Raw genomic sequence first — 68,111 nt, 5'->3', positions numbered from 1 at the left:
CGGTGGTACATCGTAGGGTAACGATCAGGAAGAAGGCTGCGTCGAGCGCCGACGAGGCACAGGCACTCACTGGTGATCCGGTGACGAAGGGAGGCGAGAGCGGGAGCGATGGTGATGGCACCGACTCCGCAACCGGCACCGTGTCGTCACCGAAGGTCAGGCCGGTGGTACATCATAGGTCATGGATGAAGAAAGAATAAAACAATTAAAACAGGGACAACACAACCACATCTTTCATGTGGTTGTGTTGTCCCTGTTTTAATTGTTTTATTCTTTCTTCATCCATGACCAAAACCAACACGCTCTTCTCCCAAGCATACATCGTAGGGAAAGAATAAAACAATTAAAACAGGGACAACACAACCACATCTGAAAGATGTGGTTGTGTTGTCCCTGTTTTAATTGTTTTATTCTTTCTTCATCCATGACCAAAACCAACACGCTCTTCTCCCAAGCATACATCGTAGGGTAACGATCAGGAAGAAGGCTGCGTCGAGCGCCGACGTGGCAGAGGCACTCACTTTTGATCCGGTGACGAAGGGAGGCGAGAGCAGGAGCGATGGTGATGGCACCGACTCCGCTACCGGCAATGTGTCGTCACCGAAGGTCAGGCCGGTGGTACATCGTAGGGTAACGATCAGGAAGAAGGCTGCGTCGAGCGCCGACGTGGCAGAGGCACTCTCTTTTGATCCGGTGATGAAGGGAGGCGAGAGCGGGAGCGATGGTGGTAGCATCGACTCCGCTACCGGCACCGTGTCGTCACCGAAGGTCAGCCCGGCGGTACATCGTAGTGTGACTATCAGGAAGAAGGCTGCGTCGAGGGACTCCGGAAGGAGGAGTCTGGACTCAAGCAGCTGCGGGGGCGGCGGGCGCCAAATGGACACGGAAAAGAAGGGGAAGCCACTCCGGCCAGTGGCCAGAGCTCGCACGCGAGGACAGCAGACTTTCAGTTTGAGCTCGGGTTCAGCGAGTGTCGTGGAAGCGACTACTGTCCGCCGCTTCAGGCAGTTCTTAGAACGTCTTCGATGGCAATGAGCTGGACGGCAAGACGGCCAAGGTTAGGAGGGTAGATAGCAAGGCTACTGGGGTTTTGTTTCACTTTTAGGCTACGTTTATTTCACTGCCCTCCTGATTAACTTTCCTTTTGCTTTTCGGTCGGCCCTTCAGTATTTTTTATTCTACGTAATATTTTTGGTGCATCGTCTTTATTCTCCGTGGGAGACGTTTGTCAGTCCTCACGTATATTTTGAAACGTGCATGTCGAGGCACGAAAGAGTTTTGGGAAAGCGCTGGTGGAGACGCTGAGAGCTATCTGTAGTTTCATTTCTTGGGGCATTTTGCATTTCTTTTTTTCAAGTCGTATAGTCTTTGTTTTATTTTGAATGTTTATTTTGACTAGTGCGACCTTTATTAGGAATAGAGTGCCTAGTCGTGTCTGCACCCATACTGTAGAGCTTTGGGATTAGCGGGTTGAAATATATCACTAAGATATTGAGGTGGGCTAGTTGGATATGCATGATGTAAAAATTAAATAGCGCAAAGGTTACACAAAGGACAAAAGACAGAACATGTAGACAGGACAAGCGCTAACTCACAACTGGCGTTTTAATAGAAAAGAAGAGAAGGAAGCAGCATAGAAATACGCCGAAAAAGGAAGAAAAAAGATTTATAATAAAAGGAAAAAGTGAAAGGTATATACAAGAATGAATAAAAGAAAAGAGAAGAAAATGAGAGAAAGGGGAGCTGCGTAACTAAATTAATTCCTGGGAATATATTGAAATTAAGAAAAGGCTGTAGCTTAAAGAAAGAAGAAGTTGAGAAGACTAGAAGTTCCCGCTGAATCAACCTCAAGTTGGCCACCGAAGGTAAGTTAATTCTTTTTCAGTTAAAGCCACCGAAGGTGCACTCACACAGGCGTCTTCTTTGTCTTTGATGGTTAAGGCCTCGTAGATTTCTCTTGAAGTTTTATCGCGGAACCGTCGTAGGATTTTCGTTTTTGTCAGGATCGGTAGGCATTTACAGTCTCTAACATGTACTGCGAGATGTCCCGCTGGAGTTGAAGTGAGTGAGGAGGCGTGTTCCCGCAACCTGGTGTTGACGCAGCGGCCTGTCTGCCCGACGTATATCTTGCCACAAGTGAACGGTATTTCATAAATTACCTGGCTTTGGCAAGGTACATATAATTGCTTGTGTTTGACGGTGCACGGTACTTCTCGATCTTGCGGATTATTTATCTTTGGACATAGCTTCTTGAGCTTGTTAGGTGCAGAAAATATGACAGGGATGCTATATCTAGACGCCACCTTTTTCAGGTTATGCGACACCTGGTGGATATAGGGTATCACTGCTGGACGCTGTCTTGGGGGTTTTGTATTTTCCTTTCCCATTCGAGGGCGGATCATTCTTTCAACTGCCTCACACAAGATGGTATTTGAATAGCCAGAAGTCGCAAGCCGTTGTAATTGCTCTTCAAAGCTCTGTCCCGCCTTGTGTTCGCACGATTTCTTGAGGGCCGCGTTGAGACAGTTGTTGATGATCCCCGTCTTTATGAGCTTTGAATGCGAAGACTCATATTGAAGTAATCTTTTCTTCGACCTTGGTTTATACATCCAACACGAGTGGTATTCTTGGAATTTTAGTTGTAGATCGAGAAATTGTAGGGAGAAGTCTGTAGGTAGCTCGTAGGTAAACTTTAGCCCTTGAGAATTTTGCGTAAAGATTGCTCGGATGTTGTTGATTTGCGTTTCCTCTTTTTCACCTGGTTTTTGCTTAGAAGCACGAGATAGTCGTCAACGTACCTGTATACTTTTGGTACCTGGTCGTTGGTTATTTGCTGAGCGATGGCTCGATCGCACAGAGACAAGAAGATGTCTCTGTGCGAATTAAAGAAAAAGCTACAGCCTTTTCTTAATTTCAATATATTCCCAGGAATTAATTTAGTTACGCAGCTCCCCTTTCTCTCATTTTCTTCTCTTTTCTTTTATTCATTCTTGTATATACCTTTCACTTTTTCCTTTTATTATAAATCTTCTTTCTTCCTTTTTCGGCGTATTTCTATGCTGCTTCCTTCTCTTCTTTTCTATTAAAACGCCAGTTGTGAGTTAGCGCTTGTCCTGTCTACATGTTCTGTCCTTTGTCCTTTGTGTAACCTTTGCGCTATTTAATTTTTACATCTTGAAATATATCTATACGGACATTGCGGAATCTTGAATGTACGACTCTAGGTCTTGCTCGGTGCTGCGTTTCTCCGAAGTGACGAACAGTGGGACTGATGTTGTGCGAACAACAAGTGTACTTGCAACATTTTTTGGTGGGGAGGTATTAAGTTTGTAGAAATCCTGCTTATTAGTTAAGGTGATTTTTGTTAGGTTATCTTTCTAGAGTTCCGTCGGCGTTGTTTTTTTTTTGTTTTTTGTTTTTTTGTTTAACCTTCTATGTTTGTGTCGGCGGGGCCAGAGCGGCCGCAATGCGGGAGCGGTTCCCCCGCGGTCGTTAAGAAGCGTCTTGAGTTTCGGGAGTCCGCTCGGACCGGGACCGGGAGAGCCCGCGCCTGGAGAAGCGTGCAGCTTTCAGCCGAGTGTGCCTGTATATAGAGGGTTTTGCCGCTTATTGTAAAATTGTCGCTTTTTGCCCGATGCAATAACTTAGCGGTTGGCGCCAGTCAGACTGGGAAAATTGCAGAGAACAACTCTACAAGGAATTTAGGTTTGGGGGTTGGGTTGCCAGGCTGACAGCTCGCCGACCATTGGAGAACACTGTACCACGTGGGAGTGGTGAAATTTGAAGGGATTGGTTGGACCCTGAAGGGAAAGGAGGCCCCTGCGAGTCTACAAAAGGATCCCCGAGAGGATTCTGGAGGATTGGCTTCGATTCGATTTTGGGAGACTGGGAACAAAAGTACGGGGTTTAATTTTGGGATTTAACTCACTGTTGAGTTGTTTTGTTTCATAATAAACGTGGCCATAGTGGCCACCGTAAAGTCAACCAACGTCGCAATGTGTTCAGCGGGATCGAACAACTTTTAGTTTAGTATTATTTTTATTATCAACTTCCCGGGAAGCTGTCATCTGGCCAGCACCATGATCGGTCGTCACCATCCGGACCATGCAGGACGCGCCCACCCCCACACCACAACGACGAGGCCCCGGCGAGGAAGTTGACGCCATGAATGTAGGGTACTACAATTTTTTGCTTAGTTGTCTTCTCTCATATCTGTGTCAGCTGATTTGTGTTACAGTTTGGTGCAGATGTTTTCAGTTGCGCTTCCCAGGAAACCAATCGGATACCCAGAATCACGTAGGCAGGGAAATTGCTTTTCAAAACTTTGCCCGTTATTCTGTTGACAAAATTTCTTTAAGGCCGATACAAGAGCAACATATGAAACACTGCGTTTTATAGTTTTAGAATATCCAGAAGCAAGCAAAAGAAATCCTTTGCACAACCTTGGTTCATACTTCCAACCAGGGATGGGCAAAATACATGCAAATATGTATCGAAATACAAATACAAAATACTTCGTCAAAATAGTATTTAATTACAAATCTAATTACATTTCCAAAAAAGCATTTAAATACAAGATACAAATACAACCAAAAGTATGTGGTCTCCTCCAAATACTTTTCCAAATACATTTCTCAAAATTTGCGTCAGCGACTTCAGGGCACCTGCAACGAGTTTCTGGGTATCTCATTTTAATTTTTGCATTACACACTCGGGAGTTAGTGTGCGAGGCTCTAGTAACGTAATATAAATATAATCACTAAAAAAAGTAATCAGCTTGGACGTAATAGGTGAAAAAAGTACAGAGCTTTAAAGGGGCACCAAAGTGGTTTTTGAGTTCGTGTTTTGCTGATGAGAGCTGAATTAAGACGCCCTAAGTATCCCTAAAAACCAAAAAGTATGGTCATACTGTGATTCTTTCTTTAATAAAAATGTAATTGAAGGCCGCCAAACCTCGGATCCATCCGAAAACGAAACCACTCTCATTGGTCGTCGCACGCTTATCAAAAGGATCTCGGGCTAATGGCGTTGGACGACGTTTCGTCGCGCAGTGATCCCGAGGTAGCCGCATCGGCCGAACCTCTTTTGTCATTCGAGCTTCGATCATGGCGGAGTCAGCGGAGTTCTCTACGCTCAAGGACCTGACGCCGTTAGAGGTTGAAATTCTTCGGCGGACAGCCGACCTGGGGATGATTTCCTATGACGCCACTCCGACGTGCGATGTGGACGATAGCAGCGCTTCGGAGTCATGTTCGGGTTCCGAGGACGACGAAACGCAGACCTTTACGGGCGTTCTTCGATTTGCGGTTGGGGCTAGTCGTAACCAAACCAACGTTTGACACCGCAGCGTTACCTCTGGTACGTGATGTCAAACGATGTCGCCACGTTGACTTTCGCCTCGGGAGGGCTGTGGGAAGGCTGGTTCAGACATGAGCAACGAGCGCGTACCTACGACTGCGTCCGTTGCAACCGGAGCGACCGGAACGACCGCTCTGCGCCGCGCGTACACACATCTGCAACCACTACAACAAGCGCAGCGGGTCGTCAGCACGGCGACCGCCTCTATACGCCGCCGTCAGCTGTTTCAGCGGCCCCTCTAAAAAGGGGACGCACTGCTACTCAATGCCGCGGATAGACAGACAGTTTTCTATAGCCTAAAGCTTTATTATTATTTTTTCTTGATAGGCTTGCAGGGTACAATGAATGAAAAAAAGAAAATAAAAGATGCAAAAGTACAAATATCGCCCCACGCCTTTTCTACGATTATAAAAGACAATGTAATCTTAGCAGCGATATAGCAACGTAGAAATATGATTTCGTGATCAGATAGACGTTGCGAGCGTTCAGGATTGCTAACACTAATCACTTTTCTCCGGTGATGAAAACGCGTGAAAATTCGCATCCTTCATACGGTACGCGCCAGTAATACCTTGAACTTGAGCACACGCATGAAATGCGCCAAATAAGAAATCCGGGCGATGTTCGAGGACACAAATGCCAAGAAAGCACCACTGTAGTCGAAGTAAACAAACACGACGGCACGGGCGTTTCTGCTGTCTTGAGAGCGCCGCCACGACATCGCCGCACGCGTAGGTGGATCTTCCCTTCTAGTACGTGCTGGGTTATCATAGCGACACACGACGAAAATTCACAGTCAAGGATAGCGCTTTTACGCGGAACGATGAGCTTTCACCACGCAGACCACGCCGACGATCACCACCGACGCCATGTTTGCGGATAGAAGGAGCCGGCCGGCCCGCGACCGGCACGACCGGACTGCAACGCGCGGAGATACGTGCGCTTCCGCGCATCCTCGGGGAACGGGAAATTCACCCCTCGCGGAGGAAGGCAAGGAGAAAACGTAGTCCCTTGCTTGTGAAACGATAATTGCAGTATCGCGTATTATAAACAAGAAATATTTTACGTCTTATGAAATTATCATGCACAACATATTTAAACGAACTCAAAATTGTTTCTTTAGCGAAACTTTACAAAGACCGCCACAATTTTCAAACATACGATAATTTCATTGGTCCTCGCAAGTACAGAAAAGAGTCCGCACGTATTTTATTCCTGCGCTATTAATAGGCGGCTCTGCCTTCTAAAACTGAAGATACTCATTCACTGACACTTCCTTAACGCCATTGCACCAAAAAGTAGCTTCTCCAAAAACCGCTTGAGTGCCCCTTGCAGCCTTTGGCGTCTTCTTAGGTTTGAATGCGCTGCAGCGGAGCTGGTCCTAAGAGATCGCAAGAGGCTTAAAAACCGGTCTGGTCTCTCTCGGTCTTACTGGGTCGAGAAAGGGTAAACGGGCCTTTATTTGAAATTAAAACTGTGGCGGAACATGAAAACCGGACTTCGAACTTTGCTCACTTGGACTTAAAAAAAATTCAAACCTAAGTTGTTTTTGTTTGTTTTTAATTTAGCGTAAAAAGCGAATCGAAACCTTCGAACTTTTCTACCTTTATGTAGAAAAAAATTTGAAATCTTCGAATTTATCAAACTTTATGTCTATAAAAATCGAAACGTTCGAATTTTGCGAATTTCAGATGCAAAGAAATTTGAAACAGTCGAATCTCTCGAATTACAAGTTAGGAAAGTTCGAAATCTTCAAATTTCTTGAACCTTAAGTAAAAAAATATTAGAAATAATCAAACCCGAACTTTTAGAAACCGTGAAAGCTTCGAACTTTTCGAACTCGGAACTACGCGTTTTTTGAAAGTTGTGTTTTTCGAATTCGAATCTCCGTACGGTCGAAAATATGGAAACCTTTCGAAATCGAACATCAGTTCGGTTAGAAAATATAGAACTTTTCGAAATCGAACCTCGAGTGGTTCGCGGCATCCCTAGTTAAAACCGCGTTCCGCGCCGTAAATATTGCTCGAAAATAACTTACATTTTCGTGAAAAATATATTTTGTCCAGCGCTTTGTACTGAGGCTGTTTGTAAAAAAGTTTGCGCTGGAGTGCCTCTTGGGCGAAGTGATCACAAGAATGCATTCAATGAATCCTTGGCTGCAGTTCCAAAGCGGACACTGAGTGGATGGAAACTTGCAAGTTTAACTTTCAAGCAAATGTGATGTGAAGTCTTGTAAGGACCTGTGGTGCTGTCAATTGCATGATACCATTTAGAAGCGTGTAAAGTAATAATATATAGGAAGAAAAGGAACTAATGTTGCAACTGACGACGATTTTTAATTAAGCTTATTACTAACTATTTGCTTTCAATTTACGAAACACTGACACTTATCATGAAACTGCAGCCTTGAAAGACAGATTCCACACAGAGTTCTAAGAGACATGAACTTCTTAGGTATAAGCATTGATAATCAACTTCGTGCAAAATTTAAGCCCGAAATGCTCACGCTCAAAACGCATTTGACGGTATAGCTTTATTAAAAATAAATACCCGAAAATACAGGGTGTCCCCCCAAAAGAAAATATTACATGGTAATATAGCCCAGAAAAGTCAGAAACTTGACGAATCAAGTTGGAACTGCTCTCATAAATGTCAAGCACTGGTCACATTTCTGTGCTAAAATCTGAAAAAAAGGAAAAGAAGAAAAGCAAAACTTATTTTACTTGTTTTTTCGACGGCGGAAAAGGGAGACGCCAGCTCCGGAAAAGGTAAGCAAAGCTGAAGCTTTAAAGTTTAAAACAAAAAGATGACTAATATAATATATTTTTGTAAGCAGTTATAACTTGATCGGTCAAGTTTTTGATTTTTGCAGGCTATTTTAGCATCTCAACTTTGTTTAAAGACACCCTGTATCATAAAAGATGCAAAAAAAAAAAGAATGGCACCAACAACACTCGTGGGTAAGAGGCATTATCTTGTCAGCCCAAATTTTAGATTCTAGATGAAATGCTCTTGTCCACGCCAGTCAGTTTCTTAGTCATCCACGCACGCTCAAAGCCTGCCACCCCTTTTAACATACATTGCACGAGCCCAAGGGTTTGGGCGAAGGAGCTGGGGTAAGTCAGGTCTTTCAAGCAGTATATAAGGACCCATAAAACAAGAGCCCTTTCCAAGGTACACGATGAAGGTTGGATGACCTCCATTGGGTCTCCACTGCACAAGATGGTTTTTGCTGTCGGTCCAAAATATATGCGAGGACCTGGCGATCCTCTCGGTAGGATGGGCATGTCTCCCTGGAAGGCATAGTGACAATGGAACTGATCACTATCGGCCTTACATTTGTTCGGATATATAAAATGCCAAAATCTACGATCCGCCGCGATCCTCTGGTAAAATACCATCCGGAGGAACAGAATAGCAGCTCTTTCCCGGACTGAATAAAGCTTCCAAAAGGACCCTAATAAAAAAAAATTAAAAAATCTTCTGAAGCAAGCATACATTTGCCAAGGTGATTAGAGAGTACTTGGGAAACCTGCCTCTCAGATAATTGTCAATGTCGTCAAACCTTATTTAGTACCTCTACTTTTATTATTGATATTGACTTCTGCCTTTTTCGTGGTTCAGCTTCTTGAACTGTACACCATGGTTTCGCTTGAATATTACGGAGGCATCCGTCAACCGTTCTTGCACAGATTTCTATAAATGTATACAGGTTTGTATTTTTGTATTGAACCGAACAAAAAAAAACAGGTAATAGGTACATTAAGGCTGTCATCTTGTATATACGTGGGGCTCGGCGTACGTTAGTTGAGAGCATGAGCATCACATTTGCTAATTAATCAAAAAATTATAATTAACTTCTTAATTAACGATTTAATTGGCCATGTCGCAACTGCAGTTTCGAAGGCCACAATTAATAAACCCTAACCCAATCGAGGCGATTTGCAAAGAGACAATAAGCTTTGTGATATTCATTGTTACAATTTTCACGTTTTTCTCTTGATTCAAAACCGCGCGCTGAAGAACGCACCTGATTATGAGCGGTCTGTGTGTCCGTCACGATTTTGGAAGTGAGACACCGGCGTGTACACCAAAGACGTGCTGCCGAGATTGTGACGCAGGGCTCGAAACAGATGCGTCACTCTTCTACGCATCATAATCAGGCGCGCCCTTCAGCGAGAAATTTTAAATGAAGCGACGAAAGGCAAAATTTTAACGATGAATATTTTAAAGCTCGTTGCTTTTCCGGAAACTGTGTGAATTGAGTTAGCCTTTAATGATGGCCCACTTTAAACCAATATTTGGCGCTAGGTCCATCAAACCGTTAATTAAAAGAAATTAAGAAAATTTGGTTAATTAGTCAATATACCGTGACGTTTATACCCTTATCTGATATGCGCCGAGCCCCACAAATATTCACTGAAAACGGCATTCACGTATGTATTATCTCCTTTTTGAACAATTATGCTGTTAAGATAAACAAAAACTGTATATACTGTAAGGTATCGGTTTGGCCGACGAGACTCGTCGACCGTTGCCACGCTCAGCCGAGCCGCCGGGTTGAGGAGAAAGAAGTAGTAGCTCGAGGTGGTTGGTTCTGGCGATTGGAATGAGCGGCCATGATTTACGGGTGTCTTAGATCAAGTGTTTAAGAGACGTTGAAACCTGAAACGTGGGCGCTCGTCCGGGATACTAAGATGTCTCATCGACCGCCTTTCGTGCCACCGGACTTTCTCCGTACGATGATGCAGCAAACGGATGGTTCAGCGCTCCATCGGGAACAGATCGCCGCCCACATAAGCGAGCTCTTGATTGCCGCGCCCATCGAGCTCGCAGAAGGTGAGCTCGACCCTGAACAGCCTCAGCCCTTGCAACTTTTGTTGCCTCAGCCCTTGTTGCCTCAGCCCTTGTTGCCTCAGCCCTTGTCACCTCAGCCCTTGCAGCCCTTGTTACCCTCTCCTTTGGTAACGCCAGCCGTCACTGCGACGAACGGAACGCCCGATCAGGATCCCATGCATGCCCTGTGGATCTCCGCCCAGCCTTCCAGGTTTTCTGGCTTTGAAGATCTACAGTCACCAGAAGGGTTCATAGAGAAGCTCGAGAGTTACTGCCTAATCCACGGTGTCAAGCGAGAAGATCGCATCAGCTGTGTCGTACCCGCAGTTCTCGACGGAAGTGCCAAGCTGTGGTTTCACTTCGCGGGGGAGTTTACGAGCTGGGGCAGCTTCGTCACCGCGTTCCATAGTCAGTTTGCGCCGGTGGATAAGAAGAAGCACTGAAAGGAGGAACTGCGGAAACGAACTCAACACCCCGAGGAAAACCTGAAGCAGTTCATATATGTCATCAGCAGTTACTACGACAGGATCGGCGAGCCTGTGAAAGATGCGCAGAAGGCGGAGAGGGTACTCCGACAGATGCACCCGCAGTTTCGGGATCTCGTTGAAGGAAGGATTTCGCCACGCTCAAGGCACTCGCCGACGCTGCCGATGGATTAATGGAGCGCGTGAGACGACGTCTCCAATACGTACCCCCTCCCCAACTTTCAAACCAGGTGGCCCGGGACTTGGTGTTCCAAACTCGAACAGCGACGCCAGTGACTCGTCTAGTTCCGGTGACTCGAACGGCGACGCCAGTGACTCGTCCAGTTCCGGTGACGGATCAGAATGTAGCAGCCTGGACCACGCCCACCCTCGCTGCTCCAAACGTGTACCCCTGGTGCCTGCATCCGGCGGCCCTGCAACCTTCGTACTACAGGGACCAACTCGGTGCTGTCGCGGCTCACAGCGTAGCACCGTTCCACATGGGTTTCGGCAGTTTCGGCAGCCCAGTCCGACAGCAGGCCGTGCCCCAAGAAAGCAGCTATGATCGCCAGCTACCGTGTCACCGGTGCGGGGGTGTGGGACACATGTCACGCCACTGTCCCACGAGCACACGCCGGAGCCGGGGCCGACCTCGCTGTTTTCGCTGCAACGAGCCCGGGCATATGCAAGCGAGTTGTCCCGGAAACGGCAGGCAGTAGACGCCGCACCGGCAGGCGTCTACATGTCAGTGCAGGTAGCTGCAGCAGCCGGTGGAAAACGGCCGCTTCTGGAGCTTCGCATAGGGGACAGAATCTTTTGCGCACTCCTGGATACCGGGTCAAGCGTCAGTCTAGCAGGAAATGCAGCTATTGCGACAGCAGTGGCTGGAGGAGCGGCTGTTCGAGAAGAGCAGCACTGCCTTCGTCTTGTAGCCGGTTGGTCTCAGACAACAAGCTCCGTACGATGCCGAGTGCATTGGGCAGGGGGATCACGTAAAGGGGTATCCACACGAAGGAGAAATCCGCTCCTTTCCTCCGCGGATCGTGCATCACGTGAGACATACGTCATCCCTTTTTGACGCCTCACGGCGCCGTTCTCCCGTTCTCCTCCGTGGCGGAGGCGCGGAGGCTTCGTGCTGTCAGCTCGAAAGCTCCGCAGGTGCACGCGGCGGAGCCGGGGACGGAGTTTCCCGGGTTGTTGACGTCACGACATCCGTCCGCGGAGTTCCCCTTCGTGTGGATACCCCTTAAGCAGCGATTCCTCTACATGCCAGGCCTTTGCAGGGACATAGTGCTAGGCAGAGCCTTTCTCAACGATACCGGCATCTCCATACATATTTATTTCGAGCGCTTGGACGATCGGGTCTGAACAACAGAAGCGTATTCCGTTTTCCAAGAGTGAAATCCAAAGAGAAGAGTACGGTCAGGCGAATAACGAAAAAGTGTATAGCATAGAGCGATTGTTCGCCCAGTCAAGTGAAGGCCCTTGTGTGCAGAGAGTACAGCCTGCGGATGATCAGTTCCTACGAGAAATGGGCCGGCGTCAGACCTGCCATAACAAGAAGATGCCTAGAGATGATCGACATCTGCTGCACGAGGACAGTCCTGACGTTGACTATGCAAAGCATCCGGATGTTTTAACCATGCTGGCAAAGTTTGGCACACTATTTGACAAACGTCCTGGCTGCACGGGACAGATGGAGCACACCGTTAACATTGGAGATTCTGCGCCGATTCGCTGCAGGCTTCGCCCGGTCAATGCTCACAAAAGACAGATTATGGATTCCTGCATCGAAGATCTGCTGCAGCAGGCCTTGATACAACCCAACTCAAGCCAGTGGTCCTGTGCCCCAGTCCTGGTTGCGAAGAAGTCGGGAGGGTACCGACTAGCTGTGGATTACCGGCCGCTCAATGCTAAAACCCAAGTTCCGGTATACGGTATACCCAATGCCACGAACAGACTGGGTACTGGCAGAGTTAGACAGAGCTCAGTGATTCACAAGCTTCGACCTGTCCCAAGGTTTCCTCCAGATTCCTTTCCGCCACGAGGATATTCCCAAGACTGCATTCATATGCCACAAGGGTACATTTGAATTCAAAAGGATGCCCTTTCGCGTGGCTGGCGGACCAGCCACATTCCAAGCTCTCATGGGCAAAGTACTTGTGGGAATCAAGCACCAATTTTGTATGGCCTTCTTGGATGGTGTCTTGATATCGTCACGGGTGGTGACCAATAAACAAGTAATAAACAGCAATAAATAAACGTTTAATGTGGCGAACTTGTGCCAAAAATAAAAGGGTACAAAAGATAATAAGAGAGCGTCGCGGGCGTCGAAGTCGGCGTAAGAGCAGAGTCGAACGCTGGGACGAGACTGACTGTGGCTCGCCACGCGGCGCCACGCGGAGCCGGAGCGCGTGGCAGCGGGCACTATTAGAGCGCTCTACCGGACTGGCGCGCAACTGCTGCGCAAGCGCATCGCGCGTGCGGCGAGATTATATTCTCGTCGCGCGCATCACGTCATCTTGGCGCTCGTCTGTCGTCTGCTACGCGCGTCGTCTGCTACGTGTATCGTCTGCTACGCCTGTCGTCTGCTACGTGTGTCGTCTGCTTTGCCTGTCGTCTGCTGCGCGCCTCGCCTGCTACGTGTGTTGTCTACTACGGCTGTTGTCTACCATGCGCATGCTACTGGTGATAGCAAGAACTTTGGCATACCCGAATGGTGGTGAACCCTGAAATGAAAGCTCCTCCAATGTGCTCATCTGCTTTCCTGGTTTAGTTTCACTATTTGTTAAAGCAAATAAACATTGTGACTTTTTTTCTTCTCGCGTCAGTCTGCGCCAGCTTTGCCGACCCCGCTTCCTGTGAAGTCTAGAGCTATCTCGGGCGCGGTGATCATAAACTAATTGTCGGCCAGCGCGTCTGCATCATTAATTAACGTGGTCCTGACTTTGATAACTGCATTTATAGCTTGTTGTTCTTGTCTTCCTTATTGTTATTGCATTTTGGTCTGTGATAGATGTGTGTTGGTGACTGTGGGGTGCAGACGTCTAAGATTTGTGCCCATAAGGTTTGCTGCAGCCAATTTCTGTAACGACGACGTTGTGTCAGTAGTGTCGGGTAAGAAAAGTGCTAACTTTATTGCTGAAGTAAGATTGAATGGCTGCTACCTGCAGTCAAAGAAAAATCAAGTCAACTAAAACAGGCTCAGTAACGGGTCATATCCCCGTTTAGCTCGACTATAGCCGCCATCCTTGGCGGCAGCGAGTCGTTAAGACTTGACACGAAAGACGCGTCTCCTTTCAAACGTTCCCATTCTGCTTGGACTGCGTCCCACAGCTGGTCTTCTGTGGCGAAATAAATAGGAGTCCGCACCATGGCCGCCTTCATTCGGCCCCACACGTTCTCAATGATGTCGAGGTCCGCGCCCTTCGGAACCCATGGCAACTCCTCTATGCCGCACTGCCGCAAGTGGTCCTTCACGGTGCGCGCAGTGTGGATGGGCGCGAGATCTTGATGAAAAAGGAAGTTCCCGTCGGGGAAGAGACCACTCCGAACGAAGGGATTAAGGACGGTGTCCACCACGTCGCAGTAACTTGTCGATGTCAGCCTCCCGACTATGCGGTGCAGAGGACCGAGGCCATGTTTTATGATGGCTCCCCAAACGTTCACGGACGTCCTGCCGCTGGAAGCAACGCGCTGCACGTAGGCAGGATTGTTCCTGCAGGAGCGCATCGACCCTAGTTGAGCGGTGTGATTTTTCAGTCAAGCTATCGGACTGTATACACAGAAATTACGCAGGTAAAGAGGAGAAAGGAACAAAGACTGTCACGACTACCCGTATGAGCCAACGATAATAAAAAAACAAATAAACAACGTAATTAGCTTTAACTAATAATGGATACATTGCGAATAACATAGCAGAAAATTCAACTGTTAAGGGACCCCAGCCTTTTATCAAACGGAATTGCAGTAAATCACGAGTGTGTAGCGAGAACGGAAACGAACGACGAAATATTTCCGCAACGAAAACAATTATCAAGATCTACGTAGAACAGCTAGCATACTAAGCAGGCCTTACCGTGCGCCGCGGGGTCGCCACACACGCACGCATTCGTCTTGTCTGGTAGAGAACATCGATTCGTCTGAAAAGACGGCCCGGCCCCAGTCATCCGCCGTCCACTACGCATGTCCCATCGCAAAGCAGAGCCTCGCTTCCTTGTTTGAAGGAGATAGCAGGGGCTTCTGCGCTGCCATGGCGCTATGCAGGCCGGCGCTTGCCAACCTCCGACGAATTGTCACGTCCGAAACGTCCAATTCCAGCTCCTCTCGGATTTCCCTGGCCGAAAGAAAGGGGTCCTCGACGACAGCGGCAATAATGTAACGGTCCTCATCCTCGGTCGTCGCTCTTGGGGGAGTCCCTCGAGGTGCGTCGTGGAGCCGGCCTACATTACGGAAAGCTTGAACGATCCAATTAACCGTCTTTAGAGGCCTTTTTACAAGGGCCCCGATAGCCCGCTGCGAGTGCCCTTTCTGGGAGAGCTCAATGATCAATCGCCTGTCCGCCTCTGGAACACTGGCCATGACGAGGTGCAGCCATCGTTCTGACAGCAATGCAAAGGCGCCTAAATTTATCAAGCACACCGCATGCGGGGGAGGGGGCCTCGAATATTTTTTTAATAAAATATAAGAAACAAAAACGGTATGATACTGTATCATGCATCAAAATATTCGCATGCTTGTCGCATGCCCGTGGGCTGATAAGTTCATCTACACGCATTTTAACCCCTGCGCTTCCATGCGACATGCTTCGCGTAGAAGACGACGCCCGTAGCAGACGACGCGCGAGCGCTCCGATGACGCGATGCGCGCGATGAGAGCATATTCCCTCAGCAGGCGCGATGCGCATGCGCTGGAACTTGCGCGCCGGGCCGTTAGGCTGCTCTGATAGTACCCGCTGCCACGCGCTCCGGCGTTCCCGCTAACTGTGATCAAGGTAGTACATGAGTGGTCTTCTGGAATAATCGGCGTAGAAACTTCGACGCGTAGAACATTCGGGCCTGGAACAAGCAACATGATTCTCGAATTCTCCAGAACACTAAATTGCAGGAATAAACAAAAGACACGTCACTCCCAGGATTCGAACCCTAGCTTTTCGCGTAGGAGGCAAGCGCGATAATCGTTAGGCCACGCGCGCGCTGCCTACTTGGCCAGCTGCGCGCGCGGCATTACTCCCCCCTTTAAAAAGTGCATCGACCCGATGCAACCCAAGAACAAAAATAACGGTAAACTAAAGAGTCCTTTGGAACATATAAGGTCCACAGTCCTATCTAGCGTAGTACGGCTTCAGTCGCACGACGTGGACGACTTCCGGTCGTGGTGGGCGGCGTGATGATGTTCTTGTTCCGTCGGGCATCACCTCGTAGTTCAGGTCCCCGAGTCGACGAAGCACTTTGTAAGGTCCAAAGTAACGTTTCAGGAGTTTCTCGCTGAGACCGCGGCGGCGAATCGGTGTCCACAGCCACACCCTGTCTCCGGGCTGGAAGTGGACGTCCCGACGACGAAGGTTGTAGCGGCCAGTGTCGATACGTTGTTGGGCTTGAATCCGGAGTCTGGCGAGCTGACGGACTTCTTCTGCCCTTTGGGCAACCACCTGGGCGTCGTCGCTTGCGTCGACAGCCGGTTCGTGGGGTAACATAGCGTCCAGCATTGTCGTTACCTTGCGCCCATGCACCAGTTGAAAGGGTGTCACTCCGGTGGTTTCTTGTACGGCCGTGTTGTAGGCAAAGGTGACATACGGCAACACCTCGTCCCATGTCTTGTGCTCCACGTCGACGCACATGGAGATCATGTCGGCGATGGTCTTGTTGAGTCTTTCCGTCAGCCCGTTGGTCTGAGGGTGGTACGCCGTGGTGCGACGATGGCTGGTGTGGCTGAGACGAAGGACTTCTTGTGTCAGCTGGGCCATAAACGAGGATCCACGGTCTGAGATCAGGACTTCGGGAGCGCCGTGCCGGAGGACAATGGATTCAGTGAAAAATTTGGCAACTTCCACAGCAGTTCCGAAAGGAAGGGCTTTCGTTTCGGCGTACCGCGTGAGATAATCTGTGGCGACGATGATCCAGCGATTTCCTAACGTCGACGGCGGAAAAGGGCCAAGTAGATCCATTCCGATCTGCTGGAAAGGTGCCGTTGGCGGAGGAATTGACTGCAAGAGTCCGGCCGGCCTCGTTGGAGGTTTCTTTCGTCGCTGGCATTCATGGCATGATCGTGTGTATAGGTGGACGGTTTTGGGGAGCTTGGGCCAGTAATACTTTTCACGAATACGGGCCAGTGTCCGGCTGTAACCAAGGTGTCCGGACGTCGGGTCGTCGTGGCAGGCTTGGAAGATCTCCTCTCGAAGGTCGGTCGGGATTACCAGCAGCCACGTGGAGTTGTTGTTGCCGAAGTTCTCTTTGTAGAGAACTCCTTGTCTAATGGCGAAGGTCGGCAGGGCTCGTGAAAAAACACGTGGCATGGCACTCCCACGCCCTTCCAGGTGCTCTATTAGTGCACGCAGCTCAGGATCGTCTCGTTGACGTCGGGCCATGTCGTCGCTGTTCACTGCGCCCAGGAAACACTCGTCGTCATCGTCGTCGCTGCTGTCGGAGGGTGTTTCGACGGGAGCTCTGGACAGGCAATCGGCGTCGCTGTGCTTGCGGCCCGACTTGTAGACTGCGGTCATGTTGAACTCTTGTAGTCGGAGACTCCATCGCGCAAGGCGTCCTGACGGGTCCTTGATGCTCGCAAGCCAGCAGAGCGAATGGTGGTCCGTGACTACGCGGAACGGGCTTCCGTATAAGTACGGACGAAACTTCGTGATCGCCCAGACGACCGCAAGGCATTCTTTTTCAGTCGTGGAGTAATTTCGCTCCGCCTTGGACAATGTCCGACTTGCGTAGGCGATGACTCGCTCGGTGCCCTCTTGTACTTGAACCAGTACCGCGCCAAGTCCTGCGTTACTTGCGTTCGTGTGAATCTCGGTTTCCGCATCCTGGTCGAAATGTCCAAGAACAGGAGGCGCCTGCAGTCGTCGCTTCAGCTCGTCAAATGCCTGCTGCTGCTCCTCGGCCCATTCGAACTTCTCGGCGTCCTTCGTGAGGCTTGTGAGCGGTGCGAAAATCCTTGCGAAGTCTCGAACGAAGCGCCGATAGTAGGCACATAGCCCAAGGAACCTTCGCACGGCCTTCTTGTCCGTTGGCGCCGGAAATGCTGCGACGGCGCGAGTCTTCTCTGGGTCGGGGTGAACGCCTTCGTTACTGACCACGTGACCTAGGAACTTCAGCTCGTCATAGGCGAACCGACACTTTGACGGCTTCAGGGTGAGTCCGGCGGTTCGTATGGCTTGGAGAACAGCTTGTAGTCGTCGCAGGTGCTCGTCGAAGTCGCTGGAAAACACTACGACGTCGTCGAGGTAGACGAGACAGCTCTGCCACTTCAGTCCTGCCAGTACGGTGTCCATGACACGCTGGAAAGTTGCTGGCGCCGTGCACAGTCCGAAGGGCATCACCTTGAACTCGTACAGCCCATCCGGCGTGACGAAAGCTATCTTCTCTCGGTCCCGTTCGTCGACTTCGATCTGCCAGTAGCCGCTCTTCAGGTCCATCGATGAAAAGTATCGGGAGTGGCGCAGCCGGTCTAACGTGTCGTCGATGCGGGGGAGTGGATAGACGTCTTTCTTCGTCACCGCGTTCAGTTGCCGGTAGTCCACGCAGAACCTAAGTGTTCCGTCCTTCTTCTTAACCAGTACGATTGGAGAGGCCCAGGGACTGCTTGAAGGTTGGATTATGTCGTCGTTCAGCATCTCTTGAACTTGCTCCTGGATCACTTCCCTTTCTTTAGCGGAGACTCTGTACGGTGACCGATGCACAGGCCGCGCGTCGTCCTCGGTAACGATGCGGTGCTTCGCAACGGTGGTTTGGCGCACCTTTGACGACGTGGCAAAGCAGTCGCGGTATTCGGTGAGGAGGTCACTGAGCTGTCGTCAGTGGCGTACCAACTTGTTTTTGAGTGGGGGGGCAAACCCGACCCTCTTCCCCCTCCCCCCCCCCCTTAATCGAAAATTCGGCGCAACTTTTGTCGAACTTTTCTAAAGATGTGGCAATGATTCGGCAAAATTACAACGTTACCAGACTTAACATTGATATTTTGTTTTTTCTTACGAAAAAAATTTTGCTTCTTCTTCTTAAAATAAATACAACTTGTAGTGCCTATTGAAACAGTTATGATTAAATAAGGTGATATTCTACAAGATAATTGTATCGATGTCGCTTTTGTGTGTTTACTGGCAATTTTAGTGTTTGCTTGCAGAAAGTGGCGTGACAACGAGGTTGGGTAGTAGCCGGAGCAGTCACGAATCACACTACGAGAGTTTTGATTTTGAGGCTTCATCAGCGCACGCCTGCAAGTGTGTTTACATTGTTAAAATAAAGACAATCACTGCGTTCTTACTTTCTCCGGGAGTCACCGTTTCGTGCGCGAAAACGGATGCAACGGTTGTTTAGCCTTCACCAGAAGAGATAACAATACTGTAAATATGCATGTTTTTCGATTTGAGTCACTTGACGTCAGCTTTGCATGAAAGTGCGCGTTCCATATTCGCAACGTGCCGTTTTTAACCTTTAAAATTTCGGTTTCTGGTGTTAGAACACACACGGACGTTTAGGAAGATGGGGAGAGTTAGGAATGTCGGATGTGCAACGTCGAGCATGATAGTTCTGTGTTTAACGAATACTTTTCATCAGCGTTTACTAACGAATGCTTGGACTTCGTCCCCACTCTCCCTGAAGAGCTTTACGAGCGCATGCATCCTATTAACGTTAACTCCGCTGGTATTAAAACATTGATTGATAAACTAAAACTTACTTCGTCCGCTGGAACCGATAACATCAACCCTAAAATTTAAAAGAAACACCCGTGTTATTTCTAGTGAGTATTTGAAACTCATCTTCATTCAGTCCTCATCTCAAAGCTGCCTTCCATCTGACCAAAAGGTGGGAAGGGTAATTCCCAGTCTTTAAACAGGGCAGCCGCTCTTCCGCATCTAATTATCGCCCTAATTCATTGACTTCAATTTCTTGCAAACTACTTGAGCATATCCTCTACTCCAATATCGTGAGGCACCTATCATCCCATTTCTTTTCTTTAAACAGCAGCACGGTTTTCAAAAGGTACTTTCCTGCGAAACGCAACTCTGCGACTTCATCCATGACTTGCACACTAACCTTGAATGTCACGTCCAAACTGACGCAGTTTTTTTTTTTTTTTTTTTTTTTTTTTCCAAAGCGTTTGGCCGTGTCCTCCATCAACGCCTTCTTTCTAAGCTATCATCTTTTTGCCTCGACCAATAACCGTTTGCATGGATTCGTGACTTTCTTTTTTCCCGTGTACAGGTCACGTCCATGATGATCATGAATCTTCGTTAATAAATGTATCTCCTGGTGTTCCCCTGGGGTTCGTACTTGGGCCCTTACTCTTTTTAATATTTATTAATGACATTCCCATTGGGATTTCTTCAAAAAAAAAACGCTTTTTCGCCGACGACTGCGTCATCCATAACAAAGTAACTTGTGTGCAAAATAATAACCAGCTTCAGGAAGATCTAGATAAAATTAACAGTTGGTGCAAAGAGTGGATTATGTCACCAAACAAGTATAAACGCAAACTAATCCACTTCACCAAGAAAAAAACCACTCTGTCATTTAATTACTTCTTGGACTCCGATCTGATTGAGACCGCTACTGTGTATAAATACCTTGGTGTAAGACTAACATCTGACCTTCCCTGGAATAACCACATTGAAGCCATTACCGCCAATTCATCTGGAACTCTTGGACTAAGCAGACGTAACTTAAAAAATCGCTCCACCCTTTGTCCCTAAGCTAACCTTTAACACGTACGTCAGACCAAAAATAGAATATGCTTCAACCATCTGAAATACCCATCGACTGTACCTCATCAATACGCTGTAGAGGCAGTTCAGAACAGAGCTGCTCGCTTCATTTCATCCACTTATGACTTTTCTTTCAGTGTCTCGGCGCTAAAAACTGAACTAACCATGTCCTCTTTGCAGCTTCGCAGGAAAGTCTCTCAGCTGTGCCTTATTCACAAAATCTACTACCACATTCCCGACCTCAAAACCACTTTGTTATTACCCCTCGACCGAACATCTTCTCGCCTCAACAACGTCTGCACCATCAAACACACTTCTGGCTCTACGAACGCTTTCAATTGGTCATTCCTTTCTCAAGCCATCATCCACTGGAACAGTCCCCCATCCTCCATTGTCACCATCTTGGACCCTGCTGATTTCTCCTCTGCAGTAAAACTACACCTTTCTTGGCCCATGTGATGGTGTGCGGGGCTAGGCAGATCAGTGAAAACACTTACGCAGAGCGCTTGCCAGGCCAGACTTGTACGTAGTTCAACTACTTTACTCAAGTTACTGTAGTTTAACTACTTTTCTGGGTAGTTTAGTAACTTTTAATTACATTTCTATTCTAGTAATCAGTAGTTTACTTTAACTACTTTTCCGAGTGACTTCCACTCAAATTACAAATTACTTTCTAATTTTAGTGGTTGTTTTGCCTATTAACAGAGAACAGAGGTCGGAAGGTCAGCTGATATTTGCAGAGGGGGAAGCATGCGGAGTAGAAAAGGGGGAAATGGGAAGGAAGAAAGTGATTTAGATAGTCCAAAAAACCCCAAAATTTTAACGAGCCCCCCCACTGCAACAACAATGCTACGAGGCGCGGGGAGCGAACAGACACGACGCAAGAGAGGTCGAGTAACTGTGGGATTAGCTCCGAATAGTGGCGTTTCTTTGTATTCCGAAGCTCAAGGAGACTTGACGCATTTGAAGAAAGGGCTTGTCCCCGCTTCTCTCCAAAGTAGGAATTCTTGCCCACTACAGGAGGTGCACACACTGCTCCTTTTACGGTGCAGGCGATAGAACCCCTAACAACGACGCTTACGCCGGATGGGCTGCTCGTGTATCACTCGAAGCGCGTTAACCCACACCCGCGCCTGCGTTCACGCCGCTTCGCGGTGACGGTGTGCGGCTGCTAATTACAAATCTATTAACCCACCTAGCCCCCCCACCCCCCGTACACGCCGCTTTGCGGCGCCCGGTCGGCAACCCGAGCCCCGCTGCCCCCCATGCACTTCCGTAAATAGAGTCGATACGATTTAGTTTAGCGATGTTTCGTCAACAACATTCGTTTTTTTAGTGTTAATGGTAAAAAAGAAATGTAAATATCGCCAAATGCCTCGACAAAACAAAATGTTCGAGAAAAAAAATAAAAAGTAAGCCGGCCCACACCATAAATAGAACCCGGGTCTGACACGTATGAGGCAGACATCTCACCACTAAGTTACGCTACCTCTTCGGAAACTCGCATTGCATCCGCTGCCTATGTTGACGGCGGCAGCGCCTATCTCCAAGCAAGCAATCAAAACTTTATTTTGTGTAAGGGCCTACGTCCTGGTCTGGACGGCCCGTCTGGCTCATGTCTCGCGGATGGATTCCGTAAGGTTACCGTGTAGCCTTGTTCGTGGAGCAAGGCTTTACGAACCAGCCAATCCGGCGAGCGTGAGCACCGTTGCTAGGGTTTGTATCGCCTGCGCGTTAAAAATATGCCCGCGCGGGTCGGGGGGCAGTGCCCTTGGTATTCCTTGGGCGCCGCCGGCCTGTGTCTGCTCTGCCCAGTGGCGGCCGTTTCAGGGGGGGCAAAACGCATGCCTTGCCCCCCCACTCTGAGAACTGGGGGGGGGGGGGGCAAGTGCCCCCCTTGCCCCCCCGGTTGGTACGCCCATGGCTGTCGTCGTTTCAGGCCCAGAAGCTTAGGGTCAATGTCGAGCTGCGCTGGCGACGTACTGTCTTGCTGAGGTGGCGAGGATTCGTCAGTAATGGCGGCGATAGCGGCGGAGTTTCGGAGTTCCTCGACCTGGCCCACGGCTGTACCTTTTGTGAGGTGTTGCGCTTCATTTCGGAAGTTCGTCACGAGGACCACAGTGCGGCCATCCTGAAGTTCAGCTACTCCTCTTGCGACGCCTATTCCTCTTCCAAGAAGCAACTGGAGGCTTCCTTCGAGCAGAACTTCGCCGCAGAAAGCTTCGGTGATCCCGACGGGTACGAAAACACTCGACCTCGGCGGTAAGTTCACGTGGCTTGCGAGGACTCGGACCGCAGACGACGTCGCTATGGGTTCCTCCGGTGGTGAAACAGGTTTTCGTAGCGTTAACCGGTTTGCTCCGAGGTCGATGACGGCGCCATACTCGCAGAGGAAGTCCATTCCGAGGATAACGTCCCTGGAACAGTCTTGCAGAACGACGAAATTCACAGGGCACGTCTCACCGTGGATCTCGACGCGAGCAGTGCATCGCCCGACTGGTGTGATGAGGTGCCCACCGGCGGTTCGTATTTGAGGGCCTTCCCACGGCGTTGTCACTTTTCGCAGGCGGCGAGGGAGCCTCCCACTCAAGACTGAGTAGTCTGCTCCGGTGTCCACGAGTGCCGATGCGTTGTGGCCGTCGATAATGATGTGTAGGTTGTTGGACACCGATGCAGGGACGTCGTTGTGATCCGTAGCGTCGAGAGACTGGGAGCGCTCCGGCGTTCTTGGAGGCTCTTTACGTCGGTCGTCTTCGGCAACTCCACCTCCAGGGGTTGCCGCGCCTAGTTTCCCCGTCGTGGAGCGAGGGGCGACAGGCTTTCACGTCGGGGTCGGTGCATCGGCGAGGCTGGACGTCGTGGCGACGGTGACCGGAACTCTCGGCGGGACGCTGGCTCAGGGGACTGAAGTCGTCGCAGGTACTCGTCGATTTCCCGAGGGCGTTCACCATAACGTGGCCGCGGGTCGTTCGGGTGGAACCCACGCAACCCGAGTCGTCGGTGCGGGCATCGGCGGTAAGTGTGGTCTGCTTCCCCGCAGTGGAAGCACAGGGGGCGTCGATCGGGCGTCCTCCACACGTCTGTTTTTCTGGGTGCGGGCTGTTCCGGACGGACGTACGGGACCCGCTCTTCTTGTCGTCGGAGGTAGTGTGGCGTTGGGGCGTCTCGTCGAGGTGGCCGCGTGTATTGGTGAGCAGCCGGTGGTGGTCGTCGCGCTACTGAAGCGTAGGTTACCACCGGTTCTTCTGGTTCAGCGATGTCGACAGGAGACTCCGGTTGAATGGCACGCTGCACTTCTTCTTTAACGAGCTCGGTGAGTGAGAGCGCAGCTGGTCGTTCTGCTGCCGGCACCAACTTCCTAAGCTCTTCGCGGACAATGTCTCTGACCATCTCACGGATCGCAGTGGGGTCAGAGTTGCCGGAACTGATGCTGCAGGTAGATGGTGAAATCACGGTGACGCCATTATACCGCTGGTAATGGCTCGCCCTTGCGAGGAGCGCCCTTTCAAGGTTGGTTGCCTCCGAGATGAAGCTTTCCACCGTCGACGGAGGGTTACGGACAAGGCCGCCGAAAATGTCATCCCGGACACCTCGCATGAGTACCCGCAACTTCTTTTCATCTGTGGCCTGCGGGTCGGCGCGGGCGAACAGGCGGAGGACGTCTTCAGTGAAAGATGTCACGCTTTCCTTGGGTCCCTGGTTTCTCCCTCGAAGCAGGTCTTCGGCGCGCTCACGTCGGTGTTGACTGACAAATGTTTTCTTCAATTCGTTCTTACAAACTTCCCACGTGGTCAAGGCGACTTCGTGATTTTCATACCACTGCCTTGCCGTTCCTTCCAGTGAGAAGTAGATGTTCTGGAGGCGCTGCTCATCGGTCCATCCGTTGTGGCGGGCCACTCGGTCGTACTGCAGGAGCCAGTCTTCTACGTCTTCGTAGAGTTCACCGTGGAAGGGGGCAGCCGTCCGCGGTGCGACGGGCATGTAGATGACGGTAGAAGCGGCGGGGGCTTGCGACTGGTTGGCCACCGTCGGCCTCGTTGGCTGCCTGGTCCGGGGTGGCAGAAGTCCGTGTTCCGGGGGTAGACCTTGGGTGCGGCGACTGGATCGGGTCTCGATCTGGTCTTCGCTCGGTCCTCGGGAGGCTGGGTCCGGACTTGCACTGCGGGAACTCGGAGGGGAGCGCTGCACGGGCATGCGGGTACCCCGCACCTCCACCAAAATGTCACGGGTGGTGACCAATAAACAAGAAATAAACAGGAATAAATAAACGTTTAATGTGGCGAACTTGTGCCAAAAATAAAAGGGTACAAAAGATAATAAGAGAGCGTCGCGGGCGTCGAAGTCGGCGTAAGAGCAGAGTCGAACGCTGGGACGAGACTGACTGTGGCTCGTTACGCGGAGCCCCTTATGTACATGAGTGGTCTTCTGGAATAATCGGCGTAGAAACTTCGACGCGTAGAACATTCGGGCCTGGAACAAGCAACATGATTCTCGAATTCTCCAGAACACTAAATTACAGGAATAAACAAAAGACACGTCACTCCCAGGATTCGAACCCTAGCTTTTCGCGTGGGAGGCAAGCGCGATAATCGTTAGGCCACGCGCGCGCTGCCTACTTGGCCAGCTGCGCGCGCGGCAATATACTCCAGTTTATTTGAAGATCACTTGCGGCATATAGACGCTTTGCAGCAGCTGTGAATGGGCGCTGCCATAACTGACCTTCAGTTTTTGTTTCCCCTTATTACGTTTACTTCACTTCATTATTACCATAGCAGGCTAGGTCATTGCCATCCTAGATTTTATTCTGCACTCTCAGAAAAAAAGGAGCCAAATGAGCAAAAAAGGGTTCTTTTCGCTAAACAAGAACCGATTTCGGGGAAGATCCTTTAGAAGCGTGCTTTCTCAACCAAAAGCACCCCTCGCAAAGTAAAAAAAGAAATGCAGAGCTAGTTTCCGGCCTGGAGAGAGCGAAAAGGGTTCTTGTTGCAGCCAGGAAAGAGATAAAGCGATCTTTGGAAAAAGGAGGTCACTTAAGTCTTCTACCGGATAGAGGGACACAATGACCAGGCTCGAAAGGCTTTGCACGCGAGAAATTGGGTGCGCCATTCTGTGGAAACAAAGCTGCCCGTGCGAGCTGTCAAGTCCTTGAAAGCTTAGAGAGGTGGAATGTCGTAGTTATTTACCAAGTCGCGTTGTGTTATTTACCAAACCGAGATAATCTTCGCCTCGGACCACAGATAAAACAGGCTTTGATGCCTTTGACTCCCGGGCCACCTGCTTCAGCGGTTTGAACACTGGCGTTCGTTTGCAAGCGTAACTGCTCGCCGTGTTTTATTTAGTAAGAAATGTTAGTATAAAGCTACTCTTAGGTACTCATTTGTATAAACCAAACGGGTCATTGAATTAAAGTTTATTTGAAGAAATCTGTACCTCCGGAAATCGATTGTGTAGTTTATTTCCCCCCAACCCCCAAAAAATGCATACAAATTTTCAACGGTGCAAAATTTCGATGAATGAGCAACACACATAAAAAAGTGCATGTTGCGATGAATGAGTGTAACAAAAGCTATTTTTTAACTTGCTTTCGTGTTTAAACGATATGCGTATAACTGCGCGTATGAATGAAAAAAAACAATAGAACAGAGGAACGTTTTTTTGTTTTTTTTTTGTTTTAGTATAGAATGCAGTTGTCCTAGCTTGTGGTCATGAGTCATGACACCACCCGTCTCCCAATACGGCGCCTCTGATTGTTTCGCGGCACGCGTCGAGCCGCAAAAATAGAGTTGGGACCCAACCGCGAGGGGCATCAAAAGTCCTGCTGCGCGGAAGGTTCAAGTGATGTGTTGCAGTCATCTTTATCTTCAAAAATAAATCAGTCTGTAAATGGTGGTTTTTCGATTTCAAGGAGCAGTTATGTCTAGAAGGATACCCCGAAATAATCCCATAGGCATAATCTATAAGTGCGTTTTGAGTGAAGCAAAACTAAACTTCGATATGTTGTGCGTTAAAATTTATGTGCAGTGTAAGAAATGAGTGCTCCGTCCGCCGTTGAAGCCCGCTCGCTACTTTGAGGTCGCCCACCAAGAGTTAGGAGAATGGGATGGCTTGAGGAAAAAAAACAACACAGAAACGTGGTCGTTGCTGTTCTCGTAGTTTTCGCGAGCAATATGGCATGATAGGATGCAGAACAAATGGCCTCGGACGAAATGGCCCTGGACGAAACGGCCCCGGACAAAATGGTCCCAAGTGCAATCCCGGAGAGAATGGTCCCAAATGATTTTTAGACACTCATCTTTTAATAAGGTGCTACTCTGAAGTTCTGTTAAGTACATTCAATGCTCTTATAATGCAACTTTTGTAGAGACTATAAAAAAAAAAAAAGAAGCTCAATATAGACGCGACAATGTTGGAGAAACACACACACAGGGCAGGCACCTGTCTCGTGTGTTTTTCTTCGACTTTGTACCGTTTATTTTGCACTCTTTTTCATTATGCCGATCAACCAACTAGCCCAACAATCTATTTTACTGCTTGATACAACTCTTTCCGATCTCCCGCTCGAAGCTTTAAATTGATGCGGTACAGTTACATTTTGTGAACTTAATGTTTTAATTTAAAGGAGTTCCCTCTTGTAGCTCTGTTGAACAGAGCTACAAGAAGACGTTTTGAGTGAAGCCAAACGTAGCACACATTTACAACTAGTTTCTTTATGTAATGAAATGTTTATTTCACAAAAAAAAAATGTATTGCATTATACGAATATTTATCTTTTTATATGTTGGGATTGTACCAATTAAATCTAATAAAAATAAGGAGCAAGAAAAAATACGAAAAAAATTTATTTGAACCATTTTGTCCGAGTTTACTATTCGAACAATTTTGTCCGGGGCCATTTTCCCGGTTTTTGGGCTGGTTCTATGTTTTCGATTCCCATTTATTTACTTATTTATTTATTTCAATACCCTCAGGGCCCAGAGGGCATTACAGAGGGGGTGGACAAGAACAACAACAATGCAAAAACATAAAAAAGCAAAGCAAAGGCCAACAATGCACTTCTGCTAGAGAGAAGAAAAGATCAGCCTAATATGTATTAGCAAAAATTATTAACTAATGCAGCTCTAAATAAATCAACTGATGATATGTTTACAAAAGATGCGGGAAGATGGTTCCAATCGGAGGACGTTCGAGGAATGAAGGAGTCAATGTATGCCGAGGTTTTGCAAAGAGGTATGCCGACTTTGAAGCGATGATCGATGCGGGGAGAAATGAAAGATGGGCTCAGAAGTAGTTTGTCCTTCAGCGAGGCGTTAGAATGATACATTTTGAAAAACAGACATAGGCGTGATATTTTTCGTCGTAGTGAAAGAAGAGGCAGAGATAGAGTTGATTTCATAGATGATACACTAGCAGTGCGGTGATAATTGCAGAAAATGAAACGCACCGCACGATTTTGCATGGCTTCAATGTTATTCATGAGCGTCGTTTGGCCGGGATCCCAGATTGCTGCAGCATACTCGAGCTTTGAGCGAACTAGAGTTTTGTATAAAATTAGTTTGAGGGACATAGGGACTGAAGAGAAGTTTCTTTTGAGATACCCAAGCATAGAGTTAGCATTAGCGATAATGTGATCAGTATGAGCTTTCCATGATAGTGTAAAAGGGATAAGCGCCGCCTGCACGCCCAGCATTTGCGTGACGTGGCGCTTAACTGAGCTAATATTTGTTCAGAAATGGCAATCGACGGTTCGGAGGTGGCTCCGATTGGAAGAAAAATTCTTTGTCAGCGACATCAATTCGCTCTCTCTGATTGATTTATTATCACTTCTCCTTCGAGTTCCAAAATAGGCTCGATTATCATTCAATCTTGTTTCCAGGCCCTCTATTTTGATAAATTCCTATAAAAAACACGTCACTGACCGGACACTGAATCATCGAATCTAGGTGCGTTGTCGTACTGCCGGCACAAAAGTCGCTCAGCCACCAAATAGGCCAACACGCGTTGCTCAACACAGTGTGTTGATTGTTTCCGTTGCCGGAAGGTGTCACGCCGAATCGAGAATTTCGCTCTTGTTTATTTTGTGTTTATTTTTGGCAAGAGAGTGAACTGCCAACAATTTTACCGGCGGCTGACGGACATGCTTAGTGACGTGATCGCCGTGTTTCCTGGCAGACAAGGACGAAAAAGCGATGACATGTGCATATTATCTTCGCCAGCGAACCGTGGTTCAGGCAGCTCAACGGCACCCCAGAGGATAAGCCGTAATGTGTTCAAAAGCGACGTTTCGGGGGCTAATCTGCTCACCACTAGGCTGACAGTTCGTTGGGAACGTCATGCTTGTTTGACCAGTGAACCTTCTGCCTTGCACCATGTGATCACAACCGCAGAGAAAGGTGTCAGGTGATAAAAACCAGGCGACTAATTGGTCCGGCAAGCACGTAGCTTCCACCGCGCTGTCAGCTTAGCGGTGAACAGGAATGGGTCGCTGAAGGTCACTAGAGCCAACAGGATCTAGTTTCGTTGCTCGAGGGAGTGCCACACTCGCTCGTACGAGTGGCGGATCGGAACAATGTTTGACCTCCTCTCCCTTTGGGTTTGAAGCTCTAGAAGGAAGTACCTCCCTCCCTTTCCTCTTAGCCATCACTTGCAACGTGTCAGCGGACGTGAGCACATGGAGACGTCTGCTGGTGGCTTTTTGAAAACGAACTGCAATCGGCCTGTTCATCATTTCTAGGTAAAACTTCTTCTAATCAGGCAATATTTATAATTTATCTTGAAAATTGCTATAAGTACAGTAGTGCTCAATATGGCCGGAAATTGTTTGATGCATAGGCAGAATAAGTAGGACAGGGGGCGGCTTCTTATTAATTAAGCTACTTGTCGTTTGAAATTTGTTTTTATGCTATTTTAACTTGGAGTTGTCCAACCAAGCACGTTGCAAAAAAAAAAAAAAAAAACATTATTTTACGGTCTTGTATGTTGAACTGCACAAGAAAAAAACGTTTTTGAAGCGAACACTGATTTCATTACTACAATACTGACTATATATAATATGACAAAATACTGAGTTCAAGCTTTCCGCCAGAAAGATCTCAAGAACAGAACTTCGAATTTACAGCGCGAATGAAATGAGCAATGATATCTCTTCGTAAATGTAAAAACGTATGTTACCGGGCTTTAATTAGCTAATGTATCCATATTTATGGCCCCAATAAACGTGAGCGAATAGGTGCTGTAAACGCTTTTGTTTTTTGACCGGCCAGGGACATGGCACTCTGAGAGCCAATCACTGCAATTTACGGCACCGCTCAACTAATGAGGATGCCGAACATTTGGTTAGACCCAAAGATGCTGTCTGCGACATCAGGGAATGCAAAACGTCCCGCTTGCTTTGCTTAATGTAACAGCGCAGATTGCATTTCTTGGTCTAAACGTATGTTCCGCGTCGTCATTCGCTGAGAGGACTTCGCCCCAGGTAGCACACTCGCCTGGTTTACCTGGGGCCAGGATTGGCACTTAGTTGTGATAGCTTGGCCACGACTGCTCAGCCATTTACGTCTGTATGCCAGCCTGGCGTTTCACAGTCTTTCCTTGCCCCAGAAAGCCACGGAACTGCGAGGGAACGTCTGCCCTGGTTGACCAATCAATTTCCTCTGTCATTGATGGCCAGGGTAAACAGGCCGCATACCAGTATTTGATGAGCCTGGCTGTCTATTGATGTTCCTCGGTCAGAGATCCCTTAGCGAAAAACCGGGGCTCTTAAAGTATACTTTATTTGTACTTCCAAAAGTATGCTTGTTGCTCTAAATTGGCCGGTTTTTAGTAAGCTTTTAACATACTTTCAAGTAACATTTCCCCATACTATTAAGACACTTGAAGTCTGCTTCAAGATTCGGTTGGCTTCTACTTTAATGGCACTTTTAGGATACTTCTAGCCATCATTTTAGTATGCTTTCAAGCGGACTATTAGTATACTTTCAAGCGGGTTAATAGTAAACTTTCAAGCGGCCTTTAGGATGCTTTAATGCAGCCTATTAGTATGCTATTAAGCAGCATTTTAGGCTCCTTGAAGTAAGCCTCCCAGGTATATTCTGGGGTACCAGTAGGGCTTTTAAAGCATTTCAATAATTTATTCATGACTAATTATATATCAGGGTCTTCATAAAATATAATTTGAAATTCCAGTTCCCTGTAACTAAAAAAATTCATATGTTACAGAGAATGACATGGAATAAGGGCACAAATTAAATACAGATTAACTGCAGTAGGAACTTTTATTAAAATAAAAACAATCAAATAAAATCATTACAAATGCACATTTTCCAATAAAGCCCAATCAGCCAGTTGCCAAAAAAAAATAGGCAGAGTCACAGGTGACTGGTTTTAGACGTTCGCCAGTCGCCCAGAGCATGTGAGTTATGTTCCTTTGAGGTGGAGGTCCAGTTATATTTTCATACCTCTGCACCACCTTGGGGATTAACCTTCCCTCTAATGTCACACTGTCTTTTATAACTCAAAGATAAAACATGTTTTTCAAGAGATAAATATTGCACTTGTGTAAAAAAAAAACACTTCAAATAGTTACAAATATCACACAAAGCATAAAAATATCACAAGGGTTTAAAAGATCAGACTTGTTTACACGTTTTTCAATAGATAAATATTGCACTTGTATAAAAAAAAAAAAAAAAAAACACTTCAAATAGTTAAAATATCACACAAATCATAAAAATATCAGACTTGTTTGAAAACAGCATTAAAGGGCAACTCCGCTCAATTCCAAGGATTTCGGGATAATGAGTGATTTCACATTAAAAAGCCCTTGTAAAAGGCACTACTTCATCTGCTCCGCGAAAAAAAGAGGTACATTTTTAAATCTAATATTAAACACGAGCAGAAATCGAAACTGAAACTTTGGCTCCCTCCAGCAACACTGTCTTCGAGCCGCCAAGAATATGGCTATCACGAGGTATGAGATGTCACGTGATCCTCTACGCAATAACGGGAGGGATTGGGTCAGCAGTGTGCCAGGCGCAAGTGTCGTCTGCACCGCACTCTTCACCATGTTTTGGTGTCTAAGACATTCGACGACGTCTGCATAACTGCGGCATAAGTCTGCGCACATGGTGTCCGGTGTGTGGACGAAACTCCGAGGGACAATAATCACAAACGGTGAGACGACAACGGCGGTTGTGATGCGGGAGACATCAGGAGGTAACGGTGGGGAGGCCTGGCAGCTCCCAAGAAGTATGCTGCGCAGGTGCACGGAGAAGAAACGTTACTGACATCACCTGTTGTGCTTGCCCGGAGAAGTAAAAACAAGCAAAATGGTGATGATGCTTAGCTCAATGTTTGCTATGCCCACGCAGTAGCCTTGACTGCACTGTTGGTTGCGCCTCAATTTGCCGGTTCGATTCAGCAGATTTCGGCAATATGGCAAGTTGCAATGTTTGCCGGACCGTTTAAGAAACATTTACATAGAACTTTATCGCAATATTTGACGTGTGGTCCCCTTCCTAAATGATACTGAAGAGGACTGCATCATTTTTTTCAAAAACAAAAATGAAGAGGAGTTGCCCTTTATATTTTATATTTTTATGATACTTGGAAAATAACTACAGAGGTGTCGTTTTGCAGGCATTTTTCTAATATTGGTGGGTAAATTGCAACCAAACTTGATTGACCTATTAATTGAAATTTCAGAAACGGGCTCCATAGAGCAAAGCCTGTAGCCGTGACAATGCGAGCGGAAAAATGGTAACCCAAGCTTTAATATTAAAGGAGAAATCTTGGAAGCAGTAAGCAATTTCTAAATTTCCAATTTTCTGATCACATAAGCTAGTTATGTCAATAACGTGTTGCTGTAATTTACCCACCGATATTAGAAACATAGCTGCAAAACAACAGCTCTGTAGCTATTTCTTAAGTACCCCTAAAAAAATAAAACCTAAAAAGCCAACATTAAAGCTTGCGTCGTGGGGCCGCTGCCTTAAACATGGAAAATTCTAAAATAATTTAAAAGCTTCTAAAATCATTATAAACTAAAATCTCTGAACTTGTGAAAATAAATAAATGAAAGAAAGCTAATCTTGTTTGTTAATTTATATTCTTCTTTCGCAAGTATGAGGTGTTACTGCACTTCCTCCTCAGGTACTCTTTGACAGTCTTTGATGATTCACCCGGAAATTTGGCAATCACGTGATCTGAAAAGAAAAAGAAACACAAAATTCAGGAACTATAACTATACAACAGTGTCATCTTATATCCAGTTTTAGATTCACTGAGTAATGTATTTTCCAGACTATAAGCTTCACCTCCTATATTGAAACATCTTCACGAAAAAGTTGGCATAAAGTCGCGCTTGTATCCGAGATCGCAGCGGCACGTCGCAGCGACGCTCCTTCGCCGCGTGTGGGGCCACCACAGCATTGTTGCGAGCGGCGGCGCATAAAGTTGCCATGTGACGTACTGGAACGTGGCGAGTTACAGCAAAGCGCTTTCGGTGCATGTAGGAGCCACCACAGCGTCGTTCTAAGCAGCAGCGTGTAAAGTTGCCGTGCGGCACACTGGAAGGAGACGCATGTGGGAGCCACCACAGCACCGTTGTGAGCAGCAGCAAGTAAAGTTGCCGTGTGGCATATGTGGGAGCCAATACAGCGTCGTTGCGAGCGGCAGTGTGTCAAGTTGCCGTGTGGCACATGTGGGAGCCACCACAGCGTTGTTGCAAGTGGTGTCTCTAAAGTTGTCATGTGGCGCACTGGAACACGGCACGGCGCATTGCAGCGACGCTCCTTCGACGCGTGGGAGCCACCAGAGCGTTTGTAGTATGGCGCACTGAAACGCGGCGCGTCGCAGCGACCCTCTTTCGGCCAAGTGGCAGCCACCAACGCATTATTGCGAGCAATGACGCATAAAGTTGTCTTACGGTGCACTGAAATGCGGAAAGGCACCACAGCATCGCTGCGGCGGCACGCAAAGTCACTGGAACACACCACAACATTGCTGCAAGCTTTTTCGCGCTGTCGGTCACGGCAGGTTGGCACGGCACCGATACAATTAAAGAACATAAAGGCAAATGCAGCTGTTGCCGTATTTGGCTTTGTGTTTTCACGATAGATGAAGGCCCAACAGATAATGGAACAGACTGGTGCCAGGTGGCCTTCAAACTGTTCCATTATCTATCATGCCTTTCGCACTCCTTGGCGGGCGATGGAGGACTTGCTGCAGCCACGAGAAGTTTTCATGAAAACGTTTCTAAACAAGTCGCGCCATCGTACAAGACCGGAATTTGGAACAAAATGCGACTTATACACCGGAAAATATGGTATCCTTATTTTTTGTGTCCACATAATTTTACCATACGTGAGAACCAATGATCAGTTCGATGCAGAGAGTGATATTTAGCTGCTGCAGAATTCCGAACATAGCATTTCGGTCAATTTGTGAAGTATTAAGACTGCAAAAATTCAACCTGTTATGATATTTCATTAGAAAGTCAGATTTGATGTAGCCGAGACATTTTTTTTTAAACATTGTCATTAATTTTGTATGATAATTCAGGGTCTTCTTTACAGCAATTCACTGACCTATCAGGTCCTGAACCGGCTCTTTAGGCAGGGATGATTTTGTCACAGAGCCGGAAAGGCAGCACTCTGCCAGAGCGTCGCTCCCGAACACCATCACAGCCAGGTCCTGTGTGTACAGGGATGCCGGCTTTCCGTCGAGCCGCTTCATCTGGACGTCGGTCACCACGATATCACCGAAGTGTACCTGAAATATAAGAATAGAAATAGAACCAAGTATAGTGGCCACATCCAAATGAATCCTTTTAGATTAAAGTCCATGCATGCATGCGCAGCCTTGACATGCTGGTGGTAAGTAAGTGCATCATGAACAGAGCCAGACCGCGACGTAAAATATTCCAAACAGCCACGCAAGTGTGCCCTCAAGATTACACGCACACTGGCTGTAACACACCTCTAAAGCATGGTCAACTGCAGCTTCATCTTTCAGCTAACCCCTCAATGCACAAGAACTTGCACCCCTAGAGACACTCAAGGAAGTCCACTAGGGGTGCAAATCACAACCATATGCATCATGCAACTAGTTGCCTGGCAATGTTTTTTTTCATTGGCTATTTAGGTACTATAGGGAAAAATGAAATGCAAACAGAGGAGTGCGTGGCTCGCGGTACAGGCTGCACTGCCTGGAAGTGAGCCGAGGGGCGAGGCCTACTCCTATGTGTTTACTTCATTCGCTCAACGCTCCCCAAGCTTCGGCAGTGTGCACCTCTTGGTGTGCTGAAAGCTATCACCGCCATCTTTGGTCGCTCGGTGCGTGCGGCGCGAGGAAGTTCGCTGCTAGTAGCAGCTAAAGCACTCGCTCAGCCAACGCGCGCTTCAGCTGCTACTCTTCCCCTCTCGCTCCTTCAGCACTCTCCCAGTGATGTGATTGGCCTAAGCCATTTTGAAGAACCTTTTGGAGCAGCCAAAACAGTGTTTTGGAGCAGCAAAAGTGGCCTTTGGAGCAGCCAAAACAGTGTTTTGGAGCAGTGAAAGTAGCTTTTGGAGCAGCCAAAACAGTGTTTCGGTGCAAAAAAAAAAGTGGCTTTTGGAGCAGATATTTTTAGAAATATAAATATTTGTTTTAAGTGCTGGACAAACGAAAGGCACTTTGTGTTGTGTTCTGATGTGACGAGCTGTGATGGAACACGATGCTTCTGTTTTTACTGCCGAGACATCCCACAAGTATACAGTGCTGTAGGCGCTGCCGAGCAATTCCAAAAAAAAAACAACAACAACCTAGCCATCGTTTTACTGGCTCCTGACGTGCCAGATTTTTATAAAAATTAAGTAACCGTTAAACAATGGATTGCAAGCGTCCCAGCTGGTGCATCTGTCGTGCAATCATGTTCGCATGCACGTGAGGGCAACTTCAGCAGGCTTGCAATTCCACGTGCTTCGTCGCGCCAGTGGAGACAACGGATGTTCAATCAAAACCGAAACCATGCCACTCCGCTCCGTCGCCAACTGGTTCCCAAAATAGTATGCAAAATGCAATTGTCCAGCACACGACAATAAACAGTCCAGCGGCACGTGCTTGCCAGGCCGGCATGCGAGGTACAGGCCAAACACACAGAAAAAAAGAACCTGAGCGCACCGATATATCACATCGCGAGCCAGGGTCAAAAAGTTCTTGAAACGCCGTGTGCAACGACTGAACTCGTGACAAACAAGCGCTGTGCGGGTTCAGCGTGCAGACATTGCCTTCTTTGCTTTAGCTCACTTCTCTTCATCAACCTTCTTTCGCGGCAGATTTTTCACGTACTGGGGTCCCTCTCGAAAGAAAGCCCATCGAGAGAAACCTAGGTAGTCAATACTTCGCAGCAGCTTAGAGTTAAATAGGAATTTTTGTAGCAGTGTATGATTTAAACAAGAACAGGAATCTCGATGCGCTTCAGTTTAGCAAGCCCCATATCTGCAGCGATGTGGAGACGGCAACACGCGACGTCGCGTGACCACGGCGACTGTGGTCGTGCGAGCGCTTCAACTCACAAAGTAACCCTCGCCGCGCAAAAACGTGGTTTTGATGGTTTTCTTTCAAAGCATGGCGACAGGTCCGGCTCCCAGCACACTGACGTCGGACCGTCCGCAAATGCCTGCGTCTATCGTTGAATATTTTTTTTTAAAAGACACGAGAGACTAAATCCTTGAGACGACGAAAGCGCAAAATGCAAGACGGCGGAAAAAACCATGCAAGACCGGATAGACGATTGATGCAAGGTACGGTAAGTCGGGAGGCCGCTTGCGCCATCTGGCTCACGCATGCTCGATTACGGTTCTCAGTTTAGTTTTGGTTTTGAAAGGCAACCAAAATTGGTCCTTTGGCGCAAGCTTGGCACAATTACCCATATCTTGGCAAAATGTAGCAGGATGTAGCAGGGTTAGCCCTTTGGCGCAGTCTGGCGCAATTGGCGCAGCAATCACCATCACTCCTCTCCTCCCTTTCCTTCACTTTTCTCCTCTCCAGCACCTTCGTTACCGCACCCACTGGCCAGACTCTTCCAATATACGGCTCCGTTCAAACATATAGTAAACAGAGAATGTCTACATACCGTGTTCTCCATCACATTCCCGGGCACTCCTGGAAGCATGGGGCCCGCTGCTTCACGATGCTGAAGGCTTGCAAGAATCTGTGGCACATCTGCGAAAAAGAAGTGTCCACCATAAAATTAAAACTGTCGTCCTCTAATCTCGCACAGAAATCATAATTCTGTTATAGTACTTCAATGTTTTCGATGCCGATGCCAACTGTCAACTCAACAGCTAGGCTAGAGGGTGAGAGAACCTCAACCATCCCATAATAATGGAGCGCTTACCGGCAACGACCCAGCAGACAACGCTGCGTTGTCTGCCATCAAAGAGGCGGCTTGCAATTGACTGACAAGCGCCTTTCATCAGCCCACCGTCGCCTCGGCCAGGTTATGCACTGCCCTTCTTCAGCGCAAAGTTTTACTCAGGAAGAGGCGTCTCCCTATCTTAAATCACATTTTTGGAAGGGAAATAAGCGCCACATCACCGTAAGTTTTGGATTTTTAGGATGCTTAGAGCCTGTAGAAGGATTTAGCACCGAGAACAGACAATTTCGGAAACATCCTTAGTGCATCTTTAAGAACCGTCGAAACCAGCAGGCTTACAATACACGTTTGCAAATCTGATCTCAGGTCACCACCATCTTGTTCATTGGGGTGCGCTTGGGTGCAGTCGTAATCTGATTACGACGCCTTAGAAAGGCTTCCGTAATCTGATTACGACGACTTAGAAAGGCTTCGTAAACGGATTATGACGCACTTGCGCAGGCCGTAACCGAGCAAGGCGGCGGCACCCTGAAACCGGGCTTGCAAACGTGTGTAGATTTCGAAGTTCTTGAAAACATGCTGGAAGAAAATCTTGAACCTGATGTGGAGTTGGAAATATATAATCACAGGACAAACACTCTGAATGAAAGCAAACAATGTTAAAGTATGTTTCAAAGCTGATTAAGATCAAACCTTCTAGAAACTATTTCGAGTCTCTCTCCCATTGCAGTATAAACAGGTTATGCTCCTAGTCCACGTGGTAATCAAAACAAGAGTGAATATTTTACTCTAGCTTAGGCATAAAAAATGGGATATGATCAAGAAGTTTCCAGAAATTTGGGAATTCAGTCATACCTCTCAAAGCAGGAAGGAGATCGTCCAGCACAAAAGTCATCTGTGCTCTACCTTGGAGCACTTTGGTCTCGGCCTCCTCTGCCCTGGCCTCGGCCTCCTCTGCCCTGGCCTCGGCCTGCTCCAGCCTGGCCTCGGCCTGCTCCAGCCTGGCCTCGGCCTGCTCCAGTCTCGCCTCAATCTCCTCCGTCCTGGCCTCAGCTAGCTCCAGTTTGGTTGAGATTTCCTTTTCCCTGGCCTCAGACTGCTCTGCCTTAGCCTCGGCGAGTACAGCCCTCGCCTCGGCCTGAGCCCTGGCCTCGGTCACTGCAGCCATGGCATCTGCATAGGAGACCCTTGCCCCACTCTCTTCGGCCCTGGCCAGGGCAGGTACCGCGAGAGGCTCTTGAACTTGTGGCGGCAAGTCGGTCGGCTCCTCCAGGCCACCAGGAGATGCGTGCAAGAGCTATAGACAACAAATGATATGCGCATGTGATGGCATATTATCAGATTTGAACAACTAAGTATGATAAAAGAAGCCCTAAGCAACGGAGGCTGGATTCATGAAACAATGTTACGACGAATCTGGAGAAAAATTCATATTCGTGAGACAAAATTATTGTAAGTTTTACATAGCTCGCAACAAAGTCCTGCGACAGCCCCCGAGGTGTCCTACAAACTTCTTAGGATCAACACGACCACACGTCACTTACGTACAGGGATTAAGTACAGGTTGTCACGAAAGAAAATTTACACGGTCTTTTTTAAAGCAAAAAAAAAACTAGGCATCGCCGAACGCTCATTTTCCGCCCAAAGGTAGTGCTTGAGGTCACAACCAAATGCCAAAGTTTCAGCCCAATCCGATAAATTAATCAAAAGTTATGTGATTTTCCGAAACTTTCAATGGAGAAATGGCGGCCGACGGAGCTTTCGAATACATGGGGCTCTATGGCACCAGAAACCGAAAACAGGCAAACATGGGCTCCATTTTCCCATTAAAATTTTCAGAAAATCACCTATAACTTTTGATTAAGTTATTGAATCGGGCTGAAACTTTGGCATCTGGTTGTGACCTCTAGCGTTACCTGTGGGCGGGCGGAGAATGAGCGTTCGGCGATGCCTAGTTTGTTTTGCGGTGTAAAAAGCCCTGTAAATCTTTTTTGTGACACTCTGTAGTTTAGGGAGCGAGCAGGGGGCATTTTTCTGCACACAGTTCGTGTGAATCTCAACTTCAAGCTGCAAAAGAGAAAGAATGCAAAACTATTGGTGCAGCACGCAGCCGACGATTCCATTGAGCTTACCTAAAGCTTAGTGAGGCACGTCATGATGATTCAATGGAAGGGAACACGGAAACAACTCTTTGGTGAACCCTTCAGGTATGAATAGTGTGACCTCAATTTGGTGATTAGCAGTGTACCCTCGTCTCAGAATAGACCATTTTTTAAATCCCGTCAAGCGCCCCCGCCCGCACTCAAGCAATCATACGACCAGGGTGCTTGGGGATTTAGAAAATCGCCTATTTTCATTATCATAGTGGAGGATGACTGGCAGGCCAGGAAATGCGTTTTTGAAAATAGACGCAGTTTCTCGTTGCAAAGTGGTCTTGCGGATGGGATATGCTGTAGCAGGGGTGGAACTCATGAAATGTACATGGGAGCAGCCACGGGAGCAGCTGAAACAGCTGTTTTGGAGCAGGTTGGAAGCAGCTAAAACTACATCTTGGAGCAGGCTAGGAGCAGCTCAGATCAGTTTTCATTTCACCTCAGCTTGTGTCTTTGACGAGCACGGGAGCAATTTCAATTGTGCTTTGCAGCACAGATGAACATGAGTGGTTAGGGATTTATGTAAATGGGATAACAGTGTAACAGATGCGAAAACTTGAAACTTTCATGTTTCTGGAGGCAGTGTCCTTGATTATTTCTGAGCGGCTTTCAGCCGTTCAAAATGGAAACCAGCACTGCTTATCGCACAGCCCACACGTGCTCGACTTAGTAATTATATGTGCGAACTACTAGACGTGCATATGCAACGGACGTCCAGTTGCGCGGAGGAACAGGGCAACGAATTTCGCGTTGGTCCTATTGTGCAGCTCAATATCGAAGCAGCAGACTACAATTAAGGGAGTTATCGTATTCGAAGCGATAAGCAGGAGCAAGATTAAAATCTCGTGAGAGGTGCTGACCGTCAAAGTTTCGGATCGGACAGCGTTTCAGCTCTATCAAATCACGACTTATCTTGCGGAAATGCGGTTCCAACTTCCCAGGTGGTGGAGCGCTTAGAATCCGACCCCCGAGTTTTTCTCGCGCGCTTTCGACTCGGGATACAGAGGGAGAATAAACAGAACAAAGGATTGAAAGGCCGAGCAAGCTAAACGTGCTCATTGTTGCCAATCGAGTCGATGAAAACCGAAACCAAGACAAAGTAAAATTTTTTTTTTGGCGCACGTTTTGCGATTTGGTGCATAATGGCGCGAGGTATTGGCTGTGGCGCAGTTTCCACTACATGGCGCAGGATGGCGCAGACAAATGCGCCTGGCGCAAAATGGCGCAAATGGCGCAGCCGTTCCACCCCTGTGTAGGTGCTTTTTATTCAGATGTAATAGAGGTAGAAATATCAACACGGAGCGAGCATATTTCTTGGGAGCCATGGCTGGTACGCGATATTGGATCACCAATTTATGTGACTCCCTTTTTATGTTGTCCATCCCCTCTCAGATCCTTAAGACCAAGAAAAAAAATGTGACAATTTGTTCACTTATGCACCGCTTTGCAAGCGAGGCATGCAGGCTGCCCCTTGAGCATATATAAAAGTTTTGTAGGCTTCATAACCAAGAGTTACCTCGTCCTCGGTGAAGCTCAGCATTCAAGAGCATTTGCCCTGCGGCGGTATTAGCACTTTACTAAGCACGGTCAGGTCAACACACAAGTGTTGCAAGAGAAGCAAGCCATAACCTCCTGCCCTTGTTTCTTGCTGTAGTTGAAATGCACGTGCTCCAACACGGTGAGCTTTCCAAACGGCTATTGGAATTGCCAAGAACGCCGTCACCACAGTAACAGTCGCCTCTTGCAACGACTTGCAAGACACTGCAAGCTGTAGTTTTTCCGCAAGAGATTGTCGTTTTCCTCCTCTTATTTAAGAAAGCATTTGTGAATACAGATTTCTCTTTTCTTACTACGTCATAACCTATGAACTTCTTAGCCAAGTTGTCGTAGCAGCATAAGAAGCTATTAGCAAATCTGGCCTGTGCTTTTCAGAAGTGACCTCTGGTAAGCACACAAAGCTCTGCTGCTGCTGCACTCAGACTACTTCTTGTGCTGAGGAAAAGAACAGCATATGGCATTTACTTTACAGGTTACTAAACTAGTAAACCTACACTTTCCAGCCACCCGTCCAGTCTGAACAGCTCGAAGTTGGCTTAAATTAAATAATAATTAGTACACTTTAGACAGCACACAAGACTAACAATTACATATTAAGAGGAGAGCTCTGAAATACAAAAATATCTGTAACCAAACACCAAATGGCAACATCATGTGACTACTGATATGCAACTCTCAATAAATCTAACATCTTCACAACAAAAGTTTGCATACATACCTTCTGTTCCCTCAGGTCATCCCTAAGCTGTTTGACAAGCCTGTCTTCCATGTTATCTTTTTTTTTGTGGACTTGCCTTTTCTGTGATGAAAAATTGTAAAATTAGGAAAATAAGGTCTTTCAAAATTTTAAAGTTCTTTCAAAATTTTAAAACCAAATTATAGTTCCAACTTCCTCCTACATTGTGCTATCGGCGTAAAAGTTTACAAACCGTGGAAAGAAACAAAAAGAAATTATTTACTACACTGCCTTAAAGTCTGGGCTTGCCTCTTCAGTGAAGACGATTCCTTGAGGGATGATGAATCACCCACACCTGTGAAGTACGTCCAAACTAGAGGACAACGCCACAAATAAATTTCTTAGTTTCTTCCCGCGGTTCGTAAACTTTTGCAGCCGATAGTACATTACATAATCTTCAATTAATGCAGATTTCCACTTAATAGGTTACTTTGTTACTACCAGCACAGTTTAAGTATGGCACCTAACGCATCTCCAAATTATGCGTATACTGCATCCTCATTTCTGGTCTTCCGATTTCCGCCATGTGATATCACGTTGGTGGCAATCCTAGCGGTGGCACAACAGTGGGGGTGGAGACAACAGATGCTTGTTATGCTCTATCTCACTCTGCAGACAGCCAATGAACAGCAGCTTATGCAGCCACGGGCTGTGATGCAGCGATTATAGCCACCCTATATGGCAGCTAGCTACCAGAGTAATGGCACTCTTTTTTGTATGCCACCTCCCGCCACAATTGGTCAGTATGTCATTATGGAGACGACCCAAGCTGACTCAGTTTCCATAGCAACGGGCTGCACTGAGGATCGCCAAACGCGCTTGGACAGGATTCAGACACCGTCTGCTACTCCTGCCCCCGACGATACTCAAGTGGGAGGCCTTTCCGACACATGAGATTTGGGGTTGACTTTATCCTAGAGCTTCTTCTGTGTAAGTTAAATAATCTGTGCCTACATCAACATCACTCGTCCGTATTCCAAACTTAAATCAGGATGCTCAAACGAAGAGTGATCAAACGGTCGCTAGAGGCGCTGGCAACCTCCCACGGCCAAAATGGAGATCTCCGCTGCCGCTTTAGGTGTTGTGTCTAGCACTTTTGGCCTAATGTTGCTTCTCTGGCAGCTAAAGCTTTTAGCTGCCATATAAAGTGGCTCTAGCCGCAATGACAGCGACGCTTGCGTTTGCCCACTTTTTCCAACAGCAGTTGGAACTACAACCAACCACCAGGGTCACCACAGATGACAACATGACATGGCAGCCCCTATGAGGTAATTTGTTGCCACTGTGGTACCGCACTCAATGCATGGGCGGTATAGGATGCTAAACACACCAGTCGGAGATGCATTCCAGGCACCGCAGTGTAGGGAAGTTGCACTGATGCACTGCCAAAGTGATGCTGCAAAGTTTCCAACTGCTTGTTCCACAAAAGCTGCTTACCTCGTCCTTCTTGGGCACAGCATTCCGCTCGTCCAGCATCTTGTTTAAGAGCTTCTCCAGCTCGGGACGGGAGACTGAAGAGCAACAAAGCATTACATACGAAAATTGAGGTCCTATGTTTCACCTACGTACAAGCACTTTGAGGTGAAACATAAATAACCCTAACACGCATTCAATTTCTGCACCTAAGTGGAAAAGTGTTTGCGTGGAAATAGCGCTTGTGCTAGAAAGGAACGTTTCAACGGAAGTTACGTCCTGTGTAACCTACACGACCTTATTGAATATTACGGTTTACTGCCGGTACATGACATAAACACAAGCATATTGTGAATTATTCCTACGTTACGTCCGATGCAGCATTCCTTAATTGGTTAAAAAAGCGACTCCATCTGTACTTCCAGGTACAGATGCCCATTACATTTTTTTTTTTCTTTCTCGTGTTTCTTGTGACGGTTTCTGAGAATAACGGACGTTCGAAGCAATTCCTAAGAATGTGACATGAACGTGCTGTTTACAGCAGCAGGGTTTCCTCAGACTTGTTGGCAGCTGGCACAATCTTCACGTACCATTCAAGTTGCCACGCGCACTAAATTTTGCAGTGAATTCTTCCAGAGTGTCTTAAATAACAAGCTGTTTCGAGGGGGCTGCTTGGGTGTGAGAAGGACAATAGACTTGTTAAAATGGAGGTTTGGGCGAGTTGGTTGTTCATAACTGACAAGAAAACAGCGCACCCCCAAAACAAGCACTCTTAAGCTTTCATGCACACAAAAGAAAGAGCCACTTACACAGCGCTGTGTAAGTGGCTCCAGCCAGCAAACCAAGCCCCGCTGAACCCCATGCACTTCCGGAAACAAAGTCCCATAGCACTTCGTTCAGCGAAATTTCGGTGACATTAGTTTTTTCCTGTGTTAAAGAAGTTATGACACGTCAAAGATAAAATATGAGATAACTATACTGCTAGGACTCATATTATGTTCCTATAATCCTGCTAAATTTGTTTTGAAAATGGCGCGATAGTTTTGTGGATAAATCGATTTATATGCAAGCCCCTCGAAGGAGCAGATCCGGGCGGAGCTGAAGGTTGGCTACGTAGCCAGCCTCCAGCGCGGTGTCTCCTTGCACGCACTCACAGACTTGGCTCGCTTGGCTTATCGAGCCTCAGCTTCCTCGTTTACCTTCCATGTTTCGAGCATGGGGTCCGTAATGATTACGTTTACGGCATCGCTCGCCTTGTCGAAGTGTTCGACATTGATCGCAGCAGCGACGAGAGTGATTGCTATCTAGAGATGTTGGAAGCTGTTCATTTTGACTGCGACCCACTGGCGACCAGCTCCAGCGACGACGAGTAAAGGCCCGTTCACACTCTTGCGACCGACTTCGACCGAGAGAGACCAGACCGGTTTTTAAAGCTTTTGCGACTTCTTAGGACCGGATGCGATGCAGTGGAGCTGGTCCTAAGTCGCAAGAGGCTTAAAAACCGGTCTGGTCTCTCTCGGTCTAACTCGGCCGCAAGAGTGTGAACGGGCCTTAACGGATGAACTCGCCGTGGTCACCGTCGTCCGGGAATATCTCACAGGCGCATGCAGGGTGGAAGGTCAACGGGCCGGGGGTGAGAGCAAGAATAGCTTTCGGGTTACCGAGTTGTGTGAGCGGTTTTGATTGTACCGCCAGTACCGCGACGAGGAGAGCTTGAGCAATTATGGGGGCGTCTAGAATGAGAGAGTGTTCATGGTCACCTGGTTTATGGACACCATGGTGTGACTAACTTGGGCAGTGCTGCCTGGTCGCCAGATGAAAATGATAAAAATTCGTAAATTGAATATTGCTATTACCAGAGCTCTAAAAATCGCGTCACTTGGTGTATATACTAAGTAGCCTATGAGCATTCCATTTCAAGAATAATCTATCCGTTTAATTTTCACGCCATAACCCCTTTAATCGTAAAAAAAAAAAAATGTAAATATCGGCAAATGCGTCGGCAAAATAAAATGTTCAAGAAAAAAAAAAAAGTAAGCACGCACCGGGGATCGAACCCGGGATCGCTTGCTTATGAGACATATCTTACCACTAAGCTACACTCCCTTTTTTTTTTTTTTTTTTTTCTTTATTGACTAAGCTACACTTTTCGAAAAACTCGTTTTGAGAACTCGTTTTATACGAGATTTTCGGACGGCATTTCAATGCGTGAGTAGAGTACCGTCGGACGGCACTTGAACGCTCTGCAAGAGTGCCGTCGGACGGTACTCTACACACTACGTATTCGGAGCTCCGTCGGACGTAACGCTAGGCACTGCGAATCTCATTTCACAGCTTATCCGATTAAGGTTGAACCCACTAGAGCGAATACGAAGCGAACAACCGCCCTGCGGCACCCGCACCGCGCAGAGCAAACGCTGTCGGGCAAACATCGTCCTTCGTATATTTGCTCCACGAAGTCCAGGCTTTAGCGAAATCATGCTCATTTATCGCGAAGCTCGATCAAATATAAGACGTAAGAAACGTACCTCCGAAACGGACGACCTGAGCGGCGTGGACGCTTGTACCCCCTGTTGAGTTACCAGACTTGTCCTGGTTGGGCCAATTCACTTTAACCCAGTTTTTTTTTTGAGTGGCGTCCTTGTATCGCGGCCACACTTTGGCGTTGTGGCATACAGGATTATAATCCCGTATGAATTTGACAGTTGCAACGCCAAGAGAGCCGTCATCGAAACTATAAAGTGCAAGCGTATCCATCAAGACGTATAAGCACAGCACAGCACAGTACAGAGGTACAGACAAGGCCAACAAGGCGCCAACCACCGAACCAAAAGAACCAAACAAAGGGATTAGAAGTGACTTCGGATTTGGATGTGGATTCTGGACGTTACTTTTAAACCGAAACAAGAGCAAAGGTAAAAATAATGTGTGGAGCAACTGTTTTTTATGCCTGCTGGTAGATGTCTGTTTTGTTTGAACGACTTATATTTGACTTAGGCAAGCACTAACAAATTGGGTGGAAAAACAGCATGGTGTTGATTATAATGCAATTCAATGCAAATTTGCAAGCGAGTGCGCAACCGAAAAAATCCGCCTGGTCCGGGTTAGATACCCGGATCAGGCAGATTTTTTCGGTCACGCACCAGTCCAGTCACCTAGCTATGTTTAGAGATTTGTGTTTATCCTTTGTCCCTCTTGTTCTCCTTCTCGAGATTTGTGTTTACCCTTTGTCCCCCTTGTTCTCCTTCTCGAGATTTGTGTTTACCCTTTGTCCCTCTTGTTCGAGCACACTGGGATTCCATTTCCCATGTATTTTGTCAATAAAGGCAACGTGGGCGTTATTTTGTTTACATGCCGCTACTATAGAAGCTCATTACATGGCACGTAGACATCGATTGGTAAGGATCATAGCCCGGGCCCAAGGGGGGAGGTGGGGGAGGGCTCTGCCCCCCCCCCCCCCCCCCCTTTCCCGCCGAAGTCTACGCCTATGATGGTGTTGATAGTGCCCAACCGGCAGAACCCTCCGAGGTGCGCACCAAATACACGCCTTATGCATACACACAGCTTTCTCACTTCCGGACAGGGGTTTATCAGGAATTTTAAACCTGGGGTGGCCCAAATTTTTAGGGGGGGGGGGGGGGGGGGCACACTTTGGGGGTGTCTTGGGAGAAGGGGGGCAGGGGGCTTGTGTAAATCTATGTGTTTGTCACGTCCACAACCGCCACGCATCGGACCTTCGGGTTTCCAGCCAGGCCCCTTCTCCGTGCCGCCATCTTCATCTTGAGACTGTATCTCCTCCGCCTGCGCCTGCGATCCTTTGTACTCTACCTCAGGAAGCCCATCCCTCATCCCGCCGTCCACCACGTATTAGGATTCAACTCTGCCAGCTGGACTGCCAACTACAGAGTCATGCAGATAGCACGCATTGAGCTCTCGCAGGAAATTCTTGTCATGCAGAAATTACTTCCCGGTCTCATGACGGGCATCTTCGGTGCCCGCTTTACAGTTCACCCTTCGTACATATTTCTAACCAAGTCCGGGCAAGACCTTCTTGATTCATCTTGGAAGGTCGTAATTGCAACTGCTTCCACAGAAAAACGAGCGAACCAGTGGCCCAAGCTTCAGCCACCGCTAAATCTCTCGGGCTCGAACCTTTTACCGCAAGCCGAGGCACTGCTCTCAAAGGGACCCAAATTTGCTCCTTCTGTCACACCGTCAAGAGTGGATCAGCTCGCAGCGGTACACCAGATCGCGTCAAGAATTCTGGAGCCTGCCCGACAAGAGTTCCTCGGTGTTGGTTCCCGTTTGGTGTGCATGCATGGAGCAAACCACCCAACCAAACCAGATTTTCCACAAGTGGTGAATGAGTTCAGGGGGTCTGACCTGAAGCTTTTGGAGGCAGGCAATACAGGAGTGTTTGTGGTCATGAACGAGTCTAACTTCGGTGAGAGGGTTGAACTCGTCATCAAGAAAAACTTCGTCCTCGTTAAGAAAAGGCCGTCCGGCACCCTCCGATCGGAAGTCAAAGACATCTGCAGGTCGAACAACCTTTCGTCGCTTCTCACGAGAGTGTCGGCCCCTGCAAACCAGTACCTAAAAGTGTTTTTCACCGCCAAGACACACAAGCCGGAGCAGGGGTTTCCCCAGTGGCTCGGGGGGGGGGGGGAGGCGATGCGAGGTGAGGCTAGATAAAATATAAAACTGTTTCTTTTTTAGTCCACTAGCTAAATTACAGACGTCTATTAACCAAATGCTCATACCCGTAAATCTGAAAAAAAAAATTTTATTTTATTTTTTTATTTTTAGATTCAAGGGGGGGTGTCCAGAAAAAACTAGGGGGGTGGGGTCGTCTTACGAGGGGGGGTCTAGGGAAATCCCTGAGCCGGAGATCCCGCTGAGGAGCATCATATCAGAAAATCGATGCTGGCAGAAGCCTCTGGCTCTCTACCTGCAGAAGCACCTCGCAGCCGTCCCTCTGGACCAGCCTTTCCGCGTAGGCAGCTCTGAGGAACTCCTCCCAGCTCTCCAGCTTCTTCACACATCAGGCCCAGGTACCACATTCTTCTCCCTAGACATCACCGACATGTACTACAGCCTCGACTTCAACATTCTCCTGGTTGCGGTAGAAAAAGCCCTCACTCCACAGGGCATCGCCAAATTCCAAAATCCTTCCGGCATCACCCTCAGCGCGTTCTTGCAATTATTCAGAGTATACCTTCGATCGACCATGGTGGAGCATGACGGAAAGATATACCTACAAAAATCGGGCGTCTGCATCGGGTCCTGCCTGGCACCTGCGCTAAGCGAGGTCTACCTGTCCTTCGTGGATCAGGCCGTCAAGGAGCAACTGGACAGCGTCGCCCCAGAAACCCAGGTGTACAGATATGTGGACGATTATCTGGTGCTCCACGACTCTGGCGTGCCCACCGTCACCATCCAGAAGGCCTTCACAGACAACGCAAACGGCCTGAGCTTCGCCGGGGAGGACCCCTCGTCGGAGGGTCTCCAGTTCCTGGATGTACGCCTCGTAGCCACCCAGGGAGGCACTTGCTGGCGCTTCCAGCAGCGGTCACAGAAGCCGGTGCTGCCGTTTTCAAGTCACTATACTCAAAGACACTAAAAGCAGGCATCGCAAAAAGTCTCATCTCCTCCACCCGCACAAAGTCCTGCCAACCAGATATGTACAAATTACTCAAAAAAAGGTAATTAAGTTAAGTTACTGAGTATCGACGCCAAAAGTAATTGGAGTAGAGTAAAAATTACGCATTTGTAATAGTAATTGAGTAAACTACAAACTACTGTAAAAAGTAGCGAGTTACTTTGAAGTTACTTTCGAAGTTACTTTTTTATATTTTTGTGGTAGCAAAATGAACAGCAGTTTTGATCCGTGAAAAACCCTGCGAGCCTAATGCTTGCGTGTTCACCAAAATAGTTTATTCGCTCGCAGAAGCAATTGACTCTCAAAGTTCTTGATAGGAGAGTTTTCCCCTTTTCCTCCTAAAGACGTCCCAAGCCAAGCTAAAAAGACGTTCCACCGACGCGCTGGATGGAACGGCAGCGTTGAATTTCAGAAACAGTCTGTGCAGGGTCGAATAAGCGAGTGTCAGCATCTAAGGTGTTCATGACGAAACATGTGTGGTTTGCTTCGGCCTAGACGGTCGTTTATAACAAACTCTCCTCTTTTTTTTTTTTTTTTTCTTTGGCAAGTTGAGCTTGTTATGACTGGCCCCTCTTTATTCCCGCGACGTTCGGAGAGTACGCTGAGTGAGTGCACCGGACACTGAAAGTCAAGGGTTCAAGTCTCAGCCACGACGATGAGATCATCCGGACGACTGCGTGTCACGTTGCAGTGCTAGTGCTACGCTACTGAAAAGAAAAAAAAAATAATATATATATATATATATATATATATATATATATATATATATATATATATATATATATATATATATTGGCTTAATGGAAGATGAAACGAAGTATAATTCGCCGCTGACGCCTGGTCCAACAAAAGGATCTACCAAGGGTAACTCGCAATCCTCGCCGGCGCCTGACACGCCTGACAAGCAAATCGTTTTCAACAAACAGGAGGTCTCTGTGGCGTGGAAGGTCAGAAGGACGCGACAGGTTACGTGAACAAGTATCGTCGCTCGTACAATTGCAGCTGGAAGCGGATTATCCGCGCCTGGGTTTGTGCCCGGGGTAGTCCGGCTTTGCAAAGGCTATGCGCTGACGACGAGGCGACAATGGGAACAGGCGCCCAGCTACGAGGTCATTCCGGTAGAGCTTCCCGTGGAACAATCAGCTAGCTTGAGGCAGAACTCACTAAAGGCAGACGACATGAAAACAACAACCCTTGGAGTGTCTCCGTCTTTCACGGTTGCACCTGGAGGCGCGGCGCCCGCGTGCATTACCGGATTAGGTCAATACCCGACCAAGCCTGCTTTCGTGCGCGGCGGTGTTATGTTCTGGCTGTTTGTCGCCAACTTGGCCCAAGGACGCCCCTGATGCAGTTTCTACGGCTGCCGAGTATAAGCGCGTGGGAACGGGAGCGGTTTCCTTTCCCCCAGTTTTTCCCCCGGAGCCTTGTCCTGCCCCCCCCCCCCCCCCCTTCGCCTTCTCCCTCCTTTTAAATTTCCCTCTCCTATAGTGGAGTTCCGAAGGCGAAGCGTCCGGCAATAAATCATTTGTTTGTTGAAAGTTGACAGATGTGTTGTCCCGTCACCCGTCTTAGTAGCAAGCTCCACAGAGCATCGGTGCTTCTTCGTCTTTGAAAACGCGTCGTTAGATCGTGCCCTGTGACTAAACGCAAAACGGACTGCCAATCATAACGCGTTGCTCTTTTCCGTGCATCAAATGCGCACTTGTCCTCTGCGATCACAATTCGCAATGCAAGTGAATCACGCGTTCAACGAACAACGAACGCATTTCGCAACGGACGCGCGCTTTTAGCGGCAGACGCCGATGCCTTCCAAATACAAGCGCTACCTCGAAGAAGATGTGCCGCTACCACCGAGAACGGCCAGAAGGAGAAGATCTGAAGCTTCTCGCACAAGAAATAACCACCCCAACTGCGCTGCTCAGGTAATTACAAGTTCACAACTCTCCTATAAAAAAAAAAAAAAAAAAAAAAAAAAAAAAAAAGAATATATATATATATATATATATATATATATATATATACTATATATATATCGTATTTTTTTATTATTATTATTATTAGACGCGGCGCCGCCAACGAGCTTGATGGGCGCCGCAGCTTTTATGATACAACTAGAGCACTATATAGCTCCTTCGGAGCAGAGTAGCGCAATCTAGAACGCCGTCTCTCGGCGACTAGCGGCGAACGCCCGGAGGTTCCAACTGCGGTCAGAAATGCATGGAAAACGTGATACAATCGCTGTTTTTTTTAGTATTGTGGGGATGTACGAAGTGGCAATTGTTTTTGACATAATAATGGAACATTTTAGAATAATTTGCGCTACGTTTTGTGCCCCGCAAAGACCTGACCTTTTTTAAAAAATTGCTTGAGCGGCATCTTGCAGCAGACGACACGGCGACGTCACACCATTCACGTGACCCGCTCCGGCCAACCCGAAAAGCCCATCTCCGCTGCCAGCAAAAATCGTCTGCTTCAAACGCCATTGCCTTGGAAATTGCCTTCTCAAAATTTGCACACGCATCCGATATTATTAAAACTTTGATAAAGTGTTTAGTGCTTTACTAACTTCACGGCAGACTAGTTTTGAAAAGTGTGAACTCGCCGTTCATTTTTTAATCAGCCGTGTTGTATCGATCTCCATGTATTCTCCCGTAGGGCGGGCCGCCTCCTGGAACCCTGAGTACCACGTGACTCGCGCCGAGCCGCTCTGTCGGCCATGTTGTCGGCAAAACACGGGGTTCAAAGGGTTCAAAGGATTGCGCTACTCTGCTCCGTAGGAGCTATATAGTGCTCTAGATACAACTAGAGCACTATATAGCTCCTACAGAGCAGAGTAGCGCAACCCTCTGATCCGCGTGTTTCGCCGACAACATGGCCGACAGAGCAGCGCGGCGCGAGTCACGTGGTACTCAGGGTTCCAAGAGGCGCCCGCCCTATGGGAGAATACATGGAGATCGACTCAACACGGCTGATTAAAAAATAAACGCTGAGTTCACACTTTTCAAAACTAGTCTGTCGTGATGTTGGTAAAACAATAAACACTTTATTAAAAGTTTTAATAATATTGGATGCGTGTGAAAATTTTGCGAAGGCAATTTTCAAAGCAATGGCGTGTGAAGCAGACGATTGTTTTACGCAGCGGAGATGGACTTTATGGATTGGCCGGAGCGGGTCACGTGAATGGTGGGACGTCGCCGCGTCGTCTGCTGCATGATGCTGCTCAGGCAATTAAAAAAAAAAAAAAAAAAAAGTTAATTCGTGGCGCACAACTTAGCTCAAATTATTGTAAAATATTCCCTTATTATGTCAAAAACTATTGTCGTTCCATAGATCGCCAAAATTATCAGGAAGCAGCGATTTACTCCCGTTCCCCATGCATTTGTGGCCAGAGTTGGAACCCCCGGGCGTTCGCCGCTAGTCGCCGAGAGACGGCGTTCTAGATTGCGCTACTCCAGAGCTCTGCGGTACTCTGCTACAGTGTAACTCTGCTCCGTCTGCTCCGAAGGAGCTATATAGTGCTCTAGATACAACGTCCCTGGATATTTTTTTCGTTCGAGGGACTTTATTATCATAGAGTTATTACAATAAACGCTAGAGGCTCAGGTGGCGCTAGTGTGCTGTTGCATTTTGAAGCAGACAGCAAGCAGCCAGAACTTGACTTCTGGTAATGCGTTTTTATGAAAAAAAGCGAGTGCTTTTTCTCTCTGCACTCGATTATAAGAGCAAATATCACGAACAATTTCTACGTACTAGACTCATTGGAACATTTCTCAGTCACGCAGATGAAATAATTGGTCAGTTACAGCATTTTTATTTGAAATTCGTGGCGTGAAAAACGGTGTTAAAACCGCTTCGTACATGTATTTATGTGCACTGTCGGAGACTGTTAACGCAAATAACGCAAAATGAAATAAATAAGTGCTGCTTTGTCTTTCTGCTCGTGAATATGTGCGAAGATGCTCGTTCTGGGTTCAAATATCATCACCCGCCTGCTCCAATTCTTTGCAAATAGGGGGAGCCAGAGAGCAAGTGCCCGATAAAAACTGCCCGACCTAGGAAATAATAAAGACACACCTTTTGTAGCTCACATGCTTTTTTTTTTTTTGCATTCAAATGTTTTTTTAAACGATCGTAAAGATGCATGACGGAGTCATTTTCATCCAATGACAGGACGGGCATATTAGCAATATATAAGTACCACCGAAATGCTAGCAAACCTTGAACGCACTCTACATTCCTTTCGACCATTAGTTTGCTTAGAATCGTCCCTCGTTTTCACATACCTTCCTTGAAACAGAGGTTTGGGCCTGAAATAGAGCAAAGTTTAACATCGTTCAGTAGTAAAGAAAAATGCTGTCACTAACAGTTACACTTTCAGAATGCCAATAAAGGTACATACTAGTGAACAAAAGATAAGGGCGCAAACGAGCTGGCGGTGGTTAAACATTTCGACAAAAACCCCGAGACTGGGACAAAAAGGGACGGACAAACACAGTCTCAAATTGAGACTTTGTGCGTGTCCGTCCCTTTTTGTCCCAGTCTCGGGGTTTTTGTCGAAATGTACATACTATCCGGCAGGCACGTAGCCAGGATGTTGTTTCGGGGAGGGGGGGGGGGGGGGTCGCCCCCCCCCTCCTTGGGGCCTGCCTATGACAAAATCAAATACTACAAAATGCTGTATGAGGGGGAGGGGGGAGAGGAAGAGGTCCCAGCAAAATGGACAATTTTGGGGGGGGGGGGGGGGGAGCCGGGCACTATGCCCCCCCCCCCCCCCCCGGCTACGTGCCTGCTATCCGGTACAACCAAAATGACAAAAGTTATTCATGTTATTTTCCGGCGAAGAGACAATATTAACGTGCGTTTTCCCATAGGAATACACAGGGAGGCTGTAAATTTAGACTGCATACTGTCTGCTTCAATTTGCAACCGGAAGTCCTGTAGACACTAGCGCCAGCTGAGCCTTTAGCGTTTATTGTAATAACTCTATGTTTATTATGATATGGGCCACCTGCCTTTCTGCGGCACCTCGGCTCTCCTGAGCCAAAATAAATTATATATTATGTATTCTGTAATCGTGCAACAAACTTCGAAAACATGTGTGCGGGTGTGTGTGCATTAAGAATCAAAATATAGTATAATTTTCTTTCATATCACATATAACGACGAATGTGCTGTTTGCTTTCTGGCATGTATATGAATTGATTTAGTTGTGTATTGGTCAGAATAACTGGTGTGCATGCAAATATTGTCATTATGGCATAATCAGCTTGTGTAAACCAGTAATGCATCAGCAGATGACTAACCTGTTGCCGAATGTCTGCAAAAAGCCAAGTGCAATACCTGCGTCGGACGGCAATGAAGGAATGTCCATTGGACACACTCCAGATTCACAGGGGAGCCTCGCATCCATTACCAAACTGCAGGTTGACTGATTGTCAAGTCAGCATGACTATGGCCGGACTTAATGTGCGCTCTCTCTCTCTCTTACGGCCTCTCCAGTGAGGCGTGAAAACACCTATGAGGCTAGCTGGAAGTGCCACAGGGCGCCCGGTAGCCTCGGCCATAGGCGGTGTCACAAATCAACCTACTGTCAACATTACTTGATCAACTTCGTTGCAGAACTCCTGCGGAGAGGGTTATCCCCCACACCCTGTTTGGCTAGACTTGCTGTTCGAAGCACAAACCTTTTTCCGTGGTGCGAAAGCGTCTCGCGATAGCAGTTCAGAATGCTGCCGCAGCGTCCACAAATAGTGGTGCTTCAAAAAACATGTCTGATGCAAGGAGTGAGGGGGGTGCATGCATTACCCCAAACTGCAGGTTGACATTGCTGAGTGACCACGACAGACAACGTGAGAAATTGCACTGTGTCTGCGAATGTGTTCATATGAATAAGAATTCTCTAAGGAACCCCAAACATTAACAGGGGTGCTTTTACAGTTTCGTCGCTCTTGTATGCGAAGGGCAAGTTCGTCTGCTTCTTGCGCAGGGGTAGCGGTGACGTCAGAACGCCGAGCCCTGACTGGCTGATCGTGACCCCCCTATCTGAGCATTGTCTGCTCCTTTGCAACGTCGTCTGCTCACAACGTCGTCTGCGCCAGTCTCACCTTTCCTGCGACTTTCGGAAGTGCAGAGGCCAGGTTCACGAAACGATCTTACGCCAAAAATGTGCGTAAGACAAAACTTAAGAACAAATTCATATTTACGAAACAAAATTTTCGTAAGTTTTGCGCAGGTTACGACGAAGTCCTACGACAGCTCCGAAGCTGTCTTAAGCGCTTCTTATGATCAAATTAGCATGGCCGACAGCACCGTGGTCGCGACGACCCACGGACGTTTATTTTTCTACGTGCGCTTCTCATGCGTCCAGACTTCAAGCAGCAAGAAAAAAAGTAAAAAGTACTTCACACAGACAACGACGAACAAGAACGCTGGATCCACAAACACTTGTGAAAAGCTCCAACGGCCACGATTCCACCGAACGCGACCAAGCGAGCTGGGCAGTTAGGCCTAGGAGGCACTCCGCGATTGTCTGCCCACGACCGGCTGGCGTGCTGAATGGAATATGCCCGCGTGACCCTTGTGAACCCTTCCCGTATTATACTTTGATCGCTGACCTCAATGTTACATTAAAAGGTCTATTTCTTCCTCTTGTTATCTCCTTGTTTCCGGAGGCAACGGTGACTCTCGCCGGTGAAAAAGCGATGAATCTCCGACAGACGCAGGAAAGGTAAAGAAGCCATCGCTTTGACTAGCAGACGTAAAGCAGACGACGTTAACTGCGCCAACCCGCCGACGCCGTTAAAGAATAAAGGGTCTCGCCGCACACGAAAGAAGGGAAAAAGTATTTGGGAGGGAACTTGCGGACATGCTCACGGACACGCACCGAGCAAAGAACACTCGGTTCTTCGCAAACAAACCTCGGCGCCTCGGAACACCTCGCCAGTGAGTCCTTTGACTTCCCTCCTTGATGTGCGTCTGCTAGTTGTTAGACAAAAACAATGTACCGCTCGAGTTATTTCGTCTGTCCTCTCTGAAAGGCGAAGTCGAGCTCGCGCTCATAAAGACCTACACTTCTGAAAGTCGCAGGAAAGGTAAGACAGTCGCAGACGATGTTGAGAGCAGACGACACTGAGATAGGGGGTCGCGATCAGCCAATCAGGGCTCGGCGTTCTGACGTCACCGCTACTTGCTTTCTCATGCGCAAAAGACGAAAATGAGCCCACTTGCGAGGCGTATTGTTTAGGGATTCTAACAAACTTCCCAATTCCTTGCTGGGCTTGCAGCAGCCAAGCACACTGCATGTGCCATCGAGTGACGGCGGCACCTCCAGCGGAGACGCACAGGTGAGCGTTACATCCATTTGGAAACCCAGTTGCGAGCGACCATAGCAGACAACGTGAAAACCTGCACTGTGTGTGAATGTGTTCAAACGAATGAACATGCTCTAAGGAGCCTCAAAGATTAACAGGGGTGGTTTCACAGTTTCGTCGTTCTTGTATTGTTTGGAGATTCTAACAAACTTTCCAATTTCTTCCAGGACTTGCAGCAGCCAAGTGCACTGCATGTGTCACCAAGCGATGGCGGCACCTCCAGCGGAGATGCACAGGTGAGCCTTACATCCATTTGGAAACCCAGTTGCGAGCGACCATAGCAGACAACGTAAAAACTGCACTGTGTCCGCAAATGTTTTCATACGAATAAATATTCTCTAAAGAACCCCAAATATTATTAGGGGTGGTTTTACAGTCTTGTCACTCTTGTATTGTTTGGTTATTCTACAAAACTTCCCAATTCCTTGCAGGGCTTGCAGCAGCCAAGTGCACTGCGTGTGTCACCAAGCGACGGCGGCACCTCCAGCGGAGACGCACAGGTGAGCGTTACATCCATTTGGAAATCCAGTTGCAAGCGACCATAGCAGACAACGTGAGAAACTGCACTGTGTCTGCAAATGTTTTCATACGAATAAATATTCTCTAAAGAACCCCAAATATTACTAGGGGTGGTTTTACAGTCTTGTCACTCTTGTATTGTTTGGTTATTCTACAAAACTTCCAAATTCCTTGCAGGGCTTGCAGCAGCCAAGCACACTGCATGTGCCACCGAGCGACGGCGGCACCTCCAGCAGAGACGCACAGGTGAGCGTTACATCCATTTGGAAGTCCAGTTGCGAGCGACCATAGCAGACAACGTGAAAAACTGCACTGTGTGTGAATGTGTTCAAACGAATGAACATGCTCTAAGGAGCCTCAAAGATTAACAGGGGTGGTTTCACAGTTTCGTCGTTCTTGTATTGTTTGGGGATTCTAACAAACTTTCCAATTTCTTCCAGGGCTTGCAGCAGCCAAGTGCACTGCGTGTGTCACCAAGCGACGGTGGCACCTCCAGCGGAGATGCACAGGTGAGCCTTACATCCATTTGGAAACCCAGTTGCGAGTGACCATAGCAGACAACGTGAGAAACTGCACTGTGTCTGCAAATGTTTTCATACGAATAAATATTCTCTAAAGAACCCCAAATATTATTAGGGGTGGTTTTACAGTCTTGTCACTCTTGTATTGTTTGGTCATTCTACAAAACTTCCCAATTCCTTGCAGGGCTTGCAGCAGCCAAGTGCACTGCGTGTGTCACCAAGCGACGGCGGCACCTCCAGCGGAGACGCACAGGTGAGCGTTACATCCATCTGGAAATCCAGTTGCAAGCGACCATAGCAGACAACGTGAGAAACTGCACTGTGTCTGCAAATGTTTTCATACGAATAAATATTCTCTAAAGAACCCCAAATATTACTAGGGGTGGTTTTACAGTCTTGTCACTCTTGTATTGTTTGGTTATTCTACAAAACTTCCAAATTCCTTGCAGGGCTTGCAGCAGCCAAGCACACTGCATGTGCCACCGAGCGACGGCGGCACCTCCAGCAGAGACGCACAGGTGAGCGTTACATCCATTTGGAAATCCAGTTGCGAGCGACCATAGCAGACAACGTGAAAAACTGCACTGTGTGTGAATGTGTTCAAACGAATGAACATGCTCTAAGGAGCCTCAAAGATTAACAGGGGTGGTTTCACAGTTTCGTCGTTCTTGTATTGTTTGGGGATTCTAACAAACTTTCCAATTTCTTCCAGGGCTTGCAGCAGCCAAGTGCACTGCGTGTGTCACCAAGCGACGGCGGCACCTCCAGCGGAGATGCACAGGTGAGCCTTACATCCATTTGGAAACCCAGTTGCGAGTGACCATAGCAGACAACGTGAGAAACTGCATTGTGTCTGCAAATGGTTTCATACGAATAAATATTCTCTAAAGAACCCCAAATATTATTAGGGGTGGTTTTACAGTCTTGTCACGCTTGTATTGTTTGGTTATTCTACAAAACTTCCGAATTCCTTGCAGGGCTTGCAGCAGCCAAGTGCACAGCGTGTGTCACCAAGCGACGGCGGCACCTCCAGCGGAAACGCACAGGTGAGCGTTACATCCATTTGGAAACCCAGTTGCGTGCGACCATAGCAGACAACGTGAAAAACTGCACTGTGTGTGAATGTGTTCAAACGAATGAACATGCTCTAAGGAGCCTCAAAGATTAACAGGGGTGGTTTCACAGTTTCGTCGTTCTTGTATTGTTTGGGGATTCTAACAAACTTTCCAATTCCTTGCAGGGCTTGCAGCAGCCAAGCGCACTGCGCGTGTCACCAAGCGACGGCGGCACCTCCAGCGGAGACGCACAGGTGAGCCTTACATCCATTTGCAAACCCAGTTGCGAGTGACCGTAGCAGACATTGTGAGAAGTGTCTGTGAATGTGAATTCATACGAATAAATATTCTCTAAGGAACCCCAAACAATAATAGGGGTGGTATTACAGACTTGTCACTCTTGTATTGTTTGGTTATTCTACAAAACCTCCGAATTCCTTGCAGGGCTTGCAGCAGCCAAGTGCACTGCGTGTGTCACCCAGCGACGGCGGCACCTCCTGTGGAGACGCACAGGTGAGCCTTACATCCATTTGCAAACCCAGTTGCGAGTGACCGTAGCAGACAATGTGAGAAGTGTCTGTGAATGGGAGTTCATACAAATAAATATTCTCTAAGGAACCCCAAACATTAATAGGGGTGGTTTTACAGTCTTGTCACTCTTGTATTGTTTGGTTATTCTACAAAACTTCCGAATTCCTTGCAGGGCTTGCAGCAGCCAAGCGCACTGCGCGTGTCACCCAGCGACGGTGGCACCTCCAGCGGGGACGCACAGGTGAGCCTTACATCCACATGCAAACCCAGTTGCGAGCGACCGTAGCAGACAATGTGAGAAACTGCACTGTGTCTGCGAATGTGTTCATACGAATCAATATTCTCTAAGGAACCCCAAACATTAATAGGGGTGGTATTACAGTCTTGTCACTCTTGTATTGTTTGGTTATTTTACAAAACTTCCGAATTCCTTGCAGGGCTTGCAGCAGCCAAGCGCACTGCGCGTGTCACCGAGCGACGGCGGCACCTCCAGCGGAGACGCACAGGTGAGCCTTACATCCATTTGCAAAACCCAGTTTCGAGTGACCGTAGCAGACAACGTGAGAAGTGTCTGTGAATGTGAATTCATACGAATAAATATTCTCTAAGGAACCCCAAACATTAATAGGGGTGGTATTACAGTCTTGTCACTCTTGTCTTGTTTGGTTATTCTACAAAACTTCCGAATTCCTTGCAGGGCTTGCAGCAGCCAAGCGCACTGCGTGTGTCACCCAGCGACGGCGGCACCTCCTGTGGAGACGCACAGGTGAGCCTTACATCCATTTGCAAACCCAGTTGCGAGCGACCGTAGCAGACAATGTGAGAAACTGCACTGTGTCTGCGAATGTGTTCATACGAATCAATATTCTCTAAAGAACCCCAAATATTATTAGGGGTGGTTTTACAGTCTTGTCACTCTTGTATTGTTTGGTTATTCTACAAAACTTCCGAATTCCTTGCAGGGCTTGCAGCAGCTAAGCGCACTGCGCGTGTCACCCAGCGACGGCGGCACCTCCAGCGGGGACGCACAGGTGAGCCTTACATCCATTTGCAAACCCAGTTGCGAGCGACCGTAGCAGACAATGTGAGAGACTGCATTGTGTCTGCGAATGTGTTCATACGAATAAATATTTTCTAAGGAACCCCAAACATTAATAGGGGTGGTATTACAGTCTTGTCACTCTTGTATTGTTTGGTTATTCTACAAAACTTCTGAATTCCTTGCAGGGCTTGCAGCAGCCAAGCGCACTGCGCGTGTCACCGAGCGACGGCGGCACCTCCAGCGGGGACGCACAGGTGAGCCTTACATCCATTTGCAAACCCAGTTGCGAGCGACCATAGCAGACAACGTGAAAAAGTGCACTGTGTCTGCGAATGTGTTCATACGAATCAATATTCTTTAAGGAACCCCAAACATTAATAGGGGTGGTTTTAGTCTTGTCACCCTTGTATTGTTTGGTTATTCTACAAAACTTCCGAATTCCTTGCAGGGCTTGCAGCAGCCAAGCGCACTGCGCGTGTCACCGAGCGACGGCGGCACCTCCAGCGGAGACGCACAGGTGAGCCTTACATCCATTTGCAAACCCAGTTGCGAGCGTCCACAGCAGACGTGAGAAACTGCACTGTGTCTGCGATTGTGTCCATGCAAATAAACATGCTTTAAGGAACCGCATTATTGGTGGTGGTCGCACACTTCAGTTGCTCCTGGTGGTTCTAGCAATAAAGAATATCATTATCATATTTACTTGTGTAAAATAAACACTGCTTATGAAAGAAGCTCGTGCATCTTTCTTGCAGGGCCCCATTCAGCCAATCATCACGCTTTGCAGAACAAACAGCGAATAACAAAGTCGAGAAAGCAATTTTTCGCAAAAATGTGATTTGCATCTGAATGTTGGATTTGTAAAAAATCATGCATGCTGTCTCAGCACAAATATCATCAGATGGAGACAATCTCTCCCGTGACATTCGCTAGGCTCCTTCTGTTTATCACAGTGATTGGTTATCCTAGCTTGTCTCTAGGGTAAAGATGTGAAGGCTTTGTTTGTAAAAAGTGTGGCTATTACTCAAGTAAATACGCTCAGTGCACTGTGATGACAATGCTGTGCTGCGCGATTAAAGGATTTGTTTTCTTGTTTACAGGGATCTGCAGCTAGCCAAGACGAGTCTGATGACACATCTGAATTAGCTGCCCTTGTGATGTCATATACTCTACGTCACAAAGATGGCGATAAATCAACAGCGGACCTTCTGAGGATGTTGAACATCATTGCGCCTGGAAGGGTACCACAATCAAAGTACCTCTTGATGAAGGCTTTGGGTGCCCATACAGCTGAAGCGGACAAACATTATTACTGTTTAGTCTGTAAAGATTATTTAGGAGCTTCACTTGATATCTCCCACTGTGAGAATTGTGGGGCAGAAATTGATGTAGATTCTTGTCCGTTCTTTTTGGTAATACCACTGAAAGAACAGCTCCAGCGAATTCTCAGTCAGCCAAATCTCAAGTGGGTCCCAGCAACAAGCGTTGGGCCTTTGCTGTCAGACATAGCTCATGGTCTAGAGCATGTGAGGCTGTGTGAGGACTTCTCAGAGAACGACTTATCGCTTCTCTGGAACACAGACGGCATAAGGGTGTTCGAGAAGTCCACATATGACATCTGGCCGATACAATGCCAAATTATCCAACTTGATCCAAGCATGCGGAAAGCAAACATGCTGATGCCAGCCATTTGGTTTGGACACACCAAACCAAATATGAGTGCTCTGCTAGAGCCATTTACAAGAGAGCTTCAGGAGCTAGCATTAGGGTTTCCCTGCATTAGAGACGGAAAAACAGTCAACACACGTGTATTCGCTGTCGTCTGCTCTGTAGACGCCGTTGCAAGATCGGCAGTGAAGAACTGCAAGCAGTTCAATGGGTACTTCGGATGTGGGTGGTGCTACCACCCAGGAGGCTCTCATTACCCGTACCTGGACCCTGCACCTGAGCAGCGTTCGGAAGAAGCCCACACACTTGAGGCAGAGGAGGGAACTCCTGGAGCACCAGTCAACGGTGTCAAGGGTCCCTCACTAATCATGAAACTTCCTCGGTTCAACCCTATTGATGGGTTCATCCCTGACTATCAGCACTGTGTTTGTCTGGGTGTGATGCGGCAGCTCCTAAAGCTGTGGCTGGACACAGAGAATCACGACCAGCCTTGGTATGTAGGGACCAAGCTAGGGGTCATGAACGGTATTCTCCTGGGCATCCTACCACCCACAGAAATCACGCGCACACCCAGGAGGTTTGAGGAACGTGCCTTCTGGAAGGCTTCAGAATTTAGGGCACTCCTTTTGTTTTATGGTTATGTGGTTCTGAAGCCGGTGCTGCCGCCGCAGTACTTCCAGCACTTCGCACTGTTGGCCTATGGCACATACTTGCTGCTAAAACAGCAAGTGTCATTCACGGACATCTGTGAAGCTCGAGCACTGCTTTCAAAGTTTGTGCTGCAGATGGAGAGATTGTACGGCATTCAGCATATGTCGTACAATGTGCATCAACTTCTCCATCTGTCAGATGCTGTGATAGCATGGGGACCCCTGTGGGCTACTTCTTGCTTTCCATTTGAAGGAAGGAATGCAGTGCTTTTGAGCTACTTTGCAGGCACACAGTGCGTGGGCCAGCAAATCGCAAGGACGTTCATCCGATGGCAGGAGCTGGCCCCGTGGGTAAGCAGCATGAACCTCCCGCAGGCAGCAGAGTTTTTTGAAGAAATGATGGGACGGAAGACCATCGGGCGCACAGGCACCCAGATTCCGGGCGATGTAGTTGTTTACACTAGGCAGAGCTCAGGTGCTCAAGACATCCGGTTCGAGGTGGCACTCGAGAGGGCCCTGAATGCGCTACCATTAAGCATTGTCTATTATCACAGGTTTCAGTGCAATGGCATCCTGTGGCACTCCGAGACCTACCCAATGCCAAAAAGAGCCAACTGCGTTGCTCAACTGAGTGATGGTTCATTTGGCATTGTACAGGCACTCGCTGTATTTAAGCCATCAAGCACTAGGTCTCATGTTGAACACCTTGTTCTCATGGAGAAAATGAAACTGACACCAGTAGTTGGTTTCAAGGACGGACAGCTGGGGGTACAGTTTCTGTCTGTACGAGAAGGCATGCGATCGGGCGCCCTAATTGCTTGCAGCTCGAAGCAGCTCGCTGCTAAATGCGTAATTACGGAACGTACCGAGAACACGTTCCTTGTTATACCACTTCCGAACAAGGTTGAACGTGATTAAGCCCAGGCTTAACATGCATGGGAAGTGTTGCTCTAACTCACATGCTAGAGCTGCTGGCCAGTTTATCTTCTTGACCAGACCCAGCTGTATTGGCAACTCCAGCGAAATCGACGCCACATAGCGGCAACGCCGAGAAGCTCAATGCCGTATTGTAGAGAAAACAGACAGGCATGTACTGTAGCTAGTCACTGTGCGTGACGCCCATCTTTATTCTATTCTCTTCTTCCTTTTCCTTTCCCCGTCAGCTCCCGTTCCCACTTCTTCGGCCAACATGACATACTCCCCCACTAGTAAAAAGACTGTTATGGAGAGTAACAATCAGGAGGCCGTGCATTCCTCTTGGGTCTGGACCTGATGAAGGATTCGGTAGTTGGTACCTCTACTGCTGTGCCGAGATCTGTTGGAGCAACCGTTCTAGTTAACTTTGAGGAGTTCCAACAGTGTCCGTCTTCTATTAGAAACATTCCGGGTCTGAGTGCTTTTTCTATTCTGACTGGGGCACTAAACGATGGAGTGCCCTTTGTTGTATGTCCTGGCAGTCGGACGCGCATGCAGTCTCCTCCCCTGAAATTCAGTCTTGACCGCCCTGTGCTTGTCAGCATATTTTTTGAAGTTGCTTTGGTATCTTTCCACCCTGCAACGAAGGTCCTTTATCGCCTCCCTAGCATTTTGTGTAATGCCTGGATGGGGTAGTCCCATGATGTCGAGTCTCGTGCGCATTGGTCGTCCGTGTAACAGCACTGACGGGGACAGATTAGTTGTTGCTTGAGGTGTGGAGTGGTAGATCCCCAGGAAGTGCACCAGGTCAACCTATATGTCGCCCTTCTCCAACAAAATGCTTTGGATGTAATCTTTGAGCACTCTGTTAAAACGCTCCACCTGTCCATTTGCCTGTGGATAGATGGACGATGTTGTGTTGCGTGAGTGATGCCTCTGTCTGGAAGGAATGTCTTAAATTCTAAAGACATGAATTGTAAACCCTGGTCCAATACCAGAACTTCCGGGTAACCTTCCCTGCTGAAGATTCCTTACAGGAAGCTTATTACTGCATCAGTTTTTGGGTGTGAGCAGAACCCAACCTCTGGCCACTTGCTGTAGTAATCTATGGCGGTGATGGCGTATCTGCAGTTCCCAGAAAAACTCGTGAACGGTTTGACGAAATCGATTCCGATCTGCTTCCACGCACCCTCGGGGTAGTGAACTGATCGCATGGGAACCGGTGCTGTTTTTGCTGTTTTGTCATGTTGCTGTCAGACACTGCAGCCGGTGATGTAATCATTGACCTCTACATCCATTTGAAGCCACCAGTAGTGCTCTTGCAGACTATGTTTTGTTCTGACAATCCCAGGATGGGATTCATGTGCTATGTCCATGATCCAAGGTCGCAAAGTCTGTGGTACAATCTTCTGGTTACGAAGAAGTACCTATGTATGACACAAAGTTCTTCTTGAATCTTGTGGTAAGGGATCAACGTAGCTTCCGCATGCAAAACGTGGGTCTTTGCTGAATTTATGCTCTCTACTACCTTGGTCAGTGTTGGATCTTCCCTAGTCTCTTTCTGGAGCTCATCCAGGGAAATGCTTCTGAGGTGTGCTCGAACTGCACAAATAATTTCAGCGTCTTCGTGATCACTTGACTCCTCATGATGGTTGTGACTGGAAGCCTTGAACAAGCGTCTGCAACCCCATTCTGGTCGCCTTGATGTTCATTAGCCCTATGGCCTTGATGGAATTAAGACGCGGTCTTCGCTGTAGTTGATTTCCTGCATACTGATGCAAAATGACTGCGTGTACTACATTTCTTGCATGTCTTAGTTCTCGCTGGACATGAAGTATTGTCAGCTAGGTGAGCCGAATATCTGCATCTGTAGCACTTCTGACCTTGTTTTGGAGAATTTGCAGTAGTTCTTGTAAGAGCTGCAACCTCAGAAGTGCTTGCGACTTTCTTGTCTTCGTTGAGTAGCTTAGACTCGCGCAGAGCTTGTTCCACTTGTCTAGCAATGACGAGTGCTGTGTCCAGTGTTAATTCTGGCTCGAGCAAAAGCCTCTCTCGAACTTCCTTGCTGCTGCTTTTCTTTACTAGCTGGTCACATATTAAATCTTCCGCAAGCCCACCAAACTTGCATGTCTTGGCCAGGCTCCGTAATGTCGCGACATACTCTTCGACCGTTTCTCCCGGTACTTGTGCCCTTTGACGGTAACGATAGCGTTCGACGGTCTTGTTGACGGCTGGCGTGAAGGATTTGCTCAGCGCACATACTGTGTCGTCGAATACCTGGGTAGTGGAAGCACTCTCCGCAGAAGTCGATGGTTGAGGGTCTTGTGTGGTAGCAGGTAGAGAACGGTATACTCGCTGACCCTCCACTCCAAGGCAGTTGAGTAATATTGCCTTTTTTCTGTCGTCTGGATAAGTAGTCGCTCTGCTTGCCACCATGAAGGTCTCGAAGAGTGGGTACCATTCCACCCATGGAATTGTCGGTTTATCTGGAGCCGGTAGAAAAGGCAGTGGCATTTCCAGCTTCATTGTCGACTGCGCCAATTTGTCGTATTGTAGAGAAAACAGACAGGCATGTACTGTAGCTAGTCACTGTGCGTGACATCCATCTTTATTTTTTGGTCAATACTTCAGCTTGGGCGAGTTGGTTAAACATGCTAACTCACACAGCGCTGCGTGAGTGTTGTTTCTTTGTGTGTATCTGTTTTGATGGTGTGTTGTCTGTTGTGCGCTGCGAAGTATTAGCATCTTTATTTTATTCTCTTCTTCTTCCTCTTCTTTTCCCCGTCAGCTCTCATTCCCACTTCTTCGGCAAACATGACACTCAAGAGGTCGTTTTGACTCTGTCACCTGCTATGGCTGCTTGGTTCTCGTAGGCAGCATACAAACAAAAATTGTTTCCAGTAATTATTTTTATGCTTCCGCCATGTCATTCCTACGCATTGACAAGAAGAAGGTTTCTACCGTCGGAAAATCGCTTTGCATTCATATGTAACACCGATTTTACGCTGCAGTGTATGAAACTTATGGGGGTCAGCGTGCTGAACGACGAAAACAACCTCCTTTCGTCCGTCATTTGCCTGACCAGCGCGCCCCCTACAGTTCGCTGGAGTCGTGGATACACCTTTCCAAAGAACACTCGACCCCAGGGGCAACAAACTGTTTTCGAGTCGTGACTGGCTGTGAGGCTAGACTGCAATAAGGTGAGCTGGCGGGCTAGTTGGTCGTTCATCATTAGTAAAATAGCGCAAAACAACAAGGAAGAAAGGGCGAGATAGACAGGAAGAGCGCTAACTGACAACTGACATTTAATACAGTCTATAAAGGAGGAGAAGAAAGAAGCAAGAAGTTACTGATGCTGTTGCATAAAAGAAAGAAACATACACCCTCCAAATTGTTATACGTAAAAATTTAAAATAAAATGTATGAAAAAGGTGAGTTGCTGATGACATCTGTGAGTGAAAAAAAAAACTTATTTCTTGCGTTTTTTTTTCACTCACAGATGTCATCAGCAACTCACCTTTTTCATACATTTTATTTTAAATTTTTACGTATAACAATTTTGAGGGTGTATGTTTCTTCCTTTTATGCAACAGCATCAGTAACTTCTTGCTTCTTTCTTCTCCTCCTTTATAGACTGTATTAAATGTCAGTTGTCAGTTAGTGCTCTTCCTGTCTATCTCGCCCTTTCTTCCTTGTTGTTTTGCGCTATTTTACTAATGGTGAGGCTAGACACTCACCAGCGTCCCTGCTAACCATAACCGAATGGACTGTGATTTTGATTGGCGCAGCCTGCGTAGGTGCAGTTTCAAACACTGCTGGCCGCTAAATTCTTGTCTTTTCCCGTTGTACTTTGTTTCATGGTGTATGCATTTTCCCGAGGACATTGAGAAAGCATTGTACCACATTTGAAAAAACAAAAAAGCAAAAAAAACTGTAAACTATTTTTGTTTGGCATGTGCTAACAGAACGAATGCGATTGGAATGTTAGTCGTTGTCTTTTTTTTTACGATAAGTTTACGGCGCTGCCCGGTTAGCTGCATGTCAAACGACAAAGTGCTTAGGTTTCAAAAATAATTTACAGCAGAAGATAGCCAAAGGCATGCATTTTTCACGCTCACAAATGACGTTTACCAATGGACAGGACACGGACATAAAATTTAGCAAGTGCTAACATTCAAACAATATATGGTACATACCACACAATGCAGAGTTATCTGCAAAGAATTTATTTGAGAAAGATCTCAAATAACAATCACAGTCGACGACAGTCGCATCTTAAAGACCGGACGAAAACCAAGGTGACTTCATTTTGGGGCACGTTTTGGGGAGAGCTTTCTTTTTTTTACACCAGCACCAAGGCAAAGGAATGGGTGCGACTGACTCTATCCCGAACAATTATTTTTGGCTATGACTACGAAGGACTCTACGGGGATTATGTTTGGGAGGGGGGAGAACAGTTGTTATCGTTCGCAAAATTGCGTCGAGGGCCGTTCAACATACCTCCCCTCCCTCGTTTCCCATAAATGTCGAGCAGAAACGCTTGAATGGCAGGCACTTACCAGCCCTATTTTACACAGTGGAAGATAACACAGAAAGGGTATGCAGCATGCATCAGAAAAATTAAGTGGAAACTTTAAAGGAGGGCCAGAAAACGTTGAATGCAAAACCGCAAAACATAGGTAGAGAATCGTGCTGGGCGGGTTTTCACAGTCCAAGAGAGTGGCAAAAGATTTCTAGCTGATAAGGGACACGAGTCGCACCAGCCGCATCAGCAACATGGCGGCGGCCTAGGAGCGTTTCTTGGAAAGGTGTATAGGTGCTGGTTAAGCAGTGGAAAAGCAAAACTTATTGGTTGTGTGCTGACCTTGTCCGTTTTTTGTGTGACACATTTTCTGGTTAAATGCGCTTTTATTGAGAGTGAAACTATGAAATCCGACACTGGACCCCTTCCGTGAGTTTCATGAGGGCTCTCTTAGTTTCACCCACCATTTGTTCTGATTGCCTTTTAGTTGCTGGATGTCATGGTGTGTTGGATGCGGTTCTTTGTTACAAATTCATCCATTTCGCTTGAAACAAAGTTCGAAGTGTTGTCAGAGAATAGAATTTTCGGCAAGCGAATAGTTGTGAATACTGAGCGTAGCGCGTCGATTATATGTAGGCGCTGTGGAGTGCGTCGGTTTCAACTTCAGCCAGTGTACTCATCGACGACAATCAAGTATGATACTCCTTCGACTTCCAATATTGTTTGTTTTCATTGTCTGTAGATGGTGCAACATGTTGTGAGAGTTTTTTTGTCTTCCTCTATGTATTGTATATAAAACTATAACGTGTCTTCTCGTAATCGGTTGACGAGGCGACGTCAGACTGACATCTCGTCACAAT

General features: G+C 47.5%; 3 protein-coding genes and 1 long non-coding RNA gene across 4 annotated transcripts; 3 read left to right on the top strand and 1 right to left on the bottom strand.

Annotated features, from left to right (window-relative positions):
• Positions 1-30,844: 30,844 nt before the first annotated feature.
• On the bottom strand, positions 30,845-45,638 carry LOC120848782. The gene is made up of 7 exons (XM_040220806.3): positions 45,328-45,638; positions 42,824-42,897; positions 41,369-41,449; positions 37,796-38,237; positions 36,698-36,786; positions 34,170-34,353; positions 30,845-32,786 (listed from the first exon to the last, which is right to left on the bottom strand). The coding sequence occupies exons 1-7, from the start codon at positions 45,554-45,556 to the stop codon at positions 32,680-32,682; spliced, it is 1,206 nt and encodes a 401-aa protein (XP_040076740.1). The 5' UTR covers positions 45,557-45,638; the 3' UTR covers positions 30,845-32,679.
• An 863-nt stretch (positions 45,639-46,501) lies between these two features.
• LOC121834672 lies at positions 46,502-47,416 on the top strand (the record flags this gene model as incomplete). Its single annotated transcript, XM_042288397.1, has 1 exon — positions 46,502-47,416. A coding segment is annotated over one exon (915 nt), but the record flags the coding sequence as incomplete, so codon positions are not given.
• Positions 47,417-57,050: 9,634 nt separating this feature from the next.
• On the top strand, positions 57,051-57,623 carry LOC121834671. Its single transcript, XR_006077311.1, has 3 exons — positions 57,051-57,121; positions 57,318-57,386; positions 57,581-57,623. It is a non-coding gene; the product is annotated as an uncharacterized LOC121834671 (long non-coding RNA).
• An 18-nt stretch (positions 57,624-57,641) lies between these two features.
• LOC120848781 lies at positions 57,642-63,070 on the top strand. Its single transcript, XM_042288396.1, has 11 exons — positions 57,642-57,649; positions 57,846-57,914; positions 58,109-58,177; positions 58,313-58,436; positions 58,627-58,695; positions 58,892-58,960; positions 59,152-59,220; positions 59,417-59,485; positions 59,682-59,750; positions 59,945-60,013; positions 60,597-63,070. Exons 1-11 carry the CDS (start codon positions 57,642-57,644, stop codon positions 62,730-62,732), a joined length of 2,820 nt encoding a protein of 939 aa, XP_042144330.1. The 3' UTR covers positions 62,733-63,070.
• The last annotated feature ends 5,041 nt before the right edge of the window (positions 63,071-68,111 follow it).

This window comes from Ixodes scapularis, unplaced genomic scaffold (assembly GCF_016920785.2).
Source record: "Ixodes scapularis isolate PalLabHiFi unplaced genomic scaffold, ASM1692078v2 ptg002746l_1__unscaffolded, whole genome shotgun sequence".
In the NCBI taxonomy this organism is placed as follows: domain Eukaryota; kingdom Metazoa; phylum Arthropoda; class Arachnida; order Ixodida; family Ixodidae; genus Ixodes; species Ixodes scapularis.
The sequence above is the reverse complement of the archived record's forward strand: the minus strand, read 5'-3'. Positions and strand labels throughout refer to the sequence as shown.

Excerpts from the sequence above, each read along its gene's own strand:
- LOC120848782 (XM_040220806.3), bottom strand. The coding sequence starts at position 45,556 with ATGGATACGCTTGCACTTTATAGTTTCGATGACGGCTCTCTTGGCGTT. Across the intron at positions 42,898-45,327 it reads TCAGGTCGTCCGTTTCGGAG|TCTCCCGTCCCGAGCTGGAG; the intron begins GTACGTTTCTTA and ends GTTGCTCTTCAG. Across the intron at positions 36,787-37,795 it reads TCTCCTTCCTGCTTTGAGAG|ATGTGCCACAGATTCTTGCA; the intron begins GTATGACTGAAT and ends TCTTTTTCGCAG.
- LOC120848781 (XM_042288396.1), top strand. Across the intron at positions 59,751-59,944 it reads CCTCCAGCGGGGACGCACAG|GGCTTGCAGCAGCCAAGCGC; the intron begins GTGAGCCTTACA and ends AATTCCTTGCAG. Across the intron at positions 60,014-60,596 it reads CCTCCAGCGGAGACGCACAG|GGATCTGCAGCTAGCCAAGA; the intron begins GTGAGCCTTACA and ends TCTTGTTTACAG.